General features: G+C 39.5%; 5 protein-coding genes and 1 pseudogene across 6 annotated transcripts in view; 4 read left to right on the plus strand and 2 right to left on the minus strand.

Moving 5' to 3' along the window:
- ifit9 (interferon-induced protein with tetratricopeptide repeats 9) overlaps positions 1 to 2,643 on the plus strand; it is a 2,979-nt gene extending 336 nt beyond the window's left edge. The window contains exon 2 of the mRNA XM_052570076.1: positions 70 to 2,643. Coding sequence (XP_052426036.1) covers positions 70 to 1,483 — 1,414 coding nt within the window. The 3' untranslated portion in view covers positions 1,484 to 2,643. The remainder of the gene's footprint in view (positions 1 to 69) is intronic.
- Positions 2,644 to 10,581: 7,938 nt separating this feature from the next.
- On the plus strand, positions 10,582 to 12,112 carry ifit10 (interferon-induced protein with tetratricopeptide repeats 10). Its single transcript, XM_052571510.1, is given in 2 exon segments — positions 10,582 to 11,004; positions 11,007 to 12,112. Coding segments are annotated over 2 exon segments (1,014 nt in total). The 5' UTR covers positions 10,582 to 10,691; the 3' UTR covers positions 11,708 to 12,112.
- A 5,668-nt stretch (positions 12,113 to 17,780) lies between these two features.
- LOC127968916 (interferon-induced protein with tetratricopeptide repeats 5-like) lies at positions 17,781 to 23,301 on the plus strand. Its single transcript, XM_052570341.1, has 2 exons — positions 17,781 to 17,915; positions 19,244 to 23,301. Exons 1-2 carry the CDS (start codon positions 17,899 to 17,901, stop codon positions 20,664 to 20,666), a joined length of 1,440 nt encoding a protein of 479 aa, XP_052426301.1. The 5' UTR covers positions 17,781 to 17,898; the 3' UTR covers positions 20,667 to 23,301.
- Positions 23,302 to 26,116: 2,815 nt separating this feature from the next.
- Positions 26,117 to 32,565, plus strand: LOC127969496 (uncharacterized; annotated as a pseudogene).
- Positions 32,566 to 32,716: 151 nt separating this feature from the next.
- Positions 32,717 to 39,805, minus strand: slc16a12b (solute carrier family 16 member 12b). Its single transcript, XM_052571503.1, has 7 exons — positions 39,549 to 39,805; positions 38,300 to 38,527; positions 36,797 to 36,900; positions 35,413 to 35,556; positions 34,750 to 35,335; positions 33,523 to 33,782; positions 32,717 to 33,146 (listed from the first exon to the last, which is right to left on the minus strand). The coding sequence occupies exons 2-7, from the start codon at positions 38,407 to 38,409 to the stop codon at positions 32,914 to 32,916; spliced, it is 1,437 nt and encodes a 478-aa protein (XP_052427463.1). The 5' UTR covers positions 38,410 to 38,527; positions 39,549 to 39,805; the 3' UTR covers positions 32,717 to 32,913.
- A 996-nt stretch (positions 39,806 to 40,801) lies between these two features.
- Positions 40,802 to 50,051, minus strand: pank1b (pantothenate kinase 1b). 2 transcript variants are annotated; one of them, XM_052570995.1, is made up of 7 exons: positions 49,561 to 50,051; positions 47,347 to 47,699; positions 46,895 to 47,148; positions 46,042 to 46,218; positions 45,828 to 45,951; positions 45,280 to 45,405; positions 40,802 to 44,207 (listed from the first exon to the last, which is right to left on the minus strand). In XM_052570995.1, exons 1-7 carry the CDS (start codon positions 49,820 to 49,822, stop codon positions 44,148 to 44,150), a joined length of 1,356 nt encoding a protein of 451 aa, XP_052426955.1. In that variant the 5' UTR covers positions 49,823 to 50,051; the 3' UTR covers positions 40,802 to 44,147. The 2 variants fall into 2 exon arrangements, with proteins under 2 accessions (XP_052426955.1, XP_052426956.1); XM_052570996.1 differs by lacking the exon at positions 49,561 to 50,051 and adding an exon at positions 48,662 to 49,061.
- Between the last annotated feature and the right edge of the window lie 22,038 nt (positions 50,052 to 72,089).

Below are 72,089 nucleotides of genomic sequence, written 5' to 3' on the forward strand. Positions count from 1 at the left end.
AAAATAAACTGCCAGTCATACCTTGAGTATGTTGTACAAAACAGATAATTTATTTTCCTCTGTCTCCAGCAACAAAGACATGGAAACTACGCTCAGGCAGCTGGAGTGTCTTTTTACATGGGGGGTAGAAAAATCAGACATAAGGGATTTGAACAGCTTACCAGACAGACTCCATGACAGGATAAGATTTTGTCCACAAAAGTATCATGCTATATATTTCAACCTTCTGGCTTTTATCAGCCACCTGGACGGTAAAACTGAGAGTGCACTGGATTACCTTCAAAAGGCTGAATTAGCATTAAGGGAAGACCAGCGAAAGAAAGCTGAGTTCCTTGTGACGTTCTCCAGTTTTGCATGGGTACACTATCACTTGCAGAGAATAAAGGATGTGGAGGATTACCTAAAAACCATAAAAAGTATATGCAAGGACATACCAGGTTCATCAGATTACTCCTGTAGCTTGTCTGTAATACATGGTGAGAAAGGCTGGAGCTTTCTGAGACTTGGAGGAACCTTCTATAAGCAAGCAGAAGAAAGTTTCTCTAAGGCTCTTGAGGCAGAACCACACAATGTGTTTTTTAATGTAGGCTATGCAATAGTGCTTTACAGGATAGATGGCATGAACAAAGCAAGAGACACTGGAACAGTCACCGAACAGCTAAGAAAGGCTCTCAGTCTGGATCCTACAAACACTGAGATCATGGTACTTTTGGCTTTGAAACTCCAGAGGTCAAGGAGACAGGAAGCACAGAACCTAATAAAAGAGGCCCTCAGGTTGTCTCCTGATGTCCCACAAGTCACCAGATATGTTGGTAAATATTTCAGGGTGGAGGGTTCCATTAAAGAATCACTGTCTGTCCTCACTAGGGTAGTGGAACAGGCCCCATATTCCTCCTTCCTGCACCATCAAATCGGTCTTTGCCATAAACGGCTGCACATTCAGATGTTGGAGGAGAGGAGGCCCGGTAGACGTGTTCCTGCTGCTCAGAAATCTGCTAAGGTGGCAGAATGTATCCAGCACTTCTCAAAGGCTGTAGAGCTGAAGCCTAACAATATTTATGCCAAGGTTAATTTAGCAGAGGCCTATGGGGAGAACCGGCAGTTTGAACTGGCCGAGAAGATTTTCTGCAGCCTGATAGATGACAAGGCTCTCAGTGAGTCTGATAAGCAGCACTGCTACACATCCTATGGTTTATTTCTGCTTTACAAGAAAAAGGATGAAAACCAAGCCATAAGTCAGTTCAAGTCAGCATACTTGATTCCTATTGACAGCTACGAAAGGAAACAAGCTGGCAAGAAGCTCAGACTAATCGCAGAGAGGAATCTCCAAACCAGGCAGAACATCAAAGAAGCATACGAGATTTTGGCTTTTATATCTTCTGAAGACAAGCAGGAGACGCAAGCAAAGGGGTATCTGCAGAGAGCCCATCAGCACTGCTCACATACCGATGAGCTGTCAAAAACTAAGGGATTGAAATTTTAACTTACTTGTGCATACTGTTATAAAAACAAATTACTATAATGCTTTTAATGTGCACTATATATTGTCAGTGGCTGAATAATGTTTATGTAAATAATAGTGTACTCTAAAAAATGCTGGGTTAAAAACAACCCAGCACCGGGTAAATATTGGACAGAACACATGCTGGGATATTTTGACCAAGCTGTTTGGGTTAAATGTTTTTACCAAAAATGATGGGTTGTTTTATTTAAGTCTGTTGTTCAAGAATTATTATATTACTCGCTTAAAATAATAATAATAATAATAATTAGAGACAACAGCAATAATCATTTATTATTAAGTAACAAATGGACAAAATACAAGGCAATTAGAATTTACTTGGGTGAATACAGCATAGTTTACAATATTACATATATTTAAACTCGTTTAACAAGCATTTTAGACATAAAAATGTAACATTTAAAAAAGTAGCATTTTAATTTTCAACCGTTCTCAATCATCTTGCCGATGTCTGAGCCGGTGATGGGCTTTTGGTCACAGGGGGAACTTTGTGCCTAAAATAATATAACTCATAGCACAGTAAAGACTTTATAAATAAAATAAAACGTAAAACCACTCTCTCCTGTAGAGGGCGCAAAAAGCCCGAGCTCTGACTGTAACTCAGCAGCTGGGGTTGTTTCATACAATATGTAAGACTTTTTTATTAATATCCAAAAACTACTAAAATAGTGTTATATATTTTGCTGACTTGTGTACTTACATTATCCCAAATGTTTCGAAGAATGTATAAATCCAGAAAAATAAGCAATTTTAACTAGTGACAAGGATCTTGTCCATAGTGTCATTGTGTTGTCTGCCAATAGTGTCATAACCCCTTTGTTTTCCGTTTTGTTTTGTAGAAAACAAGGCTTTAATATGTTGTGTTTAATATGTAATATGTTTAATATGTTTAATATGTTGTGCATTGTAATAGCTGTTATTATAGCTATTATCACACACTGTGTGTGTGTGTGTGTGTGTGTGTGTGTTTGTGTGTGTGTGTGTGTGTGTGATCAATCCATTATCAGTGCCGTAGAATTTTTTGCACTAATGCTGTGTGCTGCACAAATCATCTCTCATGTTGTTTACCATGTTACTGAAGGTTGTGCAAAATACAATAAACAATATATACATGAGGGTGAGTTCAAGCAAACTCAAGTACTATTTGTTCATAAAACAAATACAATGGAAAAGTGTACCTTTAGAATAATAATAATAATAATAATAATAATAATAATAATAATAAAAAGAAATCCCATATAAACAGTCACCCAACTGGATCCCATTAAAATCCTATAGGAATGATCCTACAGGATATTTATGTCTTGTCCTACAAGATATATATACAGTATTGTTCAAAATAATAGCAGTACAATGTGACTAACCAGAATAATCAAGGTTTTTAGTATATTTTTTATTGCTACGTGGCAAACAAGTTACCAGTAGGTTCAGTAGATTGTCAGAAAACAAACAAGACCCAGCATTCATGATATGCACGCTCTTAAGGCTGTGCAATTGGGCAATTAGTTGAAAGGGGTGTGTTCAAAAAAATAGCAGTGTCTACCTTTGACTGTACAAACTCAAAACTATTTTGTACAAACATTTTTTTTTTCTGGGATTTAGCAATCCTGTGAATCACTAAACTAATATTTAGTTGTATGACCACAGTTTTTTAAAACTGCTTGACATCTGTGTGGCATGGAGTCAACCAACTTGTGGCACCTCTCAGCTGTTATTCCACTCCATGATTCTTTAACAACATTCCACAATTCATTCACATTTCTTGGTTTTGCTTCAGAAACAGCATTTTTGATATCACCCCACAAGTTCTCAATTGGATTAAGGTCTGGAGATTGGGCTGGCCACTCCATAACATTAATTTTGTTGGTTTGGAACCAAGACTTTGCCCGTTTACTAGTGTGTTTTGGGTCATTGTCTTGTTGAAACAACCATTTCAAGGGCATGTCCTCTTCAGCATAGGGCAACATGACCTCTTCAAGTATTTTAACATATGCAAACTGATCCATGATCCCTGGTATGCGATAAATAGGCCCAACACCATAGTAGGAGAAACATGCCCATATCATGATGCTTGCACCTCCATGCTTCACTGTCTTCACTGTGTACTGTGGCTTGAATTCAGAGTTTGGGGGTCGTCTCACAAACTGCCTGTGGCCCTTGGACCCAAAAAGAACAATTTTACTCTCATCAGTCCACAAAATGTTCCTCCATTTCTCTTTAGGCAAGTTGATGTGTTCTTTGGCAAATTGTATCCTCTTCTGCACATGCCTTTTTTTTAACAGAGGGACTTTGCGGGGGATTCTTGAAAATAGATTAGCTTCACACAGACGTCTTCTAACTGTCACAGTACTTACAGGTAACTCCAGACTGTCTTTGATCATCCTGGAGGTGATCATTGGCTGAGCCTTTGCCATTCTGGTTATTCTTCTATCCATTTTGATGGTTGTCTTCCGTTTTCTTCCACGTCTCTCTGGTTTTGCTCTCCATTTTAAGGCATTGGAGATCATTTTAGCTGAACAGCCTATCATTTTTTGCACCTCTTTATAGGTTTTCCCCTCTCTAATCAACTTTTTAATCAAAGTACGCTGTTCTTCTGAACAATGTCTTGAACGACCCATTTTCCTCAGCTTTCAAATGCATGTTCAACAAGTGTTGGCTTCATCCTTAAATAGGGGCCACCTGATTCACACCTGTTTCTTCACAAAATTGATGACCTCAGTGATTGAATGCCACACTGCTATTTTTTTGAACACACCCCTTTCAACTAATTCAACTAATTGCCCAATTGCACAGCCTTAAGAGCGTGCATATCATGAATGCTGGGTCTTGTTTGTTTTCTGACAATCTACTGAACCTACTGGTAACTTGTTTGCCACGTAGCAATAAAAAATATACTAAAAACCTTGATTATTCTGGTTAGTCACATTGTACTGCTATTATTTTGAACAATACTGTACGTATATCAGTGTTAGTAGTATACTTGTAAGTGTACTGTTTCAATACTCCTTGGGACTAAATTGGCCTACTTTCTAGTATATAAAAGTATACTTTTAAGAATCCTTTAAGTATAACAGTAGCAAACTTTGAGTACACAAATAGTTTACCTTTATGTTTGTAGTTTGTACTGCAATTATACTAAAAGTGAACTTATAGGTATACTGATTGTTTACTAATTACTAGTTTATTAATTGTAGTTTTACACTGCAAGTATACTCATAAGTTTTCTTTAAGTGAACTTTACATCATACTTTAATTTAAGTATACTACTATGTCCCTATTTAGGTTTTAATGTGTATATATTTTGTTGTATGAATATCTGAACATACAAAACATCCAAAGAAAGAACAGGGTATCTGTTTTTAAACAAAAACATTTTATTTTAGCTTCATGCATTATTTTTAAACACTTTAATATGTTTCATAAAAGATAAAGAAATAACATTTTGAACCAAAAGCTGAAAAAAGACTATGAACTGGATTCAGAATGATAAACTAAACGTAGATGGAGTTGATCAACAACTCAAAGCTTTACTGTAATTACCTCTTCATCGGTCGACATTTTATTCCGTAACGTTACAGTTTTGATGCCGTTTCATGTCAGATGATCGTGTTACATATGCTAGTATGTGGCAGAGATGGGACCAAGTCACACATGTGCAAGTCTCAAGTAAGTCTCAAGTCTTAACCTTCAAGTCTCAAGTAAGTCCCAAGTATTTTTTTCTTGGGCAAGTCAAGTCAAGTCAAGTCACAAGCTATGTCAAGTCAAGTCCAAGTCAAGTCACCTTAATATTGTTATTTTACCTGCAGAATCTGATCTTAATAAAGTTAAAAGACAAGATATAAGTAACTGTCAGTAAATTAAAATAATTTGGATTTGCATTGTAAATACTCATGTTCAGTAAAATACATCATGGAATCAAACAAAATTGTAACTTCCTAAAATTATTTATTTTTCACTTCTGCCAACAGTGTTTGAAATGTTTTACATTTTCAACATTGAGTCCATAAAACTAAACATCCAACAGACTCCTCTCTGAACACCTCTCTCTCTCTCTCTCTCTCTCTCTCAAACACAGTTTACATACAACATTAAACTGTTACATTTCTTCTCTCTCTCTCTCTCTCTCTCTCTCACACACACACACACACACACACACACACACACTCTCTCTCTCTCTCTCTCTCTCACACACACACACACTCTCTCTCTCTCTCTCTCTCTCAGAGTATAGAATATAAATATGATGTATTTTCAGTTGTTTCATACTTTTTTGTTATGTACAGTACAGACCAAAAGTTTGGACACACCTTCTCATTCAAAGAGTTTTCTTTATTTTCATGACTATGAAAATTGTAGATTCACACTGAAGGCATCAAAACTATGAATTAACACATGTGGAATTATATATGGAATTATATACATAACAAAAAAGTGTGAAACAACCGAAAATATGTAATATTCTTGGTTCTTCAAAGTAGCCACTTTTTGTTTTGATTACTGCTTTGCACACTCTTGGCGTTCTCTTGATGAGCTTCAAGAGGTAGTCTCCTGAAATGGTCTTCCAACAGTCTTGAAGGAGTTCCCCGAGAAATGCTTAGCACTTGTTGGCCCTTTTGCCTTCTGTCTGCGGTCCAGCTCACCCCTAAACCATCTCGATTGAGTTCAGGTCCGGTGACTGTGGAGGCCAGGTCATCTGGCGCAGCACCCCATCACTCTCCTTCTTGGTCAAATAGCCCTCTTCAGTGTGACTCTACAATTTCCATAGTCATGAAAATAAAGAAAACTCTTTGAATGAGAAGGTGTGTCCAAACTTTTGGTCTGTACTGTATATATATATATATATATATATATATATATATATATATATATATATATATATATATATATATATATATATATATATATATATATATATATATATATATATATATATGTAATATGCACTTCTCATGATTGGGTAATCGCGGCAGCTACATTTGTTTTTCTGATTAATTGTTTTGCTCTATGAGAAAGACAAGGTAACAAAATATTCGGGGCTTATGCCCCCTTAGCCCAGCCCTAGCGCCGCCCGTGGAATGCGTTTTTTTGACGGCCTGCTAGCGGATCATTAGGGGCCGTTCACATCACGTCTTTTGCGCGGGCAAGTTCGTTATTTCCAATGTAGGCGCGCGGTATGCGCGCTCATAATGGAAGCAACGCGCTCACGAAGCGCACCGCATCGAGTTAAAAACATCTAAACTTTTCAGAGAGCCGCAAGCGCACCGCAGGTCATGTGACAATAACTAACCAATCAGCTTCATCCTTTCCCGTATCAACGTTGAAAGCTCAGCTAACATGAAGGAACAGCTGTTCATAGCCAGGGCCGTCGCCAGAACAAACCAAATGGGGGGGCATTTAATTTTCATAGGGGGGCACACTTTTTTTAATGATCTGAGACAGACCATAACATAAACCCATATTAGGCTATAACTAAAATAGACCACAATAGTCTTGTTTTGTTCAATTATTCAAATAAAATACTTCACCGTTTGATCTCAACGTCTCTGTTTATTGTCTCTTAACATTTCCAAAACCGCCAAAAATTTATTCTGAGATCGCATGCAACGCGCAGCTCAGCTGCGCAAAGGAATTGCGTATAAACAATACAAAAATAACATATTGAAAGGTCTGCTGCTGGAGACTTGCCATTGGCTGTTGTATTTGAATAATTAATGAGGTAGGTCTTTGCAAGCTTTGGGTGCTGTTTTGGGATGTTTTAACAGTCATTTATGAATATAATTATATTTAAAATTATGTTCTGTGTAATAATGCGTTGAATAATGAATCGTCTGAATCATTTCTGAAGGTAATGTGTTATGCATTTCTAGTGTTACCGTTGTAGTGATTACTGTTCCTGTGAGCCAAGTTCTGCTGAAACAACATTATAAGCGCAATGATCTAAATCACTAACATTCTATATCGAAAGTCTTACTGCGCGTTCATACCGACGTCGTCGGGAACGTCAAACATCTCTCTTGCCGTGCTGCTCATGACGCTGCAGAAAAATTCGTGAGCGCTCAGATGCACTTACGTAGACCGAATGTACTTTGTATTAAAAGTGGAAGCAAAGCAAGCCAACTTGTTGATCTAATGCAGACTAACCACAGGGAGGTTAAAGTTATGTTGATTTCATGAAATGTTGTTGTGGACGAAATATTAAGATCCTTTACTTAAAATGAACGATCTCAGACACCTTGGTCCACGTATCACTTTTAATTATTTTGTGTACGCAAACAGGGACACATCATAGATTACTGCAAACGCGAAACAGCAATAATCAACCTGTCCTCTATTTTGCTTGGGAACTAATGTGATCGGAGCTGCGTCCTCTGGAATCCTCTCAAGCGGTTGACTTATACGTTGCGATTGGTTGCTGCCCAACCGCGTCATAGCTCATTACCATAAAGTTGCCTTGATTTAAGTGAGTGAGTGAGTGAGAGTTAAACTCATAGACAGTAAAAGAAAGGTTAAACTCTGCTCGACGCTCTCAAAGGCCAAGTCGCGCCGCGCCGCTCCTCGCCGCTGGTTTACATTGAAAATGAATGACTTCCGGCCACTTTGACGCTCTCGACGCCGGCGGTGTGAATGCACAGTAATGCAAGTTTGGTTAATTGTTCTGTGCGTTACGTTTAGGGGGGCACAAAAAGTCATTTGGGGGGGCACTGCCCCCCGATGCCCCCCCTTGACGACGGGCCTGTTCATAGCTATATATGGATTGCCATTTTGAAATGAATTTAGTAGCAGAGCTACTGCGAGTGATTTATAGTGCTGCAAATCCATTTATCCTTTGCTGAAATTTCTACGTCTTCATTGAGAGAGAGCGTGTCATGGATGCTTAGCAACGACAGACGCCCCAGGAGCACTTCTGCCCGAGCGCTTTGGAAAGAAGGAGAAAGCGGCGCGACTAGCGTTTTCCACGCGTTTTTAGTCGCGAACTATTGAAGACAAAAGCGATGACCCTCGGTACCTCTCAGGCTGACGTGTTGATGTGATGTGATGTGATATCTGATTTAAGTGGGCGTGGTGTGTGTAAGGTAGAGAGGGCATGACTGATGATACTGTCCTGATCCAGTCACGACGCTATTCTCAGCCTGCGCTCCAGCTGAGTAATCAACTTTATTTAAAAAAATAATTTATATATTTTATATTCAAACTGAAAACATGATTTGATTAACACTCAAGTCATTCAAGTCATCGTGTCTCAAGTCAAGTCAAGTCCGAGTCTTTAACTTCCAAGTCTGAGTCAAGTCTCAAGTCCTAAAAATAGCGACTCGAGTCGACTCGAGTCCAAGTCACCAAGTCACAAGTCCCCATGTCTGGTATGTGGTGTTCCTTTTTTCTTCTTCACTTGTGTTTTATTTGGAAATTCTGTGCAGAAGATGTGTACTAGCTCCCTCTACCATATAATAATGAAAACACAGATTCTAAATATATTTAGACTTTTTGTAAGTATAAGTCAAGTATATATACATTTAATTTTAAGTATATTTCTGAGAAGTACATGAAGCCCATTTCTAAGTACATAAAAAGTAAACTAAAAGCATACTTTTCTATTTTTTGTTAAATATAATTTTAATTAAAATAAGTATACTAATAGCACACTTAAATAAACTTTTTTTTTTTCGTAAGGGTTGGTGCATGAAGAAGATCTGTAAAGACGAACTTAAAACGTCCCCCTAAAACGGCTCATTCAAACACGCCTCACATGTCTGCATCACTATGTGGAAATATTTGAGTAATTCCGCCCAAATATTCACGCAAAGAAAGAAGGCGTGGTTTCAGTAACCGCAGTTAGTGATAAAACTGCCATGTCAGAGAGATGCTGTATGTTTCTAGGCGAAAGCAAAATCACTTTATTTGGCCTTCCGAAAGTAGATTCATTTAGAAATCTTTAAGATTACTTACAACAGATTACTTTCATTTTATGGACGACTGTTTCGTGAACCCAGGAGAGGAGGTAATTCTGATTTGCTACCACAATCTGGTGATTCTGAATCAGCTACTGTGTTTTATTATTTAGTATTTGCTATTGTAAATAAGACATAAGAAATGGTCCTTGACCCTAGAAGTGTATCTGAACATAAGCCTGTGATCATTAAAGACACAGAGATACAGTAAGTGACATCTTACAGATACCTGGGGTTTTATATGGACAATGTTCTTTGTTGGAAAACACACATTGACAGTCTGTGCAGTATGGGGTGGGTAGCAATATATACGTTACAAATACGTTTTTTTACCAGGACACGCTTGAAAGTCTTATTCGCTTGTGGTGTTCGGCCAGTCACAGTGCACTGGGTCAGTTGGCCAATCAGGACAGACTATGCTTTTTGGAAGGAGGGACTTGAAGGAGGAAACGACGTGTTTGAGAGAGGCGGAGCATAGAGGACCTAAAATAATGTACAGTATTTTACATTACAAAGTACAAAGCATGTCAACATATTCTGTTACACCAACTACACAAAATAATGATCTTTAAAAAAAAGCACCATATGACCCCTTTAACTACAAAATATTACACTTAATTTAAGGTTGCCTTAAGCTCTCTGTGTTTTGCTCTCTTTCCCTCTCCAAGTCTCAGTTTTCATTCTGAGTTTGACCCTCCCATCTCTAGGAAAGGTCAATAAAGCCTGCAGAACCTTCCTCGTCAAATAGATTCTGAAACATTAATAATATAGGCGTCCTCAATAAGGTAAGTGAATGTCTACAATTACAAAGGTTTTGAAGTTGGTCTACAGTGGATTGAGCAAAGCTATTTAATATTTAAAATATACTTCAAATGGCAAGAAAATACATTTCCAATATTAAAATTACATTATGAATATATGTATTTTTTTCTCTATAATACATTTAAATAAAATACATATTACATATATTATTAAAACGATAGAAAATATATTCAAATATATTTTAAAATCTATATAGTAATGTATTGGACATTTTTTGCATGTTTTGAAAAATTTATGTGTGTGTGTGTGTGTGTGTGTGTGTGTGTGTGTGTGTGTGTGTGTGTGTGGAAGAACAGATTAAGTTGGACTTCGTAAAGAAAGAAGGACTTGCCCAAAATTACAGTGCTTTGGCATATGTCCAGTTCCTTCTGGGGTTTCACGAGAAGGCACATAACAACTTCATGACATCTGTGGAGCTACACATGGAATGCCATGGGGATGAATTATACAAGACACTCATTGTCACTTATAGAAACCTTGCCTGGTTAAACTACCACATGAGGAACTACACAAAATGTGAAAGTTATCTGAAGAAGCTTCATGAGATAAATGAAACCTTTACAGCTGAGTTATCTGTTCCAGAGGTGCTTGGTGAGAAGGGATGGACTTTCCTTAAATTTTCACGCAAATATTACGATAGAGCCAAACAATGTTTCAAGAAGGCTTTAGGTCTGGAACCTGAGGAAGGTGAATGGAATGCTGGTTCTGCCATTGCTCTCGCACCGAATACGAGAGGTTCACTTTGGAGGATTCGCCTACAATAAAACAACTGAGACGTGCCATTGACACGAATCCAGATGATGATGTTCTCAAAGTCCTCTTAAGCATGTGACCGATTGTTTACAAGAGGTACAGAGAGGCAGAGAGCTTAGTAGAGAGGGCTTTAGAAAGATCTCCAGATCACCCACATGTCATGCGATATGTTGCAAAATTCTTCAGAAATCATGGAAGTATGGACAGATCAACTGCTCTTTTAAAGTGAGTACTTGAACACTCACCTCATTTAAGTTTCATACATCATCAGTTAGCTCTTTGCTATAAGCTGAAGAAAATCCAACTGCTGCAGGAGGGAAGTCACCCTACTAAAGGGTCAAGAAAAGTTCAACAGATTCGCCATCAATGCATCTATCATTTAGAAAAGGCCACTAGCCTGACAGCCTCCTTCATTTCTGCAATGAGTGAACTAGCGCTGCTGTATGGAGAAAACCACAACATGTTGCAGGCTGAGGAGCTGTTTCATGTCACATTCAAAGCAGCCAAAGATAAAAATGACAGTCTACATGTGGTCAGTTTTTACTATGCTGAATACCAGCTCTACAGCCACAGATGTGAGCAGTTAGCTGTCAAAAAATACATGGAATGTATGAAGATGAGCCGAAGGGAAAAGAAGTGCCTACAGTTTAAAGAAGATCACTGACAAACGGATTAAGAGAAACTCGTTGGAAGGGGAGGCTTATGGGATATTAGGGTTTCTTCATAAGATAAAAGGGGAGAAACATCAGTAACCTTAGTGCACTCAGGCTGTCCTTACAGCAAAGTCATCACATATTATGTGCTTACACTATCAGATGTACATTATGCAATATGCATTTGGGTGTGCTACATGTACTGACACTTTATGGTTATAACTGTATAATTGAGTTTAAGTAAGAAAAACAGGATCAGAAAATATATAATAAACTGTATCTTTATGTTGATGTTCTAATATTAATGGCTAAAAATATTTTACAATATTTCTAAACTCTCATTACCCAAAAGTCACTTTACACTAAGAGCTTTAAATAAAATTCATCATGTATATAATGCTTGTCGGTTTGTCTGTTTTTCTCAAACATTTATTGTACAGATCAAAATAAATTCCACAGGTAATGTGGGCTGATAAAAAGTTAAGTAGCTTCTTTTCAGATCCCTATGCGGGAATAATGAGTTATTCCCAAAAGATACCCAAAGATACACCGACACAGACTTTCTAACATTGGGAAACAACACTCTAGACTTTGTTTACACCGCCCAGAGAGGATCTTACAAGGCCCTTCCCCTCCCCCATCTTGGCACCTCAGACCACATCTCTGTCATGCTAATGCCTGCATACAGACCAGTCATTAAAGTTGCCAAACCAGTAAAAAACTGAAGTGTGGCATTGTTTTTTGCCCCACCATAGACTTGTGACAGCACCATCTCCCCGCTGAATGCCTTGTAAGCTTTCTTTGAGACACAAAACAGTACCACTGCATAGAAGGTTCCACCTCCTCCCGGCAACCAGGTGTTGTCCCCAGAAGCATGAGAAGATCCCTCCGCAGGTTCAATGCACGCACTGACAACATTTCCAACATTTCACTAAGTCAGGCTGTTGTCCCCACATGCTTCGAAGCTACCACCATCATTCCAGTGCCGAAGAAGTCTTCTCCAGTCTTCCCCCCTACCAGGCCCGTTCCAGTTTGCATATCAGTCCAACTGTTGCACTTTGATGCCATTGCCACTGCCCTTTACTCAGTACTCACACATCTGGATAAAAAGACTCATAGGTTAGAATCACTGATCTATATATATGACTATATATGTTCTATATTATAGATCAGTGGTCAGAATGCTGTTTATAGACTTCAGTTTAGCATTCAACACAATCAGCCCTCAACAGCTCAGTCACAAACTGGTCCAGCTGGGGCTCAGCACTACACCGTGCAACTGGCTGTTGGACTTGAACAGAAGACCTGACTAGAAGACCTCAGACAGTACGGGTTGGCAGTAACACATCCAGCCTCATCACACTTAAAACTGGGGCCCCCCAAGGACGTGTGCTGAACCCCCTCCTCTTTACTCTGCTGACCCATGATTCTCACAACTCCAACCTCTTCATTAAGTTTGTGGATGACACAACTGTAGTGGGTCTCAACAGGGATGAGACAAACTACAGGAGGGAAGTGAGCCACCTGGCTGGGTGGTGCAGTGATAGCCACCTCTGTCTGATTGTGGAGAAGATTTTACATTGATACATTGTTGATACAATGTTTTTTTTTTTTTTTTTTAGTTGAGACATGCTGCATTTAAAGATTTTTCCCTGTGCCAAAATTTCTGCATGTCCTTAATGAAAAGGCTATGCAATAAATCTATTGCATTTACCATTGTTCTTTATAACAATGTTAAGGATTTTATCATCATTATGGAAAGTTTTACAGTTATTCTTCTGTCAGGGTGTGTACTGGACAGAGGACTCCGATGCAGAGTAAAGAAAAGGAGAATCTTTATTCTCGCCACAAAACACAAAATAACATAAACTTTGGCTATGATAAACGGTCCAACAAATTTGGGTCCCAGTTTACGTGAGGGCAGTCTGAAGTTAATGTCCTTAGTAGACAACCAGACTGTCTGACCACACACGTAAAGTGGGGGTTTAATACAGTGACGGTCTGCCAATGCCTTGTCCCTCTCGCCAGTCCGAGTGAGGGCTTCTCTGGTGATCCTCCAAGTACGGAGGCATCTCTGAATAAACGCATGCTGGAGGGAACAACAGCATCGGATTCTTGAATAGGGCAATAGAGGTGGCTGGTAGCCTAAACAGCACTGGAAGGGAGACAAACCCGTAGATGAGACCGGGAGGGAGTTATGCACATACTCTACCATGGTCAACCTGGAACTCCAAGATGACGGTTCAGCAGACGCCACACAGCGGTCGACAGAACTCTGCAGGGGGTCGATTGGATCCCTTACCCGAAACGCAAATCGGACAGGCTGACACAAACCGTCGAGCATCCTGCACCACAGACGGCCACCAAAACCGCTGCTTGATTAACCTACAAGTACGAGTCGCTCCAGGGTGGCAAGCTAGACTAGAAGAGTGGCCCCACCTCCACAATGAACTGACGAGATGGGTCAGGGGTCGTTAGAATGGGGGCCGAAAGAAATCGACTCTTAAGGTTCTCAAACGCAGCTTGGGCCTGCGACGACCAACAGAATAGTTTCTTTGTGGAGGTGAGATCAGTCAGAGGAAGGGCGATTTGGCTAAAGTTCCGAATGAACCGCCTGTAAAAATTGGCAAACACCAGAAAGCGCTGGAGTGCTCTACGACTATCTGGGGTGGGCCAATCAGCAACTGCCTTTACCTTGGCGAGATCCATTCGGATACCTTCAGGCGAGAAAATAAAACCCAGGAACGGAACCGACTGCGCGTGAAACTCACACTTCTCCAACTTAATGAATGAACGATTCTCCAGCAGCCATTGGAGCACTCGCCTGACGTGCTGGACATGATCGCGCTCATTCTGGGAAAAAATAAGGATGTCGTCGATATAAACAAAAACAAACGGATCGACCATGTCTCGGAGCACGTCGTTGACGAGTACCTGAAAGACCGCCGGGGAGTTGGAAAGCCCAAACGGCATAACTAAATACTCAAAGTGCCCTGTATGGGTGTTAAAGGCGGTCTTCCATTCGCCCCCCTCCCTAATCCGAACCAAGTGATAAGCACTGCGAAGGTCCAACTTCGTAAAGATGGTTGCTCCCTGAACGAGCTCGAAGGCTGATGACATCAACGGTAAAGGATAATGATTCTTTACCATGATGTCATTCAACCCCCAATAGTCAATACAGGGGCGCAACGAACCATCCTTCTTCTCCACGAAGAAGAACCCCACCCAGGCTGGAGAGGATGAGGGACGCATAATGCCTGCTACCAGAGAATCATGTATATACCTCTCCATGGCCTCCCGCTCCAGACCCGACAGAGAGTAAAGGCGCCCCTTAGGTGGAGAAGTGCCAGGAAGCAGGTCAATCGCACAGTCGTACGGGTGGTTTGGAGGCAGAGATGAAGCTCGGGACCTACTGAAAACCACTCTAAAATCATGGAAAGCCTCCGGTACATCCACCAAGTTAATCAGCTCCTCCTACAACACAGAATGAGACAAGACAGGGGGAAAAGCAGCACCCAAACACTGAGCTAAACAGAAAGGGCTCCAAGCCAAAAGAGAACTACGGGCCCAATCAATATGAGGGTCATGTTTAACCAACCATGTGTGACCCATCACCACTGGAGCGGTGGGCGAGTGAATGAGGTGAAATCTAATCTCCTCAGCATGATTACCAGACAAGGTTAATGTGACAAACTGAGTGGTGTGAGTGATATTAGTGAGATGGGTGCCACAAAGGGTCCTGGCAGAAATCGGTTCGGCCAGTGCAACAGCCGAAATCCCCAGATGAGTTGCCAGTCTGGAATCCATGAAGTCGCCCTCCGCTCCAGAGTCAATCAATGCCGAAACCTGGAAAACAGCTCCCCCAAACTGTACTGAAGCTTGGAACTCTGAACGGCCACCAGGTGGCAGTCGAGTTGTAGTGACGCTCAACATGCGCTCTCACTTGCGTGAAAAGCGTCGCCCTGCCACAGGGCACGCCGCTACCACGTGACCCGCCTCACCGCAGTACAGACAGAGCTGATTATCCAAGCGACGGCATCGTTCTCCTATTGTCAGCCGTGCTCTCCCAATCTGCATAGGCTCCTCCTCCGGGAGGATGCGGCGTTGAGACTTCGTGTCACATGCTGCTGCTTACGGAACCCCGGTGACGTGTTCATGGGGAATCCCCTCTCTACGGTGCCGAGAACGGAGAGTAATCTGGTCGTCAACTCGAATGGCGAGATCGATAAGCCCATCCAAGCCAATGGGCAGCTCTAGTGAATAGATCTCGTCCTTCACCTGCTCAGCCAGGCCGTGGAGGACGTTATCCCAGAGAGCCTTCTCATTCCAGCCGCAGGACGCGGTGAGCGTGCGGAACTGAATAGAGTAACCGGACACCGGCTGCTCTCTCTGCTGAAGCAGCGACAATGCTCGTGCTGCCTCAATACCGCGTGCCGAGCGGTCAAACACCTTGCGCAGCTCCCTCGAGAATGCCTCAAAGGACGCACAACAGTCATGCTTTGCAGTCCCACATAGCTGTTCCCCACTCTCTCGCTTGACCAACCAGGAGAGTGATGAACGCCACCCGGGATTGCTCTGTGGGGAAACAGGAAGGCTGGAGAGTGAAAGTCAGCGAATACTGGGACAGAAATGATCAACATGAGTTGGGCTCACCCGAGTATGGAGCGAGTGGACTGAGTCACGGTTCCGCGTGGCAAGAGCAGGTGGGACAGACGGGGCATCCGGAACAGACGGGGCAGCTGAAGGGCTGGCCTGCAGCTGGTCAAGCTGTTCGGCTAGCCGGTTGAGTTGGAGAGTGATTTCCGAGTAGGCGCGACGAGAAGCTGCAATTTCCTCCTGCTGTCGACCCAGAAGAGAGCCCTGCTGCTGAAGAGCTCGGCGCAGCTCCGTTTCCTCTGCTGAATCCATCATTGGTGAGTAGATTCTGTCAGGGTGCGTACTGGACAGAGGACTCAGATGCAGAGTAAAGAAAAGGAGAATCTTTATTCTCGCCACAAAACACAAAATAACATAAACAATAATAAAATGCTCTGGCGCACACAGAGATCTCAGAGCTGGCCGGCACACTTTGCGGACCACTCGCGCTGCCGGATCTCCGAATTACGGATCCTTTGACAAAAGAACAGAAGGTGAGACTGATACTGAGAATCATGCAAAACATGGGCAAAGACAAAACAATCTACTCATGACCACAGACAGAAAAGCAGAGACATATAAGGGAGGGGGGGAACGAGCGACAGGTGGGGAAGAATCAGCTCGTGATCTGCACAACCCCACCACGATCAGCGCTGATTGCCCAGACCACGAGCTACTGAACAGACAGGACAACACAGACCGCAGGGGAAGCTGAGACGGCACCCTGCACCGTGACATCTTCAAGTACACAAAATGCATATAAAACAAACTGTCCAGTAAATACTTAATTATAATATGAAAAAAGTGTCATCATTTACTCACCTTCAAGTTGTCCCAGTATGACTTAATTTCTTCTGTGGAAAACAATAGGTGATATTTTGAAGAATGTTGATGGTCCCTTTTGACTTCCATAGTATTGTGGGAAAAAATAAAGTCTAAGTGGACCACAACAACATTTTTCTTTTCAGCAGAAGAAAGAAATTCATACAGGTCTGGAACAGCTTGTGGGTAAGAAATTGATGACAGAATTTTCATTTTTGGGTAAACTGTCCCTTTAAACTTACTCAGTGTAGCTGAAGACAAACCACTCGTTAAAAAACTAAACTGACCCAGCTGGATCACATGGGATATGAAAAGATAAGACAAAAATAGCTCATTTGACCCATCTTGAGCATAACTGTGATTCGGCTCACAGGCAGGACCTTACAAATATAGGAGAACATTTCGTTTTTTCACGTCTTTCATCACTAAGTGCCACTGAGAAGGGTTGTTTTGTTGCCAATAAATGTTTATGGGTGAGTGGAATGCAGGATTTGCCAGTAATTTGCACAAACAAAGTACTTTTATTACAGTATGTATGCAATTTATTTTAGGATGTCATGAGTTGCTCCTAGAAAGCATGTTGTTTTTTTGATTTTTTGTCTTTTGTTCATCTCGGAAACAGAAACTTGCAGGCAACCGAACAGGCATGAGTCATCTTTCAGGAAATGAAAGTAGGCTTTACACTGCATACTGAGCTAGTGAGAAACATCACTGTGTGTGTACTTTTTCACAATCTACAAGTAAAATGATTTCAGAGATGAGGTAAATGCCTTTTCTAAATATGAACTAAAGATTTTTCTGTCTTGATTATCTGAAGCTAAATGACATATGATAGGCTAATGATAACAAAGGCTGAATATTTTGAAATCTGGGAGGATAGTGTTCGAACAGAAATCTGCTCAGGGTCAAGGTTTAATTAAGCTTCAGGTTATAGGCTACTTCAATCTCTGTTCCAGAGATTGTAGCCTACTGTAGTGAGAAATAAGAAGCATTACAAATTAAAAAAAATTATGCAGTAGCCTAATAAATGATGTCACATTTGGTAATGAATGTTGAACATTACTATTATCTAGGATACTTGTTAAAAAGTAAAAAAAAAGAAAATTGGCTGATCAGGATCTCTTTACTCATTATCATATGATGCTGCAGCTCTCTCCTGGTTTCTATTTAAGCTTTTGTAAACTGTATGCCAGATTCATTCGTAGACTTGCACTACTCAAAAAATTCAGGAAAGGAAATTAAAGCAGAAACTTGTGAGTTTTTACATTTCTTTGTAAATTTATGTATGCATATATTTATGTATGTATGTATTTATTTATTTAGTTAGTTGTGTTTAGTTATCTAGGCAGCGTTGCTGGTGGATAAGGTGTTAATGCAGTTAGCAGGGGAAGTGCTCGCTGCACCCAAATTTACTAGTATTGTGGTTGGACATATAGCCTAATATAAAAGTCCCTACAGTTTAAATGATTTTAACACGGAGGACCTGACACTCCCTTATCAAAAACCCAGGGTGTTTTCTTAAACAACTATACTATAGGACTACAGGAGTGTAGTCCTGGCATCCTTGACCAAATTTATCACTCCATGTGGAGTTCAAGAGTTTCCCCTGTCACTCTAAAGCACTTTGAATTATATAATGTATAAATATAGATGTGTGTGTACCTACTTAACCATATTTTGGGGACAGATTTGTGCCCAAAAGTGAACTAAACCTGAAAAAATAATAAAAATACTCCCTTTGGGGACATCCTCATTTGTAAAAATGGTTTACAAATAAAGTAAACAAAGCTTTATTAAAATTTTAAAAATACAGAAAGTTTTCTGTAAGGGGTAGATTTAGGTGTAGGGTTGGTGAAGGGCAACAGAATATATATGGTCAGTACAATATAAAACCCATTACCATTCAAATAATTACCATTATTTAATAAATAATATGTAATATACAGTATTTATGTTACTATTTAAGACTAAATAGTTACGTGGGTGGGTGTTCACATGGATGCTTTTAATTATAATATGAAGACATTCCATTACAAGGCAAAATCAGTTCTTTTTTATTCTTTTGACCAATTGATTTGTTTCCTTGTTAGTTCAATCCAGGACAGTTTACAATCGAAACTGGATCAGCTGGAGTGCCACTTCACTTGGAACATTGAAAAAGAGCATCTAGTCTTGACGGATATCCTCAATAGGCTTGAGGAACAGGTCAAGATGGGTCTAGGGAAGGATCAAGGAGTTGCACGAACTCACTGCTCTTTAGGATATGTGAAATTTCTTCTTGGGAGCAAAGAAGAGGCTCTTACTCACCTGTTGAAATCAGAAACACTCATCAAAGAAAACCTTGGCGTCAACTGTGACAAGACTCTCATTGTTCCCTATGGAAATTTAGCCTGGATAAACTACCATATGAAGAACTACACAGAGAGTGAAAGTTACCTGATGAAGCTTCAGAAGATAAATGAAACATTTTCAGCAGAGCCTTCCACTGTTCCAGAGGTGCTTGGTGAGAAAGGATGGGCCTATCTTAAATTCTCTCACAGATATTATGACAAAGCTGCAGAATTTTTTCAGAAGGCTTTGTTACTGGATCCAGAAAATAGCGAGTGGAACGTAGGTTATGCAATTGCTCTGTATCGTACTGAAGATCCTACATATTTTACTGTGGATTCACCTGCAATCAAGCAGCTAAAACAGGCTATTGACATCGACCCCGATGATGATGCCTCTAGAGTTCTTCTGGGAGTTAAATATTTGTTTTGTTCCAAAGAATTGATGAATGAGTCTGAGAAACTGATAGAGACAGCTTTGAAAGGCTCTCCAGAAAATCCACATGTCATGAGATATGTTGGGAAATTCTTCAGGAATCAAGGATATGTAGACAGGTCAGTCGCACTGCTGAAGAAAGCACTTGAAACATCACCAAACTCAGGTTTCATGCATCATCAGTTGGCAATGTGCTACAAGATCAAGAAAATTAATTTACAGAAAGAAAAACAAGTAAATAAGTCTGAGGTAAATAATGCACGGAATCAGTGTATTTACCATCTAGAAAAGGCAACTTCTCTAAAACCTTCCTTTATTATTGCCATGAGTGAGCTTGCATTTCAATATGGAGAGAAACGTGATCTGCCAAAGGCAGAGAAGCTGTTTGATAGAACATTTAAAATAGCTAGAGAGAAAAATGATGGTGTGCATAAAGTACATTTTTTCTATGCTGAGTTCCAGCACTATTGTAACAGATGTGAGGACTTAGCAATCAGCCACTATAGGCAGTGTTTGGAAATGAGTCCTCATACTAGTGAGGGGAATAGAAGCGCAAAGAAACTGAAGAACATTGCTGCGAGATATATCAAGGAAAACCCAGGTCATTGGAAGGCCAATGAAATACTGGGATTCATTTATCAGATGAAAGGGGAAATGTTTGGGGACACCAAAAGCTACGCAGCCACTTTAGGCAACGAAGAGGATGATGAGTCCCTCAGTAATCTTTGTGAGATTAATTGTAAAATATAAAATTTCTACAAGGATGCATAATTGATTGTTAGTGGAAAAACAACAGGCCTTATTTGTGTATTTATGTATGAAGATCGTGTACAAAAATGTAGCTTGTTCTAATGCTAATGAAGTGGTTCCAAATGAGGAAGTGAGTCTCTGCTGCTAATTTACATAATCATGTCCAAACTATGGCTTTTCAATATAGTCCCACATCTCTCATTTGCTAGTTTCTTTTTTTTTTTTTTTGTGTCTTTCTCCTTCTGAGTGCATGTGCGGGAGGATCTTTGAGTATGGCATTCTTAAAACCAGTTGAAGACAAAATGTTCTTATATAATTTATATAGTAGGCTATTGGGCCTAAATTTTGTCATACATTCAGAATGCGTTTTTGCACATTTGATAATTCAGTTCATGAATTCTGTGTGAAGATGCTTTGAAACAGATTTAGTGTGGATAGTGAACAAGGATTAATGTGAAACAAGAGTTGTTGGTATCTATCAAATGTAACTTTTTACCTTACAGTTCTTTTTGATTTATTCAGTCTTAACTATTGTATATTGTGTTGCAAGGCAAAAAAAAAATCACCTTTTGTAATATAGTCTTCCCAACTATAAAAATCCCAAACTAATGCAGTCCTGTTAATCTTAATTCACACTGTATATCATCTGTTACATTTTATGACTATATCTCTGATTATAATTTACTAATCTTTTCTCTGTATTTCAGTTTCTTTACAAGTTGCTTCTTAATAAAGTCAATATGCTGTTTCATTTGAAGTTGTTATCTTTATTGCATAATAGACTCTGGATATTTAATCCCTTATAAGGCATACAAAAAAATGTCATGAAGGCATGAGATTAAAAGGAGCTGTGTCAATTCAATCAGATAATAAATATTGATCATAGGTACTTATCCTAATACTGGGGCTTAGTTTAAAATATAGTTCACCCAAAAATATTTTTTTTATTTTTATCTGCTTACCCCCGGGGCAACCAAGATAGGTGACATTGTTTCTTCAGTAGTTTTTAGGGGAAGTCGTGGCCTAATGGTTAGAGGGTTGGACTCCCAATCGAAGGGTTGTGAGTTCTAGTCTCTGGCTGGACGGAATTGTGGGTGGGGGTAGTGCACGAACCGCTCTCTCTCCACCTTCAATACCACGACTTAGGTGCCCTTGAGCAAGGCATCGAACCCCCAACTGCTCCCCGGCCGCCGCAGCATAAATGGCTGCCCCCTGCTCTGGGTGTGTGCTCACAGTGTGTGTGTGTGTGTGTGTTCACTGCTCTGTGTGTGTGCATTTTGGATGGGTTAAATGCAGAGCACAAATTCTGAGTATGGGTCACCATACTTGGCTGAATGTCACTTCACTTTCACAAAGATTTTTAACTCAAACTGTTACAGTCTGTCAGATAGGTGGAGATAATGCTCTTAAGTCTGCTATCTTTGTGTATGTTTTTTTTATTCTCAAAGCCATGATTCCCTTTCACTTCCATCATATGACTGACAGACTGCAATGGTTTGAGTAAAAAAAAAAAAACTTTGTTTGCGTTCTACTAAAGAAAAAATTTCACTTTGGATTCCCTGGGGGTAAGCAGATAAACATAAAATGTACATTTTTTTTTTGGTGAATTTATGTGCAATTATATTTGTATTACTTTTAAACATACATGTATTACTTTGACAAATTAAAATATGAACAAATAAATAATATAAAAACAAACTGCATTTTGTGCACTGGATTTTAAGAAGATTGATTAAGGCCTGGGTTAATTATTTTATCAGTAACTATAATGTAAACCACACTTCATAATCTTGAAATTTTAAAATATATGCTTTTTAAATGGTTGTATGTAGTCTATCTTTAAAAACAATGAAAGAGTTTAGATTACTGTTTAGCAGCTAATAGTTTAGTAATTCATTATTACTTTCTCTGTCACTTTACTAAAGCTATAAATAAACATTTAGTTGAGAATGTTAACATTGAACCCTAAATGTTTTAGGTGTTTTAGGTATTAAATGCAGCCATATTGCCCTGCAGCCCATAGTCTCAGCCTCAGTCGTCATGCCCATGGACTGTTGGCTGAACGTCTGATGCATATAGCTCACAAAAGTGGAAACACTTCAGGGGTTTCAAAGTTGACATTGGATTGTTTGAAATATACAGGATTTCTGGGAGACACGTGTGTCGCGTTTCTTTTAGCGTTCCGCCAGGAAGCAAAGATGCTGTGCTGCCGAAAAACCCATTGTGAAAGCTATTGTGTTTACAACTGGGATGACGAGTTCTTATGAGGATCAGCTAAATGCTGGATTCTCAGAAGTATGTAAAATATTTTAAGTTGGCGGCACAGGATCCTTAAAATTCATCTGAGAGTTTTTTACTCAATCTGAGTGTATCTGTTATTGTGGCGACATTTCCACACCCGAAACATGCCGCTGAACAAAACGAACTGTGATTGGTTGTTTGACATGTCAATCAAATGACCTTTTGGGTGGGCATTGGCCAAAAAGCTGCCATGGATTCCTGGGAGATTATGCAGCCCAAGACTGGTTGCACACTGAAGCTAAGCAGGGTTGAACCTGGTCAGTACCTGGATGGGAGACTGTGATGAGTGGGGTGGGACCGAGAGCCGTGGGAACAGAGCGAGGCCGGAGGAGTGATTGGAAATGAGCGACACCAGTCTCGAGTCCCACAGAGGAGATCGGAAGGATACAAAAGAGGAGCGATGACAGTAGCCTCATTTCCACTGTCGGGCCAGTGCGAGCCAGGGCTTATAACTGGCCGGGTGGGGCTAATAGCCTCGGGCCAGTATCAATGAGGCCAGAATAGTGCAGGGTTTCCACAGTCGAGCCTGAAGCTCTGCTGCACGTCACTAAAACACGCCCTTTACACGCTTCCCAGGAATAACGTCACTTAACCTCATCATTTCACCAACAAAGAGAAGTTATCAGAAAACTAATAAGAAACAAATCACTGGAACATGCGCAATCACACACGGACATGATCAAAGCGGCCATTTGTTTGCATGTTTTGTTAAATATTCAAATTCAAAAGTATCGATGTTTTACTATAGAATATGTGATACATTGATCATAATGAATTAATTTATCAGAAATTAATCACACATAAATACACTTATTATTTTATTTATTTTTAACGCTTATGAAAATAGCCTGTTTATTCAGTCGAGTCTGTTTCTGTTTATTTGTAGCCACAGCAGCCATCACATTTAGAATGAATGATAATATCTCTATGTTTATAAAAGCTCCCGAACAAAACATTATTATATTTTTTTATGATAGGCAACGTGGAGCTAAACTCTCGAGATGAGACTTATGACAGATAATATAAGTTACTAAATAAATACACGATTGTGATAGAGAATAAGAAGCTGACGTCTGATTTCTTCAAGTGGTCAAATTTGCCATGTTTACTATGGTAACATGTTTAGCATGCATAGTCTTTTACATCGCTTAAAATATTTCTGCCTTGTATGGATATTATAATCCACACTGGATCGCGTTATTTCAAACACTCGCTGACTGAAAGTTTAAAAAAAGTTTTAATGCTGCTGTTATAGCTGTTAGCTTCCTGAAATGATCCGCAGTGCAGACGCTCTCTATTTTTATAGAAGCTCCCGAACAAAAATCATTATTATATTTTGATGACATATATGCGGAGATAAACTCTGGAGACGAGACTTATGACTGATAAAACATGTTACTAAATAAATTCATAATTGTGATAGAGAATAAGAAGCTGACATCTGATCTCTCCTGATTGCATTTATCATGTTTACTTTGGTAACGTTAATGTTTAGCGTGCACAGTCTTTTACATCACTTATAAAGATTTCTGCCTTGTGTAGTGATTATAATCCACATCGGATCAAGTTATTTCAAACACTCGCTGCTGAGTAAGAGTGATTTTTGAACTCAACTTATTTTAAAATGTCTTTAATGCTGGAGTTATAGCTGTTATCTTTCTGAAATGATCGGCAGCGTTTAGCTCTCCAGACGTGGAGAAACTCCGCCTTTGTTCATAACCACTCCTCTAGCCCCAGCTGGCCCGCTTTGGCCCAAGGCTTTCGTCAGGCCAAAAAACCTTGGCCGTTGGCCCCGAGGAATCCCCGACGAGGCACAATCAAGCCCCGGAAGTGACATTGGACATGTGACTGGCCCTAGCATTCACTAGCATGCCCGCTTTAAGCTCGACAGTGGAAACGCGGCTAGTGAAGGATGTGCAGTTCAGAAATGGATGGGTTTAGGAGCTGCAGACCATAAAGCAGGTGTTGTGCCCAATTTCGACCCCCTGATGTATTATTACCCCCCTTGTTCAAGTCGCTACCTAATTGCCTAATTCTAACCCCACCCCAATCCTAACCCCTCCCCTACACCTACTCCTAAACCTATCAATACTAGGGGGGTAATAATTCAGCAGGGGGTCGAAATTGGGCACAACACCTATAACTGTATACAGAAATACAGTAATCTAGGTAAACTGCGCTACACCTAGCTGCTAGTTTATTAGTTAATTTGTTTTCGTGACAGAAGCTCCGCAGTACAACAGAATGACAGCGACAGAACATAAAACACATAATAAAAGAATAAAATACAAATATGTAGACAGTGAATGACAATATACAAATGACAATTGTAGGCAGGTATATTACAAAGTGAAGTTATGTATGTACATATATATTGTGTGCAAAATTTAAGTGTATACTAAGTATGTGTGTTAGATAAATAAAGTGTGTGTGTATATAAATATAAAGTGTAGTGTGTTCGCCATTATTGTCAGCTGTTCATAAGATGTTCATAAGTTCATAAGATGGATTGCCTGAGGGAAGAAACTGGTCCTGTGTCTGGTCGTTCTAGTGCTCAGTGCTCTGTAGCGTCGACCAGATGTCGACCAGATTAACTGTGTTTCAAAAGTGTAGTTAGTGGCTGTCAACCCTCCCGTTTTTTTTCCGGTGTTCTCATGTATTTGAGCTCTTTTCCCGCTGTTAGCCCTTCCATTGGACCTGTCAGTCTCTGTGCTGTTGTCCTGTTGCTACCCTTGCCCTTCCAGCGAAACAGATGTTTTCAAGGCATCGTTTTGCTTACTTGAAAGCAACCTTAGCGTGATGTTGGGCTTTTTAAGATAGCGTGGTAGTTTTGAGAGACCTATTTCATGCCAGTCTGTAAGCAAAGTCACGTTAGACCTAGCTTCACAACTCACGTAGTTAATGCAGCAGTTTTGTAGTATGAATTTTTGCTGTCAGCAGAGGGACAGCAACACAAAGATGAATGTTAAAAAATCCCTTATTTTGGATGAGTAACCAGAGTAATTTCCCTATTTTTAATGTTGACTTAAGCTATATAAATTAATATTCAAACATTATGGTCTCCGTGGTCGTGCCTCCAAGCAGGAAAGCGGTGGAAAGTTAATCCACCCCCCCAACCCCCCCACCCCCCATGGCGATTATCTATTGCGCTATTACACCCCACAATACAGCAGCAATTTACCATGGTTGAAATAGAATTTTAATTAATCAAATTAAGACACACTACTGAGAGGGAGTACATTTAAATATCTGCGCAGTAGTCCAGGTAGCAGTAAAGGAGGCCATCAACATGGCGGCCACGCCAAATAATGACGTCATAACGTCCAAGCCCTATAGTGGTGGCGACTGTCAAAAAGCACTGTCCTTCGGATGAGACATTAAACCAAGGTCCTCACCCTCTGTGGTCATTAAAAATCCTAGGATGTTATTCAAAAAGAGTAGAGGTGTGACCTCGGCATCCAAATTTGCCCATTGACCTCTGATCATCATGGCCTCCTTACCATCCCCATATGTACTAATTGACTTCATTACTCCTCTCCACCTAGTTGTAGCAAACTCATGATCATAACAAAAATAAATAGCTTATTAAAAATGTCAGACCATGACATTTGCCCTTTATATATTATATTATACATTTAAACTGTTCAGACTGTCCAGATATCTAGGGATCAGCACTGCCTTCTACTGACTTAAGTATCATACTACAACTGGAGCTCCAGTTATGCCTGCATTTGTACATTTGTTATATAGAAGAAAACTTGACTGCTTACACATTATTATGAAATTTGAGAGATCTTTGAGAGAACTTTTTTTTAGATTTTTTTTTAAACACAAACAATTTCTCTGTCAATGAAACATTATTACTGACATTTATTACTGTTCAATTTTGATAAAAAATCTGGGCAAATTAAAAATAAAATACAAATTGTTATATCAATGCTATGAAGCAGCTGGGATAATTATCATCAAGCCTTTTTATTTAGAAGCACAATAGTTTTTACTTTTACTTTTTTGCCTTTCCATGACACCAATTTTGGGTCTTTGATCAGACTGTTCATTTGGTTTCTCTGACAACGGAGAACGACAGGGACTGAGAACAGCAGAAGTTAATAGAAGACCAGGGTAAGCCCAATTAAAAACAATACCGCCGGAAGTCCCTGTGGTGTCTCTACCAGCCAACCTATTAAAGTCATGTTTTTCGAGAAACAAAAACGGAAAGTACTTCACTGGATCTACTAAGCTTGTAACACATTACTTTGAGTATTATTTCCCACAAGGTACAGTAGGCTAAAAGAAAAGAGATGTCCGAGATGAGGTGAGTGCTGTTTTGTTTTCTAAATATAGGCTAAATATTTGTCCTTTTTTTAAGAACTAAATGAACCAAATGGAGTTTGAAAACTCGTGACTTGCAGTTAAAACACATCTCGCTCGAGAAGCTTGCAAAAAGTGGAAGTGTTAAGTTGATGATATTCTGCTCAGAGTATTCATGAAACAAATTCTGTAATGCTGCTTTGGAAGGATGCATGTTGTTAAAAGCTGTATAGAAATGATCTGAATTGAACTAATATCTCAAACTCAATTATAACAGATCATTTGTAGGAAGACGCATATACATTTGCTTTGTTCATTTTTCCAGTTTTAAATGTCTATAGCTATTTCATATTTAACAGCTTTACTATTGAAGACTGTGGTAAGACGTCAATGAGAATGATGTAGCTAAAGTGTAAACAACAACAATAATGATAATAATAATAATAAAAATGATAATAATAATAATGATAATTTAGCTAATAAAAGTATCTTAAGTAAGATAAGGCATAAGTTTTGTCACTAGCATAATGTCATATGTTGTTTTTTTCATGTAGCTAATGTATTTAATCTTTTCAGTTTAATTCAGGGTAGTTTAAAAATGAAGCTGGATCAGCTGGAATGTCACTTCACTTGGGACCTTAAAAAAGATGATATAGACTTGCCTAACCTGCTCAGCAGACTAAAGGAACAAGATAAGCTGGAACTGGGGAGGGAGGAAGGGGCTGCACGAGCACAATGCTCTTTGGGATATGTCAAATTCCTCCTTGGCCATGAAAATGAAGCACTTAAACACTTACTAAGATCTGAGGAACTTATTAAAGAGAACCTTAGTGAGAATTGTGACAAGACTCTCATTGTCACCTATGGAAATTTAGCATGGACAAACTACCATATGAAGAACTACACAGAGAGTGAAAGTTATCTGATGAAGCTTCAGAAGATAAATGAAACATTTCCAACTGAGTCTTCATCTGTTCCAGAGGTGCTTGGTGAGAAGGGATGGGCCTATCTTAAATTCTCTTGCAAATATTATGACAAAGCAGCAGAAGTTTTCCAGAAGGCTGTAGAACTGGATCCGGAAAATAGCGAGTGGAATGCTGGTTATGCCATTGCTTTGTATCGTACTGAAGCTGGTACATCTTGCACTGTGAATTCACCTGCAATCAAGCAGCTTAGACAAGCAATTGATATAAACCCAGATGATGATGTTCTGAGAGTTCTTCTTGGGCTTAAACTATTGTTATGTTCCAAGATGCTGAAGAATGAGTCTGAGAAGTTGGTTGAGACTTGAATGGGTCTCCAGATCATCCACGTGTGATGAGAGATGTTGGAATATTCTTCAGAGATTAAAGATCTAAGACAGTGCTATTGATATGCTTAATAAAGCATCTGAAATATCACCAAATTCATGCTTCAGAATCATCCATCACCAATTAGCAATGTGCTACAAGACCAATAAAAAAAATAAAATAAAAAATGAAGTACCCATTCCGGGCAACAAATCGTCTTTGCCACGTCGCTGCGCGATTCCATCGCGTATGAAGGGGCAGCCATCTGCTCCCGATCATGCAGTGTCAAAGCAAGACAAAACAAGCACCATCAACACAACCAAGCAGCGTCAATTTTCTCATACCAAACCAACCATCATTGATGCCTACAACGTCCGTACTCTACAAGAAACAGAAAAGGGAGGCAACCAAGAAACACCAACATTTAAACAATCTGACCGGTTCCATCAGCTCATTCATGGGTGTGAAGAGAAAGGAATCGATCTCGTAACCATACAAGAGCACCGACTACCAGCAGACGATGGCATTAACACCTACATCGAAATCTACAACAACAAAGAATGGAGATTCGACTTCTCCTCAGCCACAAAAACAACCCAAGGCAATCACATCGGAGGAATAGGGCTCTTAACGAGCAGCAAAGCCACCAAATCCCTGACAGCAACAACTAAAGTGTCTGAGCGGATAATGACAGCAACATTTGCGGGCAACCCTTTAACAACAGTCATCGTAGCCTATGCCCCGACAGAAGAAAAACCAAAGACAGAGAAAGACATCTTCTATAACCAGCTCATCAAATGTGCACACGAAACATCGCCACACAATATGCTCGTCATTGCAGGCGACTTCAATGCAAGAATTGGAGAAGACAGCCATCAGTCAAATCCAAGAGTTATAGCCAAACACGTTCTGCACAAAGCAACAAATGACAATGGAAGTAGAAAAGTTGAGTTCTGTGAAACAACAAATACAAGGCCAATACAGCCCAGATTCCCTCATGCAAAATCCAGAATCTGGACGTGGCAACCGGATGCCAATAGAAACGCAAAAGACGGAAAAAAACAGAGCTCAACTAGATCACATACTCATCAACGGCAAGTGGATCAATTCGGTGAAGAACCACAGAATAGTAAGAGCAGAGATTAAGATCAGACTGAGAGCGCCAAGAGAAACCAAGAACAAGCGCCAAGTTCGACTGGAGAAAGCTCAAAGACAACGAAGAGCTACAAGAACAATATACCGTCACTATCCACAATCGTTACAACGCACTTAGGAGAGAAGACGACGTGATGATATTCAGCCAAAATATGATAGATTCGTAACAGACATCGAAGAAGCTGCAAAGAGCATGGTCGGCCTAATCAGGATAAAAGCACCAAAGAACTGGGTTTCGAGCGAAACGATCGAACTTCTCAAAAGCACGGAATAAATCTAAGAGAAACAAGTGTGCAAACATGAAACAACTCAGTCAAGATCTGCTTGATTCATATGAGCAGGACAGGATCAACTACTTGGAGGAAAAACTACAGCGACTTAAAGAAGCAGCAAAGCAAATAACCTAAGAACAACTTGGGAGATAGTCAAAGAGATCAGCGGCAAGACTAAGTTAACAAACAAACACAATATGAAAAGAGCAGACGGAAGAGACATCAAATCATTCCAAGAACTGCTAAAGGAGTGGCAACAATACTTTAAAACCTTGTTAAACAACAACATAATCACTGACGATTTGCCAATCGAACCAGCTGCCCAGGATCTTGACATCAACACAAGTCCATTCACTATCATAGAGATAAAGTGTGCAATTGAAGAACTGAAGAATGGCAAATCACCTGGCTGCGATTATGCAATCACACCAGAGGCACTGAAATATGGAGGAGACTATGTTGCCGATCTCATCTACAACATCTGCAACGATGTATGACCATGAATCTGATAGTACCACTGCCAAAGAGAGGAGACCTCACCCTAATGAACAACTACAGAGGGATCAGCTTGATGTCGGTCATCGCCAAAGTATACAACAAGGTCCTTCTTTACCGAATAAGAGACCCGATCGACAAGATTCTACGCGCCAATCAAGCTGGCTTTAGACGAGGGAGAGGATGTACAGAACAAGTCCACATCCTGCGTAGAATAATCGAAGGCTTCCAAGACAAGAAACTCGATTATTATATCACCTTTGTGGATTTCAAGAAGATATTCGATTCCATCAAGAGATCAACCATGTTTGACATACTAAGACATTATGGAATCCCAGACAAAACAGTAAGAGCGATCCGCAAACAAGTCAAAGAGTCATGTACTAGTTGAAGGGAAGCTATCAGACCACTTCGACATTACAACAGGCGTCCTACAAGGCGATACCCTAGCTCCCTTCCTATTCATAATCGTCATAGACTATGTATTAAGTCGAGCCGAAGAAGAGCATGCAAAGAACACATTATCGCGTGAAATCATAACACACTTAAAAGAATCCAGCAGAAATCCAGAAGTATCACTATTTGACTTGGATTTCGCTGATGACATCGTCCTATTTGAAAACACCCTGGACAGAGCACAGGAACAACTCACAACAACAGCAAAGTGGGCCAGGAGAGTAGGCCTTCAAGTCAATATAGGTAAAACAGAATGGACCAAGAACTTCAAATATCTTGGTTCCCACATCGCCTCTACCGAATCCAAAGGCCAAGCATGGGGGGACTTCCGGAAGATGAAGAACATATTTCAGTCAAGAAGTCTTCCAATTACACTCAAGATTAACATATTCGAATCTGCATGTGTCTCAATCCTGCTCTATGGTTGCGAGAGCTGGATCCTTAGCAGCAAACTCAGAGACATACTCAACAGTTTTGCCACCAACTGCTACAGAATCATGCTTGGCATAAAGCGCCTGGACAAGAAGAGCAATAAAGAGATTTATGAAATAGTCGGCCACAACCAACTCGTTTTTCAAGTACAACAGAAGCAGCTAAGATTTGTAGGACACTGCCTAAGAAGACATGAGAGCGACTTGATCAACAAGTATGTCTTGTATGCACCACAACAGCGGCATGACAAATGAAGTCGAGGCAGAGCGCGAAATCATCAATAAGGACGTACCAGCAACAGTAAGCGAACTACGAGAAGCTGCCAGAAATCGCAAAGAATGGACAAAATTAGTGACCGACTGTCAACCTACCTTGTTTGCAGCCGATTGATGATGATATGTTTGTGCAGGGGGATTTTGTCCAATTTAGTGGCATTTTTTTCCCCAAGTCCCCTTGGTCAGGGGAAGACTAGCCTTTTCCCAGCCTATGATGGAGCATGTTCCTTCAACTATTAATTTGCCTGAACACCTCAAGCTTTGTCCATTTATGGGATTTCCTGTACAAATTTATTTCTATTGCCTTTTTTTCTAAAGTGTGCACTGACTATTTGCATAGATTTAAAATTGTGCACTTAGTGAAGAAGAACCTATGTGTAAAAAATTAAATAATGTACATTTTCGGGGGAAAACTGTTGATCAGCTCTCTTAAGAGAAAGTTTAGGCCTATTGAAATCTTTCAAAAACATCTGTTTAGCCATATCTTTGTTTAAAATGGAGCATCTCTTTTCATTGTTAAATGAAATGAAGGTGCTCTATACTAAATTTCCCATATTATGTCTTTGGACTTATATTTTACCTGCTATGCTATGTTTTTCCTCTGTTGTAGTTTTATTTTGGTGTTATTCTATTAACTGTACTTAAATCTTATGATGGTAATTATTATTTCTGAGCCCCTGCTGGTTGATTTGAATGTCACTAAATGTATTTGGTGTTTCACAATATATTTTCTTATGTTCCACAGGAGAAAGAATGTAATAACAGATTATTGCTTTGACGAATAAAAACCACACTTTATACTATACTATACAAATTTTAAACTATATGTTTGTTTTTCTGTTTTTAAACCCATTTCAAACTAAATAGATAACTGTTTACTGCTAGTTACATAGATAAGCTTATAGTTTGGTAATTTACTATTACTGAACACTTAGTTGAGAATGTTGACATCAAATTCTAAGATTATTAATCAGTTATCATGACTTTCATTTGTAATTGTATAGAGGAAAGTGCATAGACATTATTATAACATTTGAGAGATGGAGAAAATATATACAAAAATCTTGATGTGTTTTTTTACCATTTCTAATGTAGATGATAATTTCTTCTGAACAGAAAGTCAATAAAATACATATACACATTTTTATACACAAACAATTCATCTGTCAATTAAACATTATTACTGACTCTGTATATGCTAACAAAATTTGATTAAACAAAGAACTAGGCAAATAAAAAAATACAAATTGTTATCCCAAAGCTATGAAGTGGTTGGTATAATTATCATCAAGTCTTTTTTTTTAGAATTATAACAGTCTACTTGTTTGCCTTCACATGACACCAGTTTTGGGTCTTTGCTCAGACTGTTCGTTTGGTTTCTCTTGCAACGGCGAATGACGGCGACTGAGAACAGCAGGAGAGAACTGGAGATCAGGGCAAACCCACTCAGAAAGAATGTCGCTGTGTAAGTCCCTGTGGTGTCTACCAACCAACCTATGCAAAAAAACAAATCACGTGATTACTTCACAGTTTTTTTTTAAGTAACTTTTATCCTTCCAAGAAAATAACTTAATGTGGTGAAATAGGAAGAGTTTGAATGGTTAATGTGTCTTTGTACATTAATAGATAACCACTTATTGGACTTTTTAAACAGAACCTGTCATTACAAAGTGAATATTGTGGTTAATGTTTTATGTTTAAAAAACATTCCAGGTAATCTTCAACATAATTTTTATGTACTGCATCTAGGGCGTGTTGATGATTACCACAGAAAATAAAAACTCATTACTCAATGTGACAAAAAATAACGTTTATTATTATAATGGAACTTAGAACTGACCAAAATAAAATAATTATTTGAGGCTCTTACCTCCAATTGGTGGGCTGACCAGATAGGGAACAGCGTGGAGAAAGTACACAACTCCAAGAGCTGAAGACAGGTATGCTGTCCCTACAACATCTGATGTTACGACAGGAATGAGGGCAACATAGGCACCATCAAAGTACCCATAGAGCACAGAGAAGGGTACCAGCAAGACAAATGTGTGTAAAAGGGGGATAAAAAGACAGCATAGTCCTTCCATTCCCACAGCAAACATGTAGCATATATTCCTGTACTTCTTCAGACACCTGGGAGAGATACAGAAAGTGTCAGTCAGCATTAACAAAAGCAAACAATCAACAATCTTTGTCTGTTTTCCTTAAACCTGAGCTTTTTCTTTTCTTTTCTTTTTTTCTTTTTGACCTCTATGAATCATTCATCAGATAAAAAACCATGACATGTACACTCTTGTAAATTTTAACTCTAAACTGACAGCCGGGTCAATGAAAAATTAAGAAAAAGACAACGATTTTCCTAAGAAACATGTGTCCTAAGGTATTAAACTCTAGTCTGTCTTCATGTTGTTGTTTTAGAAAACATTTGACATCATTTAAAAAAAGGTTTAAATTTAATGAATTTTCCTTACACCTTAAATACGAGTGGTAAGTATTCACATTTTACTAATTACTATACATTTTATTATTTATTTGTCATTAACATTATTTTCTTCAATTTTTTTAATTTCGTAGTTTTAATGAATTTGTGATATCAGGACAGTTATTTTTTTACTTTTGAATATAACAATTTATTTCAATACAGAAATGTAAAATATACTCATCAGCGAATAGGTTAATTCATGTTAATTGATGCCAAGCTTACTGCAAGTGTATTAGGATATGAAAAGTGTCAATATCATTGACCCAGCTTTTTTTTTTTTTTATAATTAAAATAAAAAATAGAATTAAATCAAGTTACAGAAGAGACAAATATGTAGCTCAGTCAATAAATTACCAATTTTTGTTTTTGATTGTAATGCAATACTAACACAGTACCACCCTGTTAAAAAAAAGAGAAAGAAATATGATGGTTAGGTGTGTTTTGAAGCATGGCTGCTTGTTTGAGCTGGTTTTTAGCTGATCCTAAACAACTAGCTCCTGCTCAAGACCTGCTTAGGAACAGCACGTGACCAGCTAATGACCAGCTAAAACCAGCAGCCATGGTTCAAAACATACCTAACCAGAATATGCTGGATTTTTGAACAGGGAAAAAACATACCTCCTGTCAGTGAGCCAGCCAAATGTGATGTTGCCAACGATGTCAATAACCCCTAGTATGGACATCAGGAAGGCAGCATGCTGATGACCGATGCCTACATCCAGCGCGTACGGTACTAGGTACACAAACGGCAGGCTGCACCCACTGGCCAGCAGCAGGAAGGAGCCTGCTAGCACCAGGAAGTCAGGCATGAGCAAAAAGTGGTATTCCTGCATGGACTGAAGACACCGTTGTTTAGAGTCCACTTCTAATTTGTCATCAACAGCCTTCCCCATAGGAATGCCGGGGGGTTTAAAACCATACTCGCACTCTGAGTCTACTGGAAGAGGACAGGCCTCTTCTTCTTTTAGAATGATAGGCCGTAACAGAGCTCCACATACACACAGGTTAGACACAAATCCCCCTAAAATAAGGAGGGCCCCTCGCCATGAGTAGTGTTCGATTAGCAGCTGCACTACCGGGGCCAGAATGAAGGTCCCAATGCCACTGCCAGACATGGCAATGCCATAGGCCAAAGCTTTCCTCTCACAGAAATAGATACCGACCATGGCAATAGCTGGAGTGTAGCAAAGGGCAAAGCCAAGTCCTAAAAACAAAAAACAAATATATATATAGTATAGAATATGGGTCTGTAAGTCAGTGTTTTATTCTTAGGGCTCTTACCAGTTAACACTCCCAGGGTAAGGTAAAGATATTCCAGACTAGTTGCAAAGGAGCTGAGGACTAAACCTATGGAGGCCAGGAATCCTCCTAGTATTACAGCTACACGGCATGACAACCGATTCCCAATCAGGCTTCCGAGTGGAGCTGCGAAAGCAACATGTGAATAAACATATTGTGCAAATCATATTTTAAATAATGTTTACTGTAAGATGGATTTACATTGATGTCCACTACTATACATCAAATTTGGGGTCAATTTTGTATAGACTTGATACTTAAACTGATCAAAAGTGACAGTAAAAACTTTTATATAGTTTCAAAAGTTTCAAAATCGATAAGACGTGTCTTGAGCACCAAACCAGCATATTAGAATGAATTCTGAAGGATTATGTGACACTAAAGACTGAAATAATGGCTGCTGAAAATTCAGCTTTGCCATCACAGGAATAAAATTGGAAAATGTATTAAAAAATAGGAAACAATTAGATAAAGTAGGAATAATTGTATTTCACAATATTAATTGTGTTGTAATTATTGTATTTTTTAATCAATAAGAGGGCATGAACTTCAACATAAACACATTTCTAGATTTACATACACATAAAAAATGTCAAGTGTCATTCTTCCAACCACTAAGCGAAGATAATTTCGTCAAGTTTTGTTGTTTTGTCTGTGTTAAAGGCTAAGAAAAAATTATATTACATTACAAATTTTGCAATATTACATTACACAACATTCATTACAAGAGGTATTTCAAATGCTAATTTAATTAAATAGTCACGGTTGCAACAACTCCCATTATTTTTTTGCAGCAGTTTCCTCAGAAGTGGCTATATTTTTTTTTATGTTGAACACATTATATCTTAATACTACTAATGAGCCGCTCTCATACTACATGACATCATACAGTATTAAAAGATATGCAACTATGTGTCTCTATAGACTCCTGCACAGCCTATATCAAACATATTGGCCTCGTAATAAAAGAACATATTGAACGATATTGGAAAGGTTTAAATAATAACAGCATTTCTTTTGTTTACTAGTCAACTGCATAAAGATGGCCTTTCCTCAGCAATGTAGTTCTTAAGCCTGCTGTACTGTCAAAAGCAGATAGCACTGGGTGTAAGGAAAGCAAACAGGCCTGTTTTTTTGGGTCAAGCTTGCGACACTGACGTGTCCTCTCAAGATGTTCGCTGTATGTTGCTGACTTCAAGAAAATGTTTTCAGCCTCCCACAAGGCAGGTTTTTTTTTAGTGTCTTATGCAATGGTATTTTTTCAGATGGTCAAAAACTCTGAAACCAACTGTGTGACCATTCAAGAAAAGAGACTGTGATACACTAATGTACAATTACTTTAGTGTCCATTATGATCATTACATACCACACAGCATGGTTGTGCAGTCTACTAATGAATGAATCCATGCCGTCCCAGAGTAATCTCTTGCAAAGTGCATCTGAAACTCAACGAAGAATATGGAGATGCATCTGGAAAAGAGAAAAAGACAACTCTGATCAGACAAAACACAAACAACACACATTTGTGGTCTTTAAAAGACCATATTGTGACACTTCAAACTAACAACATGCTTTAAAGTCCAGTGCCATTCACAGTCAGTAACAATGAACAGCCGTGTAGATCGTGGGTGCCTGAGACGATGTAATGAGGCACAAGCATCTGCAGTGCCTGTTCTGCACCTGAACAAACAAAACTAGATCACCATGCAGGTCAGTCGGGTCAGAGCACTCAGTGTGGATATGACAGCCAGAAACTCTCACATCTTCTGCCACTGAGACAGACGTGTCTGGCCATCAGCCATCAAAGAAGGAGATGTCCTTTAGTCGACTGTTCCACAGACAGTAAAAAAAAAAAAGCCAGTCAGCAAAGCCAAGTTGCAGACTCAAAGGGTAAAATCTTATTTTAGGACTTGAATAACACATATGGATGATAAGAGCTTTTTCAAATGGGTTGAGGAGAAGAGAATATCCATAAGATAAAGAAGAGGTTAAAAAGGCTTTTTTTTTTTTTATCTGAAGACCACCGGTTGCCCTTTAAGCTCTAAAAAAGTTTCATCATCTGGTACCTCTCTAGCTGATAATTACCACTTATCTCAACAGGACTTAAGAAACTGACAAAAGAGTCCTTGTTTAAGAGGCGAGAGGTCACATAAACTCTTTTGTTTCCACCAGCCTGCTTGCAATTTCATCCTACCCACAAAATGAGTGGATTTGCAGACCTGTTCTTTGAGTTTCATCTTGCATTCCACACCTTTTCCATGTCAGTCGTGTACTTAAACATTTTAATTGAACAATTAAATAATTATATGGCGTAGTCAGTTCAGCACATTTCTTGCCTGAGGGGGGAAAGACAAAATACTGCTAAACAGAACAGCTTGTTAAAAGCAGTTTAAAAGGGGAGAATTCATATTACAGAAAAACACATGTTAACATAACCAAGTAAAGACACCCAAGAGTTTCAGGCTGCTAGAAAATGCACTGTGTTATCTAGAGTAAATCCATGTGTGAAGGCCTGAAAGTTGTTTACAAGTCTGTCGAATGTAACCTGACCTCAAAGGCTGCCTCAGAAACATCAGATAGCGCTTGTCACTTTGTGAACCAATGACTCATTCTAGGTAATTCTCAGCATGAAATGAACTAAATATAGTTGTGCCTCATGTACTGCACTAAACAAAAGTATGCACTATTTAACAGGTTAAACCCATTTGAGAAACAAACCTTGACAATATTTGGTACTGAACATCATGTTAAAACCTTTGGTTTAATTATAGCTGAAAACCCCCCACCTATCACTACAGTTACAGTAGCTTAAAACTGTTCTAGTTCTATACAGGTATGAACAACAGCATACGCCTTCCAAAAAGCTTACCTTGTAACAGCTCTTGTGCAAACAGTTACCACAAAGCAACCAGCCACGATCATCCATCCCCACCCTCCATCCGGAGGAAGGACCCCTCCTTTCTTCTTTTCCTGAGCCATGGAGTCTGTCCTTGCCACCACTTTAATTTCCCTCAAAATCCAAAACTGCACGTCTCTGCCGCCACACTAACACCGGTCATGGAATTCCTTCTGCAGATGTGAGGCCCGGTCAGTGACTCTGATTACAGCAAGATGACATAGACAGCAAAACAGGCAGGAATAAGTAACATGCTCAGCTAAAATGATTAACAGGCACAATGGGTGATGGACATGTTCTGTAATTACTCAGAAAATGTAACATCTTCCAGGGTTTGGGGCTCCTTTTTGTTTTAACAAATGATTCACAGCGAAAAGTGAAATGATGCATGACTGCATTCTTGGGAAGTGTTTATGAGAGAAAGCCCAGTTAAGCCGACACCTTATTAACTTGAGACCTTGCAGTCTGCCTTCCGGACTCTTCTCACCGCTCTGTCCCTATTAAAAAGCTGCTTTTTTCCTTAAATACCATCCAGTTTTAGTCATGAAAAACCACTGTAAAAACAATAAAATGTGGCCATGTACACAATGTACACAGTCAGGATAACATTTTTTCCCCCTCTTATTATGCAACTGAACTTGAACTGTAGTTTATGACTCTTCAAATCTAGATATCAGTCGACTGTGGGAACAGCACTAATTGCACATTATTTCAGTGCATCATAAAAAACACTCATCAAGATTTTTTTCAATGTAGGCTTGTCTAATTGTCTCACTGTTGATTTCTAGGATTAATCTCCTCCTCCTATGCTTCTAGCAAATCATTGAAGGCAACACAACCAAAATAGTATCCCATTAATAGTAGTATTACATATTATTAATACATTTTGCACCTGCAGATCTTGTCATGAATTTGCCTAATTATCAAATAGGAGTTTTTAGAAGATTAAAAATAGCCTAACCGCAAATTAATTCATCTGGCATAAACCCAATACATTAATAGGCCTACTGTTGTTGTCTTTAAAATAATAAGTCAAATCAATAATTAATAATTACTTATAACAATTGTAAAGTATGAAAACTAGAAAGATTCATGGCGTGTTGTTTTTCTTTTATATAACGGAATATAAATTCACCTGTACACGTCATGCGCTTTTTGAAACCAGATTTTAAAAAATAAAATAAAATAAACACTCAAAGTTGTACTAAATAAAGGCACTTACCATTGCAAACACGGTCCAAACTTTCCCCATTCAACTCCTCTGCAATCGCTTGATATGGTCCAGACGTTTGAAACTCTTCTGCACATTAGTTTAATTGAGTTGGTGCAGTGCAGGATGTTCATCAACATCCTGCGGCATCCACCAGCGAACAAGTTTGCAGCTGTCGGAACATCAAGACCAGGGTACATTGACATGTTTAGACGTGCGAGCTGTGAACCTATTTACCTCTGACTCCACTCCCCCTACACGTGAAAAGAAAATTATGCAAGTATGCATGGCAGGGCATAAGTGTGGATTTCCCTCTCTAACTGGCCAAACTGGCTGCTTGGGAGTTGCCCTAGTTTCTGTTGCTGTCGATAAACAACGCCCCAGTTTACAAACGTGCTCAGCATACAGCAATTTATCATTTTATAAGTACTATCAATCAGGCCAACCTGTTTTAATTTCTGGTAAATTTAGAAGGATTTCAGTCTTTTTTTCAAATTTCCAGTTTAATTCAATGGATTTCTTGGCATATTTTGTACTGTAGTGCTATCCAACGATTAATCACATCCAAAATAAAAGTTTTTGTTTATATATATATGTGTGTATTGTCTATATTCATTAAGTATATATAAACAGACACACACAGTATATATTTTGAAAATATGTACATGTCTGTATTTATATTAATATAATTTATATTATATATAAATATAATAAATATATAAACCATAAATGACTATCGCATCAAGCATTTTAGACTAACAATAAAACAAGAAGGAATAAACCTGACTATGTTTTAAACTGGTCACTAGTAGCAAACATTTGCTATTTGCATTGCTACTAATCATCCCTGATAGTGACAACTCATTATTTTTTGCAAATTGCACATTTTGTCACTAAATTCTACAGAGATATGGGGTTAGTAACTATTTAAACTAGTATAATTTTCAGATTTCTTATCCTTAATAAACAGTATACCATTTTTTATAGTTTTTCCTCATGAAATTGCAATTTGTTTCCAGTAACAGTTGAATAGTTGCACGTCAAAACTGGATAGAAGTAATACAAATATTAAATGAAAAAGTACTACAGTAGTTTGAATAAATTGATATAAGTAAAGTAAGTATTCATATATAATGAATAAAATACTAGTATGTAATGATAGCTGCAATGTCTCTCGTCACGTGAATTTGTAGTAAAATCGCAGATTTTTGTATGAAAAGAAAGAAATGATATAAATGATAACAGTAGCCACAACAGTAAAACAATTTCCATAATTAACACATTTATTAGATATTTACAAAATAGTTTATTGACAAATGAAGTTAGCTTTTCACATGGTAACTCAAAACCAATATAAAAACTTCTTAAGTTAGATTTTTTTTTTCAGTCAGTAATATTTCTTCATTCCCTAGGAGGCATGACCAACACCAAATGTTATATCATAAGAAATACACTTAAAATTTGTGTAGTGATACAGTTTGAGATTCATGTGATTACCTGAACACTGAAAAAAGTTAAGTTAAAATAATTTTCAGTATGGAATTACACATACTCACTCAAATCACAGACATTAGAAGATTAAGGTCATTAATGAGGAGTATTAGCAAGAAAAATTTGCATCGAATTATGTAAAATGAGATTATTTATTAAAACACAATTTAGCTCTAAAAAGCTTATAATTCAACTGTAATGGCGCTTCAGAAATTATAATTTAGGACATGCTTCCTGAAAACTGAGCAACAAACACAGTTTGGGACAGACGGAACACATTTCTGAAAGGAGAGAAAGGTTTTATACAATTTAACATTTATAGCGCAATGAAATGGACATACGCTGACATACAATCCAAGCGTTATGCTGGTTTACAAGAACAAAACCTGATAGAAAGGCAATTCAACTACATTAGATGGAGTGATCCACCCAAGAACATGGAAATGACACATCGGTTCAGAAATCGCTTACATGCTTTGCATTGGCTCAGTTTAAATCTAATGTACCGACACATGCATTCAGTCCACTGTGGCATGGGTAAAGCAATAACCCCGCAAAGAAGAAAAAGAAAACAGGATTAATGTACACAGTGACATCTGGATTTAGCATTAGCAACAAGAATACAGAGGTAAAGCCTTGTCTCTATCAGTAAAAGGCACCCCATAACACTTGAAAGTTGCTTTTGTGGGTCAGAAATGTTGGGGTGACATTGTGCATAATCCAGACAGCCAAAGACAAAATGGCACCCCACTGCATAAGGCAATTCTAAGGACTGAGCAGAGGAAGTAAAGCATGAATCAACAGACAGAAGGATCAGATGTAGAGGCAGTGTGCTTAATGTGCTGTTACAGATCTTCCCAGCAGCTAGAAGACACTTCAATGTCAGCACAGGTCTGCTGTTAAGTATGCAGTAGGTTCAGTACACTCACAATATATGACCACTTCTGACACAAAAGACACAATCCTCTAAAAGAAATTGCATTATGATAATATTCCTCATATTACCTCCTTTTAGGAGTTTTGGTCTTGCTTGAATTCATGATAAATCCACACAATGTCAGTGCCGTTAAAAATAAAGGATTAAATGTGCGTTTTAGTTAATATTTACAGTGTTGAGGAGGCAAAATGAGAAAATGAAATTGGTACAAATGTAACTGCTGACATGCTGTGTGGCTCAAAGGGAGGGAAAGGCAATACATTTTCTCTTTGAAGTGCTCTTGTTTCTGATCTTACATATTTAAACAGATTATAGTAACTTGGAATTTCTGATTCCAGCTTTAGGAGCACATGTTTAACATACATCTGGTTCTGAACAACAATCTGGAGCGTTCACAGTCAGACCCAGCTGTCCAGTTTTAATACAGAGAGGTGTTTAGGCATATGTTAAGAGATTCTTAAGTTGATACATGAGAAGAAAAAGGCAAAATATTTTCAGTAATTGATGATGTTTAAGCTGAAAATGTTTAAATGGATGAAGGCATTTGTGAGGAGGTTTGACTAAATATAGATCTTTGTTAGCTGTCTCAAATGTAAGACATCACTGCATAATGGCATGAAAATGACAAGAGATGGTTTGTGCAAATTAAAAACAAAATACATATAAAACATTACACACTACAGTGTATATACACAGGGTAAACTGTTAACACATTCAGATCAGAGAAATCTCAGAATTTTGACTGCAAAACCAAATATAAATCATTATCAGGTTAAGAAAGGACTTGCGCTACTGTATGTAGTGAACTATGAGAAATCTCCATCTGAAGAAGATACTGTTTTCCAGTAAATATAGACAATTTGGTCCCAACACTATTAGTGTCAGCTCAGGTGCATAAGTTATCTGTTCATTACACAGACCAGTTAAAAGGAGGTAAAGATATCTTGGAAACAGCTACTCAGGTCAACAATCCACTAATCATACAAGGTCCAATGAAGATAAAACAAGTCTACCTGACAACATTTAGCTAATTGTGTAAAAGGGTTAAAATATAGGCTTTATCTAATTAGAAATAAATGGTCAGAATTATGAATTTGAACTTGCGCTTTAGTGTCCAAAATGACTTTAAAACTGAAGTAGGTAACTTTTGTAAAAATGTATTCGTGAAACCTGTCATTATGTCCTGACAGTAGAATATGAGATAGAGAATCCGTAAAAAAATCAAGCTCCTCTGGCTCCTCCCAGTGGTCCTATTGCCATTTTCAGAAATTCATCCGCTCCCGGTAAGAAACAACCAATCAGAGCTGCGGTCCGTAACTTTTTTTTTGAGTTCAAGATTTACAAAATGTATATAATAAGCGAGTACACCATGAATCCATTTTCCAAACCGTTTTTTAGTCTGTCCTGAATCACTAGGGTGCACCTATAATAAGTGTTTATATTCGGACTATTTTAGATTGCCTCGGGGGTACCGCGGTGGAGTAACCCAGTACCTTTGTGATTCTTCATTGACATAAACAGAGAGAAGTAGCTCCGGTTACAATGTTCTTTCGCAAGACGCAAGCAGTTCTGTTTATTAACCGCTAGAGCGTCAAAAGTTACCGACTGCAGCTTTAAATGTAATAATATAACTTAGCATTTTTAATGTAATACAGATATTATAAATGCTTGTATGTGGGAGACCAAAGTCTCGCATAAATGGGCTGCTCTTACGCTCATCGATGCGTAAATATAAATCTGATTTGTGGTTCAAAGCATGATTTGGTTCAGAGGGGATTGGGGAAAGCAGGCCTAATACATATAATACTCACCTCCAAACCCTTTTCATATATTACAATTGTTTTCATAAAGCCCACAAACAGGGAAAAGAAGGAGTACACAATCATTAGTGTCCTAAATCATCATCCAATCAAATCATCAATACACGACAAAGGCAAAGCTGTGCTGGGATTATGGCAATGGTGACAAGGAACAGTTAGCATGAGGTGCAGCTTATCACCAGAGAAAATGGTGCACTTTTGCATCATAACCTCTTGATCACCTGCTCCTGTCACGAGCATAGAAAGGCCAGCATGTAGATGATTTGAAGGGGAACGGAATCTCGAAACATTCTTAAATGGCTTTTCCTTATTAGGGTATGTGGCTTTCCTGAAATCTTACAGCAGCTTCTGGTTTAAAGTGTCTCAGGAGTCTTCAGTCATCTTCAGTAGCTCTAGGAAGGCACCAACAGCTCCAAAATAACCCTGCAGTAAAAAAGCAGAGCATTTTATTATTTTTACATTTATTTAAATAAATGTATTCAAATGATAAATATTGTTTCATGTGACATGACGGTATTTGTTTAGGCCTAATGAGAAATCCGTGACTGATATTACAGTATATGCACTACTAGTCAAATGTTTTGTAAAAAAGAAAAATTAAGCTATAATTAAATAACTTAATTTTATTTCACACACACACACACACACACACACACACACACACATATATATATATATAGAAAAACAGTCATTTTAATTAATGCAGCTTTGGTAAGCATAAAACATAAAAAAAATCTTACCAACCCCAAACCTTTGAATATAAAATCTCTTAAGAGATGTACACAACTTTTTTTTTATTTATCTTAAATTATTTTAATTTATATAATACATTATAATTAATATTTGAAATCTGAAATCAATATTATCCATTGACAGTTCTGACGGAAGATTTTAGAACTGACACAAGGGGGAGCTAAAAATCCTGTTAATCTGAATAAAGGTCGTGCAGTGACAGCCGTTGACCATCACAGGGTAGGAAAAACGTACAAGTAGTATTTGTACCTTGTTTACTTTTAACAATATTTAAACATTTATCATTTGTTATAGACCCATAAATACCTTGCATTTAGAGCAGGAGGCCAATTCATCTGTTTTTATCATAATTTAACAGGTGCTCATTTTCATGTTACTCCCTAATATTTAGATCCTCATATTCATCTTTAGAAACACACACACACTTTTCTGGTACAGTCAATATTTTTGTATGAAAGTTAACTGGAAGCCACAACTTTTGATTTTATTGGCTGTTTAAAAACACCTAATTGTAATTTTGTTAATATTTCCACCGTTAAAAAATGTGTATTAAAACATTAATGACATGGGTGCGTTTATTGGCTGATTCCAATCATTTTAACATAACATATACTTGCTTGGCTGATATATTGATTGACCCCTATATAGAAGGTTCTGGCGCAAGTCCAAGATGGACAAACATAATTAATGCAACTGATTCCAGCATTGGCAAGGAATTACAAGTAATTGAAAAAAGACTTACTTCATGTTCTAAGAAAAGGGCTTTCAGTTGTCCGTTAGACCAGAAGTCCATGGCATAGGCTAGCAGCTTAGTTGATATTGTGTTGATCCGAAGGAAATTCCCAACAAAAACAACTCTATCGATATTCTGAAGAAAATTAAAAAACAGGCATTCAGAATAACAGCAATATTTCTCTATTTTAATTCTGAAGTAGAGAAAATAGGAAAGATCTACATTCCACTTTCTCTACCTTTACACCAGAGCATAAAAACATTTATCTATCTTGTGGCTGTTCAGTATGCTGTGATAGCCCTGTACAATGCTGCTTGATCTCCATTCCACAAGACAACACTGTAAAGAAGCCCAGAGCACACAGAGTTCAAGGTCATTTTTAGCTTCACGGACATAGTCTTTATATTATTTATTTCACAGGGTAATGGCAACTGAATTTATCTTATGTATTCTAAATAGAAATCCATTATTTTGGATGGAACTATGAATAGAAATTGCAAAAAACATTCTTAAACAGAACAGTTGAGTTTTTGCATTAAGAGAAAATGTTTTCAAACCTCGTTCACTGCACACATGCGGGCGATGGAACCAGTGTTGTTTGTGATGGTGACAAGAGTGGCCCTGGCCAGGTCCTCTTTACTTATACTGTCACGTTTCTCTTTGCACATCATATGACCAAAACTAACAAATTAAAAGGGGAAAAAACTTGCCTTTAATTACAAACATGATTACATCTTTTTACATTGAAAATGATGGCAAATCTGTCTATACCTGGATGCAACGGCAGAACCCTGGAGACCGAAGCGTTCGTAATCGCCTCCATAGATATCCTTCACTAGTTTGTCAACATTTGTGCTGTCCCCTTTAGCTGCCATCTCTAAGGCCTCCTCAAATGTCTCACAGCCAGTCAGCAAACAACACAGGCCTAGAAACGTACCACCTCCTAAACTGAATCACAACCAATGAAGCAAATGAATGGCGGTGTATTTAAAAAAATACAATAAAAGTAAAGTAATTTCTCATTTTTTCTTTGCAATTACGCTACTATAGAACTTTAAGCTCATTATTGCCATCTGTGGTTCAAACATAAAATTGCAAGTTAGTTTTGTCAGTTGCACTTTGGTAAGGACATCCTCACACATGACCTGAATAAAATAATAAAATATGGCTACAAACCAAGAATTTCTTCCTATGACTATGATTTCCTTAGTTCAAGTTAAAATGTGGCCACATTGTATTAATTTGCTCACTCATTGTAATTTAGTTGTAAAAAATAAGGCCACATTTAATTCAAAAGGGGAACAATTTAGTATGCAATTTAACTGAAATGACAAATTGGCCACGATATCTTGTACCCCCCCCCCCATCTTGCATGTCATGTGCTGGACTCCGTAGTTTGCCAATTCTCTTTTTTGTGAATAAATCATCAGGTTTGAGCAATATTTGTGGCTCTTTGATAACAAATCTGATAAATGTGATGTCTTGTTATTTAGAAGCATATCTGCTGCTGCAGTAGCCAGATCTTCTTCCTTACTAATGTACGTGATGTATACAAGCAAGGACGAAAGGCATAAATTAACCTGTTTGCTTAACTACAAGAAAGAAATAGGATGCCGGAATTCACCTGGTGCCTGTGACACGCTTGTAATCATCCTTGGAATAGACAGCCAAGATGCTAACCCCCGAGCCAATGTTTACCAGCAACATTGGAAAGGGGTTCTCCAGGCTAAATGGCCTCTTGACACAGTTTTCAGGGTCGGAGGGATTTTGGAAAAAATAACACTCGGGATGGCCATTGAACCCAACTGAGTCAACATACAGCAGACCTTGAATAAGACAGTCCAGTTCATCCAGCTTCTGCAGCTCCAAACCAGCCACCTGCGGGAAAAAGCAAATACACAATCATAAATGTGATAGCTAATGTTTGCAATTCATTGTCCTGATAACAGTAACAGGATAAGTGGCAGAAAAAGACATTGCAGTACGTCAACAAAACACTAGCCTGCAACGGATCAACATATTTTTTTCATTCAATCAAATGTAATAAATTCCAATATTACGTCGCCATTAACATACCGTTCTGAAGTCATCCTCAAACTTGTATGCGCCCCCACCCGTGGCACACAGTGTGGTGTGCAGACTGGAGAAGTTCTTGTCTCTGCCCATTTGGATGAAGCGGTGCATGTCTTGTGTGGGGAAACGAATGAAGTGCAGGTTGCCTTTCCGGCCACACATGGTGAGGTTCTTCAACTCCAGGTGAACATCTCGGATACCAGTGTTTCCATAGGCCACATTGGAAGTCAGATATCGGCGAATGCTCTTCAAGCTCTCCACTTCCTCTTGTTCTTCTTCAGCAGTTATGTCCTTGGGCTCAAAGTAAACCAACTTTACCAGGGTGCCTCCGATATCCATTCCAAACCATGGAAAAGCTGAAAAAAAATCTCAAGTTTTAGAAAGGGAAATTCTGATATTCATTCTTGACAAGCATTACTTGCATCTTTCTTTATGTTTCTGATGAATGTGTGTGTGTGAGAGAGAGATGTTTAAATTATTATAATGTATATTTTAGTGTAATAATTAAATATTTTATATATAATATTTAAATTATATTTTTTTGGTAAATATTAATGAATAAAGAATGAATATGACTGCTTTGGGTGGGTGTGTGTGGGTGTGGGGGGTATTTTCCTCTATTCACACTGCAGCTTGTGGGCCGTTTCATTGCCATGGTAACAGTGGTTTCAAAGTGATTGCCTGGCGATTCTGAGAAACATGCTGTCTACAAAATAAAAGTTACACATCAGATTCACACAATCTGTCTAAGGTACAATATCATTTCTAGGTAAAAACCATTTAGATCTCACTGACACAACCTCAGTATTTTCCATAGTAGTGAATCAGTGAAATATCTTTGCAGCGTTTCGGAGAAAAAAAGTTTCTTATGTCATGGATTAGTTTAGGGAGTCCGAGTTTATATCAGTGATGGTAATGTAGCTGGCAGATGTACATGTAGGCGAAAGGTGTGTGTACTTCTTGTCTCAGAGTGCAAAGTACTCCAGAGCCACCAGGAACCCAGTGACTTCACAGCAGTTAATGGACAAGTTACTGCAGTTTACAGCCAACAACCCAAAAATGTAATAAGCAATGGAATATATAATTAAGATACATTTATATTAATATTCAAAAACAACATCTAAAAATCAACAATGAATAACTAAATACTATAACTATAAATATCAGATTCTGGAGAGTACAATTGCTGTTACTTCAACTATTTGATGGTCATTAGACAATAAAAAGATGCAGAATAATTAATACCAACAAAACAGAATCACTATGAGTTTTTAAGTCATGTCTCTTATTGATCTAATAATATTAAGCAGGACCTTACCTGATTTCTTCACTATTAATTTCATACTTTGCAGTTGAGACAGAAAGGATAATGAAGATAGCGATATAAAACACACAGTGATCTAATCGATATGTATATATCATTCAAATGCTGCGGGCAGAAGAATAAATGTCCTCATGTCACTTGGCAGGTGTATACAGTAAATTTTATGTTAATTACACATGAACTGTAAGGTCTGCTAGTTGTATTCCCCCACGCCTTTATGTGAAACTTTCCTTTCATTGGATGAAATCGCATTTCCTTCATATCTGGCGTGTTTTGGCCACACCCTCAGATTCTGCTCTGGCCCATGAAATCCGCACAGAGAACATCACATTGATTTCACAACACTAAATAACCCGGTCTTTCAAAACAAATAAACCTCTTAATACAAGCACGTTTGAAATGTATTTCCTCTTTTTTTTTTTTTTTTATTGCGAACAATAGTCAAATAAAACACAAAAAGAAAACAAACCAACAAAAATACGGTTCACTTCCGGGACTTTACACTAAAAAGCTCATCTTTATCGTTCTTGGTACAAATATGAATACGAACGAAATGCAACATAGAAAAAAAAAAAAAATAATAATAATAATAATAATAATAAAGATTATTCGCTATAATCACTGACCAAAAAGTTAAATGGAAATTGTAAACGTACAGTGATAACCGTTATTTAACTATTGTGTAAGATAATGTCTATCAAGATTTAATTGTACAAAAGAAAAATAAATAAAAACTAAATGTTTAATGTGCTGATATAGTTTCTTTAGCAGCTTAAATTATGGATCTTTTAAAATAAACCCTACCTCTAAAATAGGCTATTTACAGTATGTTGTGATAATTGTCACTGTTCAGGTTAAGTTACAATTGAATAATTAATACGTCAAACTCTTACGCGGTCTGTTCTTCTTTCCCGAATCCATGCGTCTTCGAAGTCTGCAGCGCTTCGCAGGCGAACCATTGTTGTGTACATCCTGATGAAGATGGTGGAAATTTTCAATACCATTATGGCCACCGCTACTGTCACTAGAACCCAGACCATCTCCTTTAGATGAAATGCACTCCCCGTTATCGGACTGTAGGGTGTGAAATCCGTTTGCTAAACCGTTGGTGTAGTGCGTCGTTCCGTTTTGATCGGATGTTTCAGCATTTTCCATTATTTTAGTAAACAAATATGTACGCTCGGAAGACGGACAGAAGCGTAACGACTCGACGTTTCGAAGGCTCTTAAAAATTTACAATTGTTTTATCAGAGTTCTACATAAATGTTGAAGTGTTATAAAGAGATGAAGACGATAGACAGGTCTTTGACATCTTATTTGAGGTCACTATCGGTCATTTCTTCTTTACACACTGCATGGCTGTTTCCGAGTCAAACAGCCGGTATATGCGACGTCATTATACCTCCACGCCCTCTCGCTGAAACGTCATGTTTTAGAGCTGCCTACTTACATATGTGACCCTGGACTCCAGAAAGTCTGTTTTTATTTTATGATTGCTTCTTGTTGGTGTGAATTTATGTCTCACTTCCCTGTTTTTGTATGTTTGTACAAGTTTTTTTGCAATAAAAAAATAAATAAATAAAATAAATAATATTATGTGACCCTGGACCACAAAACTAGTCACGTGGGTCATTTTTTTATTGAGTTTTATTTATGCATCATCTGAAAGTTGATTAAATAGGCTAAGTTTTCCTTTGATGAATGGGTTTTAAGGGCATTGTAAATAAGTCAATATTTGTCTGAGAAAAACTTGAGTATGATGGTGCAAAAAAAAAAATCTAAATATTGAGAAAATCGTCTTTAAAGTTGACCAAATGAAGTTCTTATTACCAGTTCAAAATTAAGGTTTGATATATTTTCAGTAGGATATTTTCAAAATACCTTCAGGGAGCTTGATCTTCCTTAACACTCCTTAACACCCCTTCTATTTATGCTGGTGAACCAACTAATTGTCGTTCATTTCTTATTCAGTGTGAAGGATTTTTGTTTCACTTCAACCCCAGACTTACGCATTAGACAGATCTATAGTGGCTTACGTGATTTCTCATCGGCTGGACGCGCCCTTGACCGGGGCACTGCCATATGGGACTCGCACTCTTTGTGCTGTGATGATTTAAAATAATTCAAAGCCGAGATGTTAAAAGTATTGACAGATCTGTGTTTGGCAAAGAGGCTTCCCGGCAATTGGCTTCGCTGCATCAAGGCAAGAGGTCAGTTGTTGATTATTCTATTGAATTTAAGACTCTTGCAGCTACAAGTGAGTGGAACTCAGCGGCTCTGGTGGCTCATTTTTTGGATGGATTAGTGGCGGATGTTAAGGACGAGATCTACGCACGTGACCCTCCGGACCTGCTTGACAATATTATTGATCTTGCTATTCGTTTGGATTCCAATATGGAATTGAGGCGTAAAGTTTGGGAAAATACCAGCTGAATGTGGCCAGAACAGTCTGTTTCCTCCTCTGCTTTCCGAGCTCCTGAATCGTTTGACCTTGAGCCTATGCAGCTGGGGAGAATGCGTCTTACTGCTGTGGAGAAACAACGCCAACTTTTAAAGGGGCTTTGTTTATATTGTGGCGGTCATGGTCATATTGCTGCCGTCTGTCTGTTAAAAGCCAATGCCCACCAGTAAACAGGAGAATTCTGGCAGGCGGTACTTCAATTTCTTCATCAGAGGTTTCTCGTACTCTCATTCCTGCTTCAGTGTTACTGAATGGCTCGGCCATTAAATGCTCTGTGTTAATTGATTAGGGTGCGGAGGGGAATTGTGTTGATGTTGAATGGTCTCATCACTATGGCCTGCCCAGTCATTCCATTTCCTCTCCTCTCACCGTTCACTCCCTTAAATGGACAGCAGCTCATGGCAGTTACTCAGATCACTGGTCCGGTAAGTTTGATTACCTCTGGTAACCACCGGGAGGAAATAGAATTTTATTTATTTAATTCCCCTTCTGTTCCTATTGTATTAGGTCATCCTTGGCTTTCTCTCCATAACCCACATATTAACTGGGCTGAGAAATTAATTATTTCTTGGAGTTTTCGCTGTCATGCTGCTTGTCTTGTATATGCTCCGTCTTCTGTTGTTTGTTTTGTGTTGCAGGAGGAGGAGGATCCCTGGCATGTACCACGATCTGCGTGCGTTCTTCAGTCAGTCCCGAGCTGCCTCTCTTCCTCCCCATCGACCGTATGATTGTGCTATCGATCTTCTTCCCGGCACTTCTCCTCCTCGTGGACATCTTTTCTCTTTTGTCTGCACCTGAGCGGGTGGCCATGGAGAAGTATTTATCAGATTCTCTAGCAGCAGGTTTGATTCGTCCCTCTTCCTCTCCAGCAGGAGCGGGGTTCTTTTTCATGAAGAAGGATGGCTCTTTGCGCCCTTGCATTGACTATCGTGGGCTGAATGACATAACTGTTAAGAACATACCCCTGCCTATTATGTCTACAGCCTTCGAGGTCCTGCGGGGTGCAAAGTTCTTCACGAAATTGAATCTACGCAATGCTTATCATCTAGTTCGGATTAGGGAGGGGGATGAATGGAAGACAGCTTTTAACATCCCCACCGGGCATTTTGAATATCTGGTTTTACCTTTTGGGCTGTCCAATGCCCCAGCCGTTTTCCAAGCACTCATCAATGACGTGCTAAGAGATATGATTAACGATTTTGTCTTTTTGTGCCTGGATGATATTTTTATTTTTTCTCAATCATTCCACGTGCATGTCCAGCATGTCAGACGAGTGCTTCAGCGGTTGTTGGAGAATCAATTGTTTGTGAAGGCGGAGAAGTGTACTTTTCACACCCAGTCGGTTTCGTTCTTGGGGTCAATCATCTCGGTGGAGGAGATTTGCATGGACCCTGCGAAGGTTGGAGCTGTCTCTGACTTGCCGGTACCTGGCTCAAGAAAAGCTTTACAACAGTTTTTGGACTTTTCCAATTTCTATAGGCATTTTATTAGAAATTTCAGCCAGGTGGCGGCCCCTCTGACAGCATTAACCTCCACCAAATCCAAATTTTGTTGGTCTAGTTTTATTCAGGCAGCTTTTGACAATTTGAAATCCAGGTTCACTACTGCTCCTATTCGTATTTTGTCGGATCCTAGCAGACAGTTTGTGGTGGAGGTGGATGTGTCACAGGTTGGTGTCGGAGCAGTTCTTTCCCAAAAATCCCCTCATGATAATAAGTTGCATCCTTGTGCTTATTTTTCTCATTGCCTTTCTCCCTCAGAATGAAATTATGACATCGGCAACAAAGAGCTGCTGGCAGTACGATTGGCTTTGGGAGAGTGGCGTCACTGTTTGGAGGGGACGATAATTCCATTTCTGGTGTGGACTGATCATAGAAATCTGGAGTATATTCAATCGGCCAAACTGCTGAACTCCAGACAGGCTTGCTGGGCACTGTTTTTTGGATGCTTCAACTTTGTGTTGTCTTACAGAACGTGTTCTAAGAATGGCAAGCCCGACGCTCTGTCCTGGCAGTTTGATGCACCTGTTGACATGTCTCCTCCTGACACCATTTTGCCTTGGCCGTGTGGTGGGGGCCGTCACCTGGGGTGTCAAGGGTCGGGTCAGGCAAGCATTAGCTCAGGTTGAGGTGCCCATGGGGTGTCCGGCGGGTCTGTATTTTGTGCCTGATACAGTCCGCACCGCCGTCTTGCAGTGGGGTCACTCTTCTAAACTCACGTGTGATCCTGGTGTGAGGAGGTCGCTGGCAGCCTTCCGTCAGCGTTTTTAGTGGCCGGCCATGGCTGAGGAGATCTGTCGGTTCGTGGGTGCTTGTGAGGTTTGTGCTCAAAGCAAATCTTCCAATCAACTTCCCGTTGGTCTGCTTCATCCCCTCCCTATTCCTTCCCGCCCCTGGTCACATATTGCCCTGGATTTTGTTACTGGTTTCCCTCCATCCAATACGGTGGTCCTTACTGTTGTGGATCACTTTTCTAAGGCAGTTCACTTCATTCCCCTTCCTAAACTCCCTTTGGCTAGGGAGACGGCCTGGGTAGTCATTGACCACATCTTCCGGAATCATGGTCTTCCGGAGGATGTGGTCTCTGACAGTTCGTGTCCCAGTTTTGGAGGGAATTCTGTCGATAACTGGGAGCCTCTGCCAGTCTGTCCTCAGGATTCCATCCACAGACCAACGGCCAAACCGAGCATGCAAAGCAGGATTCAATTTAAATTTAAATTTAAATTTGATTTGTATAGCGCATTTACAACAGCCTCCTGGCTGACCAATGTGCTTTACATAAGAGCAAGAATATTGCACATACATAAAAAATAGAACAGACAAAAATTTAAAACCACCCATTTTAAAATTTAGCAAATTTAGCATAATAAAGTAGGTTTTAGCAAGGACTTAAAAATGGACAAGGAAGGGCCAGTCTGATCTCTAAAGGCAGGGTATTCCAGAGTCGTGGCCCAGCCACCGCAAATGCACGCTTCCTTCTATGCTTTAGCCTAACGCGAGGGACAACCAACAGAGCCTGGTCACAGGATCGTAGGCTTCTTGATGGAGTATAAGGTGTAAGAAGTTCAGATAAATAGACAGGAGCTTTGTTATGAAGGGATTTGTAAATGAAGAGGAGAATTTTAAAGTCTATTCTCTGAGAAATTGGCAACCAGTGAAGGGATCTCAGAATTGGAGTTATGTGTTCATGTTTACGACAGTTTAAAAGAAGTCTGGCTGCAGCATTTTGGACAAGCTGAAGTTGTGCAATTTGGGATTTAGATATACCACAATATAAAGAATTGCAGTAATCTAGACGCGATGTAACAAATGCATGAACAGCCATTTCTAAAGTTTTTGGAGTGAGAAAGTTTTTAATTTTAGACAGTAAACGAAGCTGATAGAAACTGGATCCAATAACAGAAGAGATATGTCTATCAAATTTTAAGTGTTGGTCAATAGTAATACCTAGGTTCGGAAAATGGATAAACTATCAAGCTCAGGGCTTATACACTGAGAGTTATCATTTGGACCGAAAACAATTACCTCGGTCTTGTCCTCGTTTAAGAAGAGGAAATTTTGGGCTAGCCATAATTTAACCTCCTCTAAACATTGGAGGAGAGAAGTGATCGCAGTGGAGCTGTTTTTCTTAAAGGGGGGGTGAAATGCTATTTCATGCATACTGAGTTTTTTACACTGTTAAAGAGTTGGATTCCCATGCTAAACATGGACAAAGTTTCAAAAATTAAGTTGTACGTTTGAAGGAGTATTTTTGTTCCCAAAATACTTCTTCCGGTTTGTCACAAGTTTCTGAAAGTTTTTTTCGAGTATGGCTCTGTGTGACGTTAGATGGAGCGGAATTTCCTTATATGGGTCCTAAGACACTTCTCCCGGAAGAGCGCGCGCTCCCGTATAGCGAGGTTGAGCACACACATTTCACTGATCAGAGCGATTTACTGATCAGAGCGAGAGCGTCGTGAAAAGTCACAAAAGAAGTGTGTTTTTGGTTGCCAGGGCAAGACAACCCTGCACAGATTACCAAAAAAAAAACAGCATTAAGGGACCAGTGGATGGAGTTTATTTTTACAGAGCATCAACGGAGTTGTGCAAGTGTTTTTGTTTGTACCCTGCATTTCGAAGATGCTTGTTCACAAGGCCCAGTTTGACAACGGATTTGAGTATTGTTTATTTCTTAAGGATGATGCAATCCCAAGGATAAAGGGTCACGATCGTGTGTTGGAACCGCAGGCGGTGAGTAAAACTGCTTCAAATATCTCTGCCTCCTTGTTAGTGCGTCCCCTCCCATGCCAGAGACCCGGGTTCGAGCCCCCGCTCGGAGCGAGTCGTTGCTGCTGCTGCTTTCGTTCAGTTTCAGCCTCTGGATCTGATTCTGGATCATAAATATACGCTGAATCTGACTGTTAGCCATGGTTTGTTTTGTTTGTTTGTTTTGGATGATGGGTTTTCCCTCACGGTAATGTCACAGCTTCCACATCCTCTCAACGCAAAAGCCTATTCGCGCTCGTGATTCTTTAGCTCCGCCCACACGTCACGCCTCCAGGTGCTTGTGTTTTTCCGGGAAAAATCGTTACAGACTATCTTTCTCTTATGAATATAATAAAACTAAAGACTTTTTGGATTTATGAAGGATGCAGTACTACTCTATATGTACTCAAGATTAACAGGATATTGAGTGAAAACGAGCATTTCACCCCCCCTTTAACTTGAAGATAGATTTGAGTGTCATCTGCGTAGAAATGAAAAGACACATCATGTTTTCTTAGAATAGAACCCAGAGGCAGCATGTACAGAGAGAATAGAGAGGGAGCTAAAATAGAGCCTTGTTTCAACTAAATTCCCAGTTTCACTAAAAACCTTCTGTCAGATAGGTATGACTGAGACCATTTCAGAGCGTTTGCTTTTAGACCTACCCAAGACTCTAATCTAGATAATAGTAAGGAGTGGTCTATGGTATCAAAAGCAGGCGATAAATCTAAAAGAATAAGAACCACAGAGTACCCGGAATCAGTGGAGAGGTAAATATAATTTAACACCCTCAAAAGGGCGGACTCAGTGCTGTGAGCAGATTTAAAACCAGATTGAAAAACCTCATAAATAGAATTACTAGTCAAAAAGTGTTGAAGTTGATTCAGCACAATTTTCTCTAAAACTTTTGAAATAAAAGGCAAAACAGAAATTGGACGAAATTTTTTTAGAATAGTGTGGTCCAGTGAAGGCTTCTTGAGAAGAGGAGTGACTGTAGCAACTTTAAAGTCGGCCAGAACGGAGCCTGTTAGGAGACACTTATTAATAAGAGAAAGCAAACCTGGCCCAATCGAATCAATAATTAATTTTAAAAATTTGGGGTGAATGATATCGCTAGAACAGAATGAGGGCTTAAGATTGTCAATCACCTCCTTCAATTCCTGGAGACTGATGGGTTCAAAAGCATCCAAAAATGCAGATGAAGATGACATGATAGGAGAGATGGTTAAAGTCTTAAGTTAGTAATTTTGTCACTAAAATATCTCAAGAAGCTTTCACAGAGAGCATCAGAGGCAACAGGCAAGGTGTTAACAGAAGGATTGGTAACAGATTGAATAATTGAAGACAAAACCTTAGGTTTAGAGTGATTAGTTTCAATTAGGTTAGAAAAGTATGCAGCTTTTGCAGACTTAGCTACAGACTGGTAAGAAGTAAGAGAGTCTCTGAACATTTGAAGAGAGATATGCAGCCTGTCTTTTTTCCATTTACGTTCTGCCTTTCTACAGTTTTGTCTTAGGAGACGGGTATCAGAGTTTTGCCACAGTATAGATTTAGTTTTTTGCTTGTGAGGCTTAAGGGGGGCAGTTGCGTTTGCTGCCTTAAGCCAGGCAGAGTTCAAGAGGCTAAGATGTTGATCAGCATCCAAGTCAGATAAGGGTTGATCTAAGTGCAACTGTGAGCAACAATCAGCAAAACACAAGTTGAAATTTGTGCTAAACTGTGGAGAGTAGAAGCGAGAATGCTTATGGTCTGAGATATCGGATGCTCCGATGCCTGGCTTCCGATAACCCCTCCTCCTGGAGTCAGCAGCTAACTTGGGCTGAATATGCCCATAATTCCTTGCCGGTGTCCTCGACTGGGCTTTCCCTGTTCATGTGTTGCCTTGGTTATCAACCCCCTCTGTTTCCTTCCCAGGCTGCTGAGGCTGCAGTTCCCTCAGTCTAGGCATTTATGCAGCGCTGTTATCGTACCTGGAGGAGGGCCAGGGAAGTGTTGATCCGGTCTGGGGGACGCACTAAAAGAGCTGCCGACCGCCGTCAGACTGTGGCACCCAGGTATGTTTGTGGCAAAGGATGTGGCTCTCTACCAAAGATTTGCCACTTCGGGTTCCGGCCCGTAAGTTGGCACCCAAATTTATAGGGCCTTATTCCTTTGTCAAGGTGGTCAGTCCGGCGGCTGTGCGGCGGCTGTGCGGCTTCGGTTGCCTCAACCTCTCTGTCGTGTCCATCCTGTCTTTCATGTTTCCCGTGTTAAACCTGTTCTACATTCTTCCCATTCTCATGTTTCTATCCCCATTCCCCCTCCTCCCCTGATGATTGAGGGTGTCCTGCCTTTATCGTCTGGTGGATACTTGATTCCAGGCGCCGTGGACGGGGTTTTCAATATTTCGTGGATTGGGAAGGCTATGGTCTGGAAGAGAGATCTTGGGTCCCAGCTCGGGACATTCCGGACTGCTCGCTCATTGTGGAGTTTCATCGTCGTCCGTCTCCCTTGACCAGGAGTACGCTGGGTGGCGTTCCTGGCAGGGGGGGTACTGTCAGGGCTCAGGTTTGATCTGTCTCTTTCTCCTGGAGGAGCCCAGTTATTTTCTGCCCAGTTTTTTCAACTGCTGTTTAGACTGTCTATGCACCTTGGCCAGTGGTCTGTTCATTGGGACTTTTGGATTTTTGCTCTGGATTATTATCTAGATTTGTGGATCTCTTTGAATCTGCCTGGGCTGTCATCTTTAAAGGGGGGGGGGGGGGGGGGGTGAAATGCTCATTTTCACTCAATCTCCTGTTAATCTTGAGTACCTATAGAGTAGTACTGCATCCTTCATATTTCCAAAACGTCTTTAGTTTTATTATATTTATAAGAGAAAGATAGTCTGTACCGTTTTTTTTTCCAAAAAAAACACGAGCGGCTGGAGGGGTGACGTGTGGGCGGAGCTAAAGAATCACGAGCACGAGTAGGCTTTTGCGTTGAGAGTGTCTGGAAGCTGTGACATTACCGTGAGGAAAAAACATCATCCAAAACAAACCATGGCTAACAGTCAGATTCAGCCGTATATTTATGATCCAGAATCAGATCCCGAGGCTGAAATTGAACAAGAGCAGCAGCAGCAACGACTACAGCAGGACGTCTCTATGTATTGAAACTGTATATATTTGCTTAGCGGTTTTGGAAAATGACTAAGTTACACTTTATGTCGTCTCTTTTGTTTTCAATTGATGTGCTTACACGCCGATATTAAGATAACAACACAGAGATATTTGAAGCAGTTTTACTCACCGCCTGCGGTTCCAACACACGATCGTGACCCTTTTTCGTTGGGACTGCATCAACCTTAAGAAATAAACGATATGCAAATCCGGTGTCAAACTGTGCCTTGTTTGTAAAACAAGCATCTTCGAAATGCAGGAAACAAACAAAAACACTTGCACAACTCCGTTGATGCTCTGTAAAAATAAGCTCCATCCACTGGTCCCTTAATGCTGTTTTTTTTGGTAATCTGAGCAGGGTTGTCTTGCCCTGGCAACCAAAAACACACTTCTTCGTTGACATTTCGCTCTCTCGCTCTGGTCAGTGAATGTCTCTGCTATGCTCTACGGGTGCGCACACGCTCTTCCGGGAGAAGTGCCCTTATGACCCATATAAGGAAATTCCGCTCCATCTAAAGTAGAGGTGGTAAGTAAAGAAGTAAAAATAGTTTACTTCTTTACTTAAGTATTTTTTGGGGGGATCTGTACTTTACTTGAGTATGTTTTATTTGCATCTATATGCCAACCAGTGTTGCCAAGTCTGTGGTTGTTTTTCATATCCGGAGGTCGAAGGGATAATAACAATAACGTGATATTTAGCCTCTAAAATGCGAATTACAGAATTTTAATTTTTGGGAGAACTAACTCTTTAAAGAGGTTGTTCTTCCTCATATGTATTTTGAAACAGTCTTACCTTGTATCTTACACATCTTCTGTTTGATGCAGCTATGATGTTATGGAACATGTCCATAGAAAGTTTAATCCCTATACTGCGATAAGGTTCTTCATTGTCTCTTTTGATCTAACAAAATCTAACAAATTCTTAAGTATCTAATCTCATCATTTGTTCAATTAAAACACTGCATATCACTTCCAAAACAACTGATCTGCTTAATTATTGATATTTACAGTTAATTTGAATATTTACTTTTTACTTCCGGTACTTAAGTATATTTTAAATCGGATACTTTTGTACTTTTAATCAAGTGATGTTTGAATGGAGGAATTTCTACTTTTACTGGAGTCATTTTTTATTTAGATACATCTACTTTTACTTGAGTATAACTTCTGAGTACTTTTACCACCCCTGATCTAAAGTCACACAGACCCATACATGGGTACAGTTGGAACAAAAAAGCTTCTTGTGTTTATGAGCTAATTGTAGCAATTATAACCTCCTGTACTTGTGGATGTTAATAATTATTAATATATTAGTAGACAAGTAAAGCAACGGTCATGTGAAAAATCATTTGTTTTCTGTCCATGGTTTTGGTGTGGTAAAGGAAAAAGCAAAAGGTGTACCAACTGTACCTGGTCTACCTATTGTTGGCTATTTCTACAAATATACCCGTGCCACGTATGACTGGTTTTGTTGTCACATATGGCATACTAGGCTACTTACTATAACTGCAAAGTTTTTGCATTACCTAAGTTTATTTAATAGGCCTAAAGTAATATTTAGGCCACCTGGTAAGAAAGTCTTGTTCAAATGCCACTTTTAACTGAATATTGTCTAATTGTCACCACTCACGTGGACTTTGACATAATACAAGTTTGACAAAGAAGAGTGTAGCTATTTGAATACACTTTGTCTGTGTTGTTAACCAGTTATTAAATAAAACTGTAGACAATATTACATTACATAATAGCCTACGTGGGTAAGAGGACAAAATAAACATACAACACTTTTTGCACTATTCAGTTTTTAATTTATTTAATTCAAAGCAAGATTCTTGGTCTTCTACAGCTATGTGACGACTGTTAGCATATTTCTATGTGTGGTTGGACAAATTGTTCAAGAGCTAACAAAAGCAAGTTTTACATGGACATGTTCTTCACAAACTGAACTAAGTTTACTTATTTTATTATTCTCCACAATTCTAACATAAGAAAGAGAAATAAGTTTATGATCAACAGAAGCATGCAAACAATGCTTACCTAGGTATTCTCAACCATTATCTCAAAATAGTTGTAAGTAATACTACTTTATGTAATTTTAAATTTGTTCATTTACTAAATACAAAATGCATCATACAGCTAATAAATTCAAGGCATTGCAGATTTCTTGCTCAACAAATTAGTTGTTCTGCAAATTAACATACAAAAAGTAGCTATTATTTTGATAATTGGCTATATAGTTTTATATTCCACTTGTGAAGTAAACTGTTATATTTGTTTCTGTGGAGCCTGATACAGCAAAGATATTCATAATTACTATGAAAAGGCACTTACACCTGACAACTCTGACAATCAAAAAATGTAAAAAGATGAGCTCTTTTAACCACAACACAATAAATAACTAACAATAATGATAATATAACAACAACAACAACAAAAGGTTAAATAACTATCAGTAAACAATGAACAATAATCATATAATAGTAACCAACCAAGTTATTCATGCTGAAATGCATGCTGGGACCTTAATATTGTTCAGTGTGAAATTCTTTGTTCAGACAACTATGTTTAGTTGGGATGACATTTGGGGGAATTCTGTTGGTCTAATCTTATTTATACGAACATATTAAGTGACGGAAGTCTCAGCGTTCAGCGCAAATCCCACCCTGCAGCTGATTCTAAGGCCGGTGACACACTGGCTGCGAGTATGCGAGTATGGCGTTTCTGCTGCGTGTCAGGTGCGTGATGGCTGCTTTGCGTTTTCTGTTTCTTTACACACCAGAATCGTGCCTGACGCGGCGCTGGCGCGCTGCTGCTACTGTAGGTAACATAGAGGGAGGCCGCCGACAGACCAGGATCTTGTCTTCACGACAACAATAACTACACTTCATGTTGAGCATAAATTTAAAGCCTACAAAGGACACCGTCAACAGTATTGACGGCAAAATAGACTATTTTTGACAGGTGCAATATGCTAGGCCTAAGGTTTTCAAAAGGCATCCTGCGAGTGTGAACAACACTACAACTAGGGAAAAAACGATTGTAATTCAAACGCAGCTCTCGTCGGCATTTAATCAGACCTTTGCTCTTAATTCCGATTGGTCCCACGCAATAACGAAATCTGATCAGGTCTAAAAACAAACTGTTGATGCTGCACTTTACATTTTGGAAAAGTTATATATATATTTTTTAAATATGAGCAGGCCTACATGCTGGGATTGGTAATGCTGCACTGTAATCATAGTTATTTATTTATATTTTTCATTATATTTTATTATATGATATTGGTTTGAGACTGAGAGTATTTTATTTAGTGGAGAACTAAAGTGGAGCAGCAGTATTTTATTTCTTATTCTTTTTTTATTTTATATATATTTTATTAAAAAGTATTTTAAAAAAAGTGTAAACAAATTGTTAAAATAAGTTTATAGTAATAAACAACCTGCAGTTTAATGTTTGCATTTCATTCCCTTACTGAACCGAAAATGAACCGATCCGTGACTTTAAAACCGAGGTACGTACCAAACCGTGATTTTTGCGTACCGTTACACCCCTAATATTTACCCAAAGCCTACAAATAAATTTTAAATGGTATGAAACATTCTGTTTGTTCAGTCCAGTTCAGATAATGTAAACATGCCTTTAACCCTATGAAGCCTACTGTCTTATATTTGATTTTTTAAGCAAGCAAAATGTCATGAACATGGTGCTACTAGCCTAGAGGAAACTTTAGCCATTGCTTGTAAGTGGGAATGGGAAAAATAAGTTCTCAGACTAGCACCTCTTGTCAGCAAACTCATCTACCACCTTACCCACTGAATCGCTTTCAGCTATGGTGTCCACAGCATCTGGGGACATTCTTCTGAAATCATGACTGCAGTAAAGCAATTGACTGCTGATGTTAAGGCTCTCAGGATGGAAGTGAGTCAATTGAAGAGGCAACACGCATCTTCCAGACAGAGAGACTACTCATCTGAACATGGAAGAGACAAGCAACGTTACTCTTGACTTTCATCTCCTAGAAGATATCCATTGTCACCGGTGTCTTCTCCACATCGTCAAGACGAGCCTTACTCCTTTATTCACCAATACAGTGACAGACATCAGGGCCATGGAGAGCGTCACGTGAGCCCATCTTCACCTCATCAAGATCGTCACATGAGCCCATCTCCACATCAACAAGATCGTCACGTCAGCCCACCTCAACCTCATCGAGATCATCGCACCAGCCTGTCTCCACATTATGCTGCTCAACATGCCAGCCTTACTTCTATTCATCGTAACCAATGTGTCAGCTTGCCCCCACCTCACCGTAATTATTGTGGCAGTCCAACCTCTGATCATCGAGATCATTGCTTATGTCACCCATCCAATCATCATATGATAGAATGGCCCTCCAACAAGTTCTCTGGCTAGAGATATGGCCTACGATCTTCTACTGACCATCTACCCTCATCTGGTGATCATCGTGTCAGTTTCGTTGAAGAGGATGTTTATCTTCAGAGAAATGGCTGGTAGCAGGTACTATGGCCCGGATATCTGCTGAGACTATGGTTGGGCCCAAAAAAACTGAACTGTTAAATCCTGTCATTCCAACATCTTATGTTTTTGTTATCGTTGAGAACATTGCCATACAATTTGTAGACACAAGTTCAGAAATATCTTTGATCAGTGAAACAATGAGAATGTGAATTCCCTCTCAAAAAAAAAAAAACTCAAAAAAAAATTTCATAGTACTGCTGATTCCTTGTTGCGATGTCAAACTCGTCTGTGACTGAAACAAAATCAGTCCCGTGTGTAATTCCCAGCCATACCACTGCTGAAAGAGTCTCCTTTTTCTCTGAAGTGCCACTGGGTTGTGGAGTTCTTCTTGACATGAGTCAGACACTGTCAGTTGATTTGGCTGAATTACAAGCTCAGCAAAAGGCTGACCGTTTTAGTACTGTCATGGACTGGAAAGAGAATGGTAATCAAAGGCCCCTACTAGGCAGACTGAAACATTCCCCTGCCACACTAAGGAAATTCTAGCATGAATTCCCCAAATTATCAGTCCAAGAGGGTATACTATGTCGCAGAGTGAAATCATCTCCTCATAGCCCTCATGTTTATCAAGTAGTCTCGCCTGACGTGCTCATTCCAACAGCTTTTAAGTGTTTTCATGGGGAGAAGTTTGGTGGTCATTTGAGTGCTGAGCATACTATTTTGAGAGCTATTGGCCTTCCATGTCCCATGATATCCTGAAATTCTGTGCTGAATGTGTATCCTGACAGTCCTGTGCTTCCACCACTCCTAATGAAAGGGCCCCGTAACAGTCAATTCATGCAGAATGACCATTTCAAAGAATTGCCGCTGACATCACTGAGCTACCTGTTACTTCACTTAGGAATAGGTATGTTATAGTTAAGATGGACTATTTTACCCGTTTTGTCAATTTGTACCCTCTGAAGGATCAGCGTGCAACAAATGTAGCACAATGCATTTTTGAGGTAATCCATATGGACCAAGGTTAACAGTTATCAGATTCAGAGTCAGATTTGATTAATCATCTGTGCAGTCAATTGGGCATTGAGAAAACCCGTACCTCACCCTACCACACCCAGTGTGATGGTATGATCGAATGACTGAATCAAACATTGGAAGACCAACTCACCAAGTACATTTGTGAAAGTGGGGGTGATGGGAAATATCTGCCTCAAGTGGAACTGACATATAACACCAGTGTTCATTCTAGCACAGGGTTCTCTCCTTTCTTTCTTGCACATGGTAGAGAACCACGACTACCTGTGGATATCCTTCTGAACTGTAGTCCTGCTGTCACTTCCTGCATGTCCAGACTATGCTCATGATGTGACCATGCATTTGTCCATGCATTTGACCATGCATGCAACTGGCTCCTAAATGGAAAGGGCCATACAAAATTCTGAGGCAAATGGACAAAGATAACAGTCCTGGTGTAACTGGATGGATTATTTCAAGCAAAGGAGAAGTGCTCACTAACACAGATGTAGACAGATTTGTGAACAATATTTACATTTACATTTAATCATTTAGCAGACACTTTTATCCAAAGCGACTTACAAATGAGAACAATAGAAGCAGTCAGGTCAACAAGAGAACAACAACAGTATACAAGTGCCATGACAAGTCTCAGTTAGTCTAGTACAGAACACATAACCAGTTTTTTTGTCTTTAATGAAAAGACAAGAAAAAAAGTAAAAGTGCTAGTATTAGTCAGTTAAGTGCTGGCGAAAAAGATGAGTCTTTAGATGTTTCTTGAAAATGAGTAAAGACTGTACGAATTGAGATTGGGACGTCATTCCACCAGCTGGGCCCAATCCATGAGAAGGACCGTGAGAGTGATTTTGAACTTCTTTGGGATGGCACCACAAAGTGTTGTTCACTTGCAGAGGGTAAACTTCTGAAGGGCACATAAGATTTAACCAGTGAGTTTAGGTATGTTGGTGCCATGCCAGGGGTCGTCTTGTAGGCAAGCATCAGTACCTTGAATTTGATGCGAACGGCTACTGGTAGCCAATGTAACCTGATGAGGAGAGGAGTAACGTTAGCTTTTTTTGGCTCATTGAAGACAACCCTCGCTGCTGCATTCTGGAACAATTGCAGAGTTTTGACAGTACATGCAGGAAGGCCCGCCAGGAGAGCATTATAATAGTCCAGTCTGGAGAGAACAAGAGCTTGGACAAGAAGTCGGGTGGCTTGCTCTGACAGGAAGGGTCTAATCTTCCTAATGTTGTATAAGGCAAATCTGCAAGACCGGGTCGTTGTAGGAATGTGGTCTGTAAAGCTTAACTGATGATCCATCACAACTAGGTTTCTGGCTGTCCTCGAAGGAGTAATGGTCGATGAACCCAGCTATATAGAGAAGTTGTGATGAAGCAATGGGTTAGCTGGAATCACCAGGAGTTCTGTCTTCATAAGTTTAAGCTGAAGGTGATGGTCATTCATCCAGCTAGAAATGTTACTCAGGCTGAAATGCGAGCAGCTACCGTTGGGTAATCTGGTTGGAATGAGAAGTAGAGTTGGGTGTCATCAGCGTAGCAGTGATAAGAAAAGCCATGCTTCAGAATGACAGATCCTAATGACATAATGTAGATGGAGAAGAGAAGTGGTCCAAGTACTGAGACCTGAGGAACCCCAGTAGCAAGGTGTTGTGACTTAGAAACATCACCCCTCCAAGACACACTGAAGGATCTGTCAGAGAGGTAGGACTTAACCCTCAGGAGTGCGGTTCCAGAGATGCCCATCTTTCTGATGGTGGACAGGAGAATCTGGTGATTAACGGTGTAAAAGCAGCAGACAGGTGAAGTAAGATGAGTACTGAGGATTTTGAAGATGCTCTTGCCAGTCGCATGGCTTCAGCAACCGAGAGCAGAGCAGTCTTAATTGAGTGTCCACTTTTGAAGTCATATTGGTTGCTGTCCAGGAGGTTGTTCTGTACAGGGAACATAGAAAGCTGGTTGAACACAGCTTGCTCAAGTGTCTTTGCAAAGAATGGAAGAAGGGATACCGGTCTGTAGTTTTCAAGAAGCACTGGATTTAGAGATGGTTTCCTAAGCAGTGGGTTTACCCGAGCCTGCTTAAATGCTGAGGGAAATGTTCCAGAGTGAAGAGAGGAGTTGATAATGTGAGTAAGTGAAGGTATGACTAAAGAAGAGATCGCTTGGAGGAGGTGAGTGGGGATCAGATCAAGTGGACAAATAGTAGGATGATTGGACAGGAGAAGTTTGGAAACATCCATCTCTGAGAGTGGGGAGAAGGAGGAGAAAGAATGTGTGTCGGTCATTGTGAAGTTGTCCTCAGTTTGCGGTGTGGAGAATTGGTCACTGATGGTTCTTGTCTTATTTGTGAAGAAAACTGCAAATTTGTCCGTTATAAGAGTCGATGGAAGAGGTGGTGGAGGTGGATTAAGAAGCAAAGAGAAAGTTTTAAAGAGTGTCCGAGCGTCACAACAGCTGTTAATTTTATTGTGGTAGTAGGATGTTTTTAGCCATGAAGACATTTGCAGAGAAGAGAGGAGAGACTGATACACACAAAGGTCGGTAGAGTTTCTTGATTTCTGCCATTTCCTCTCTGCAGCCCTGAGTTTAGAGCAATGTTCACGGAGAACCTCGGACACCCAGCGGGCAGATGAGGCGGTTCGTGCTGGTCTACAGTGGGCAAAAGTTGTCCAAGCAAGATGTTAAAGTGGAGCAAAGTGTCCGTAGCACTATTCGTGTCCAGAGCTGAAAACTGAGAGAGTGCAGGAAGTGAGGATGAAACCACAGAAGAAAGGCGAGATGGAGAAAGTGAGCGTAGGTTCCGTCAAAAGGTGAAAAGGGAGGGGGGGGGGGTAATTTGCGGTCTTGGGTGACGGGATGGGGGGCTTGATATTAGACTGCGTAGCCTATAATGAAAGATAATGCATTTCAAACCTTAACTAAACACATTTTTATTCAAAGATCAACAGTCTGTCATTAGACTTAAGTATGCCACAAAAACAACAACATTAAAATCATGAACTCAAATGTCAATGTAAAAAGAAAAGAAAAAAAAGACTGTTGTAACAGTGCGTAAATCAGACCTTTCTGTAACGTTAACGCTAAAGAGCTTAAACTTATTTTTTGTACACAGTGCCGCGAACTGTCAATCACTCCTGTACGCATACATCACTGTCCTCCTTGCAGCTGCAGCAACTTACGCTCTCTTCAACAAGCTTTAAAACAAAAAGGGGACAAAAAGTTGTATAGTCTTTGTGCATATAAATTAATTAGATAAATGAATATCTAAATTTGAACCGCCTAAAGTACTTTTTTTAGAACTAAGAAAAAAGATGCTGCAGCCAATGAGCAGCCGGTGGGTGCTGGTTGCAGGACGACTCAACCTCCGCAGACAGTTTTTAATGTTTATCAGACAATAACTACTCAAGATTTTGCTTAAGTATACTTTTCGGGACAATTAGGGCCAGATTCGGGATTTGGCAATTTAGATTTCGGGACTGGTCACCGGTCACCCTAACTAGAGCTATTTGTCATAAGTGCAACACAATTTTTGCTTGTAAGGGTGGAAACACAAGCAATCTGTCAAAGCATCTTTCAAAAGTGAATTATGTGCAGACAAAGAAATGCAAAGTTTTCGACTGCTTAGCTAGCTCGTCTCTGGTTGTTGCCCCATCTACTTCAGGTAAGTCTGCTAAAATCATGTTGAATCAACGTTGTTCACGTCATTTAAAATAAATATAAAATCTCCCTGGTTTGCTAACTTTACGTAGAAATTCTGTTGATTTATTTTGGGAGAAATGAGAGAACGAAATCAACATATTTTCTACTTGTTTTTAAAATTCCAAATAAAGAAAAATCAGTATGTATCTTTCTTCAAAAGAATGGCTAAAGAGTCCTTTTGCAGCCTACCTACATGCCCCACCCATGTTGCTTTGTACCACTGTATCTTCTTTAGCAGAAAATATAGTTTATTTAAAAAGTTATTTATTTATAGTTTATTTTCCCTCTAAAAATACACGAATATTCAAACTATTCGAACATCTGGTTGCGCATGTTGTCAATGACGCACATTACGTCAATAACAGGCCAAAATAATACAAAGAGTCATAACTACTTGTATAGATAGTCTCTTTAAGTTTAAACATATATGACAACATATTACCTACACAAAAACAAGGAAATCAACTAATGCCCAAGACTGCAGACCTCACGCTCTCTCACCCTCACGTTCTCTGCGCATAATGGTTTAAATGAACAAACAAATTTTTGTGCAAGCAATTTAAGGTCGCGACTGTTGTCCCAAATATAGCAGGCTTCATTCAGTGATTGAAACAAATATTATTAATATTAACTGAAGTTTTACAGCATATAGAACTGATATTGAATGCTCCAAGCGAGCTGTGCTGTGGTAAACATGGAACTTTTCCTTGACATGAAATGATAAATAATCAAACCTCGGATCCATTGCTTGACAGAACTCCCCGAAGCCTGCCCCATCCGCAATACTGATCGGTCTCATGTCCTTACAAATGAACTAAATTATTTTATCCATTATGGCCTCTTGTCGTTTTGCGAACAAAAGAGTTTGCGGCGGTCAAGACGCTCATTTGGGTGCACATTTTTGAGATGTGACCTCATGTTGCTAGTGGTTGAATGGTATGCTAACTGTATCTTAAATAGCTTGCATACAACTTTATCTCGCGGGTCAACAATTTTACCTCATTTTCTCTGCTGCGGTCGAGTTGGGCTCTGCACTTGCTGGCATCTTCCATGAAGACGCATCAACTTTCAGCAGTGATGCTGTACCAGACAGTGCGAATCCTGTGAGGCTGTGACCTGTCCCTGAACCCTCAGGCGTGCTAGCGTGCCTCGCACCGCGGGCCTTTTTTCCACATTTTTTTCGAATATTAATTTTCACCTTCGAAATTCTTTTTTTTAAAACTATTCGAATACATATTCGAATTTAGAATATTCGTTGACAGCCCTAAACGATACCCATCCCTATTCAGGAGTAAGTGCTAGGTGAGCAGTAATGAGGAAGTGGTCTGAGGTGTGCAGTGGAGCAACTGAAGAGTTGTCCGCAGAGCAACAGCGTGTAGATGAGGTCCAGTTGGTTGCCTGATTTGTGAGTCGCTGTAGTAGACACCCGCTTGAGATCAAATGAGGCGAGCAGAGTTTTGAAGTCAGCAGCCTATGTTTTATCTAGGCTGATGTCACCAAGCAGTATCAGATAAATGACCACAAAATGGATTTCAACAGGGTGGGTTACAGTAATGGCATGTGATTCAAATGAATGATGGTATCCATCTGGTTGAATGATGGCTGAAGATAAAATGTCCATTCTTTTGATATAAGGAGACCAGTACCTCCACCCCTCCCAGTGGTACGAGGAGTGTGGGAACAAGTGAAATTAGTGGAGAGGGCTGCAGGAGTGGCAGTGTCTTCAGGTTAAAAAGTAAAGAAAGAGGATAAAAGCAATACTCAAGTGCCCTGTCAGTGTCCTGGCTCGGTGGAGTCGCGCAGGTAGAGTCGATGGTCTTTAAACACGTCGGTCTTCACACGAGGAGGATTCACATGAGGGCTTCCGCGACAGCTGCCGTGGTGAAAACAACCGCTTTTGTATTTGCCTGATTACCTGTGATTGAAGTCAGCTGGCCACGCCTCACTATTTAGGAGACCGCGAAACCAAGCACCACTTTCAGCACGTATTTAACAGGGTAAGACACACAATTTAAACCAAAACTTTCCTAGCAATGACGATCACACAGTTGTCTAATGAGAAAATGAAACAAAACACTTACAGAAGTCTCCGAATCTGGTTCAGTTTGTTGGAGACACACGCCAAATGCTACAGAAAGTGAACAAAGGAACATACCCCCAGAGCCTGTGAGAGCGGGGGCGTAAGATGGCTCAATGACTGACAGCATGGTTACAGACCTAGGAACAGACATGAATATGAGTAAGAGCACATGAGATAACCACAGCAGAGGTTGGACACTCTCTTCAAGTGTGCACTTGTGGCTGGGCGAAAATAATATCATACAGGGGGTTGAAGAACCACCAAGGAAAGAGAGGCTGCTTGAGAGAACAGAAACAATGGCCTCACATTGATCATTACTACTTACGAAGTAACCAGTCAAATCAGTCGATTGAAGCACAGCAACGGGAAAAAAAACAAAGTTCGCAGAGCATCAGCACCATTGTTACTAAGGAGGATAATGCAAGCACAGACATGTCGGTGGAGGAACCCACTCGACCACAGAGACCCCCTAAGGAGAGAAAGATCAAAGGGCACAGACCAAGAGTGAAGTGGCACAAAGCTGTTGAAAGGAAAGAGTGGGAAATAGTCAATAACGATCTGACAAGAATCCTGGAGCAACAAGTGGGTACAGTGGAAAAAAAACTGGAGAAGATGGGTGACATCATCTACCAATACGTAGAAGAGCGCTTTGGAGTAAATGCAAGGAGAAGTGACAAAGCAAAACCAACACCAGCCAAATCCAGAAGGCAGCGAGAGATCGATATGGTGGTAAGAGAGAGAAAGCAGTGGAAGAAGGCTTCTAATGTTGGGAAAGAGGGTATCATGCTACTCCAGGGGGATATCAAGTGTTGATTGGTAACCTTGCGAAGAGTAGAGAACCTGAGGAAATGTCGCAAGAATAAGGAACATACAAGAACAAGGTTCTATAAAAACCCCTTCAAGTTCGTTAGAGATCTCTTCGCCAAGGAAAAAAGTGGAATACTGAAAATTCCAAAGCAGGAACTAGAGGAGCATTTGGAAAAGACTCTTTGTGACCCAAAAGGCATGAACAAATAACTATTCCACATGACATCCCACCTATTCAACTTCCCAAATTCGATAAAATGGAAGGACGTAGAGAGTATGGTATGGCGCACAAGATCAGCGTCATCCCCCGGGCCGACTAAGGCGTGGCGAAGGGCTGGATGGGTGCTAATTCCCAAGGAGAAGGATGCAACAGACATCGGTCAATTCCAGCCAATCAACCTTCTCAACATTGAGGGAATTTTTTTTTCGGGGTGATAGCATGGAGGTTGTTTATCTACCTGGAGAAGAACAAGTACATTGATACATCTGTAAAGAAGGCTGGCATTCCAGGGTTCTCTGGTTGCTTGGAGCATACCAGCATGATCTGGCATCAGATAAAAGCGGCGAATCATCTGTCACTAGTCTAGTAAAAGCCTACTTCGAAGACCTGCAGCTGTGTTTTACAACAGCTGATTTTACAACATTATTGCAGTGCATAGAAGTAGGCATCATGGCAGGATGTACAATGTCACCCCTGGCTTTTACAATGGCCATGGAGGTTATCATCAGGGCCTCAAGATGGGTCATGGGAGGGGAGCAAACTAAGAATGGGATCCGCCTTCCACCTATCCAGCATATATGGATGACATGACCACCCTGACCACTACCGCAGCATGTACCAGGCGACTACTCGGAAAACTGCAGGAGACCATCAAGTGGGCCCGGATAAAAATAAACAAGTCAAGTAAATAAAACGAACAAGTCACGATGCATCTCAATAGTTAAGGGACAACTTAAAGATGTGAAGTTCTGCATTGGTGATGACCCAATACCAACAGCTTGGTACAATGCAAGCCTCAGGGATAAAGACCAAGTGCTGCAAGTAAGAAAGGAAGAAAGGACATTACCGACAGTCTGGAAAACATCAATAACACCCTACTGCCAGGGAAGCTCAAGCTCTGGTGCCTGCAATTTGGACTTCTCTCTCGGGTAATGTGGCCACTCACTATCTACGAGCTCCCGATGACAACAGTGGAGAAGATGGTGCAAACTATGACTTCATATGTGAAGAAATGTCTCGGTGTCCCACGCTGCCTGACTAACATCATGTCCCCTTGGAATTATAAGGTTCTATCTGCGTTCTGAGTAGTTTTGAGATATTGAGCTTTAAAGTTTTTGTGTTCCATAGATTTCTGTAGATAGAACCTTTTTGTTTTTCAATAAAAAATCCCAAAATGTACACAACTTAAAATAAAACATCACATAATGTAAATAAATTGTCACAGAATAAGAAAATGTGAATAACTCAATTTTGACAA

This window comes from Carassius gibelio, chromosome B12 (genome assembly GCF_023724105.1).
Source record: "Carassius gibelio isolate Cgi1373 ecotype wild population from Czech Republic chromosome B12, carGib1.2-hapl.c, whole genome shotgun sequence".
Classification (NCBI taxonomy): domain Eukaryota; kingdom Metazoa; phylum Chordata; class Actinopteri; order Cypriniformes; family Cyprinidae; genus Carassius; species Carassius gibelio.

Bases quoted from the DNA above. Each gene is read 5' to 3' on its own strand.
- slc16a12b (XM_052571503.1), bottom strand. From the start codon at position 38,409: ATGGCTCAGGAAAAGAAGAAAGGAGGGGTCCTTCCTCCGGATGGAGGG. The intron at 35,557-36,796 runs GTATGTAATGAT...TTGCTTTCGCAG, and splicing joins CTGCACAACCATGCTGTGTG to CTCCACTCGGAAGCCTGATT. The intron at 33,147-33,522 runs GTAAGAGCCTCA...TTTTTTGCATAG, and splicing joins GGTCAGCCCACCAATTGGAG to GTTGGTTGGTAGACACCACA.
- pank1b (XM_052570995.1), bottom strand. From the start codon at position 49,822: ATGGAAAATGCTGAAACATCCGATCAAAACGGAACGACGCACTACACC. The intron at 46,219-46,894 runs GTGAATTCCGGC...GTTGTGATTCAG, and splicing joins AAGCGTGTCACAGGCACCAG to TTTAGGAGGTGGTACGTTTC. The intron at 44,208-45,279 runs GTAAGTCTTTTT...TTTTTACTGCAG, and splicing joins CCCTTTTCTTAGAACATGAA to GGTTATTTTGGAGCTGTTGG.